The sequence below is a fragment of the Humulus lupulus genome, chromosome 2 (assembly GCF_963169125.1).
Source record: "Humulus lupulus chromosome 2, drHumLupu1.1, whole genome shotgun sequence".
In the NCBI taxonomy this organism is placed as follows: Eukaryota; Viridiplantae; Streptophyta; class Magnoliopsida; order Rosales; family Cannabaceae; genus Humulus; species Humulus lupulus.
The window spans coordinates 161576857-161648945 of NC_084794.1; the positions used below are offsets into that span (position 1 = coordinate 161576857).

Genomic DNA, 72089 nt, shown 5'->3' on the forward strand with positions numbered 1-72089 from the left:
ATTGATTTGGTCAACAACACGGAGTCAAGTAAAAAAATAGAAATGAGATGAAATCAAGACAAAAAGATTTATAGTGGTTTGGCCCCAGTAAATGGTAATAACCTACGTCCACTTAGTGTTCTTATTGATGTAGAATCCCAAGAACTATGATCAATGAACTAAGGGTTCATGAGTTTCACAAACCTCAGGATGAATATAAGTATGGCGGATAAAAACACTATAATTCTCTAGTTTAACAAGTCCCAAAAGAAAAAAGTTCCCTCTCTTGAGCCGCTTAATTCTTATTTATAGGCTCAAAGAGTTTTTACATGGGCCGATGGGCCTTAATTACATTTAATACAGGCATGTCTAAATAATAATGGAAATCGCAATTATTACATAAACGTAAAATTACATATTTGAAGGAAATGTATGAAATACTACGATCAGACTGGTCGCCCATGAAATATACTGCCTACTGAAAGAATTCTTTTCTGGTCGATGGTCGAACAAATCATACTCACTTAAATAGCTACGCGTATCCCACGTGTAGGCTAATTCTTCCACGTCATCAGGTAGTCCTTTTTTTGGGTAAACAGTATCGATAGTAAAAAAAGGTACTATGTAATGTCCTGAGGGACTTGACTATCTTAGTACTGCTACGGTACGTTTCTTGGGCCTGGATCAAGTTTACCGTAATGTTGAATACATTACAATAAACTTGGGGGGCAAATGTTATCCCTCAAAAATACGACGATGATGTGGCGAATGAGAATGTGACACGTGACATCACAAATCAGGGAAAAATGACAAAGTGTTGAGAAAAGACCGACGGGAAAAAAAGATAGGTCCAGGACCTAGGGAAGTCGACCAAGCCTAAAACCCCTAGGGGTGGTTGGCCTAAGCAGGCCCAAGGCCCTAGGAGTGGTCGGCCTGACCCCCTACCCTGGGGGTGGTCGGCCCCAGCTTGCACAAGGACCCCTAGGGGTGGTCGGCCTGACCCCAACCCCTAGGGTGGTCGGCCCCAATATGCCCGAGGACCCCTAGGGGTGGTCGGCCTGACCTCAACCCCTTGGGTGGTCGGCCTAAGCAGGCCCAAGAGCCACCTAGGTGGTCAGCCTAAACCCCCAAGTACACTTCACTGAGAAATAATCACTCTCGTTCAAACTTTGATCAATAGGCCTAGCACCCAGAGGGTCAACATGTCCAGCACCCAGAAGGTCACAGGTCCAGCACCCAAGCTTTGGTCATCGGGCCTAGCACCTAAGTCTCATATACCAACAGAGACTTAACATTTTCCCAGAAGTTTCAATCGTGCATTATTTACCATAATCTAAAGAAAAAACGAGAAGACCCACGATCTCATGATCGTGGGAAGGTGGACACATCTCTCCATTACATGATAATCGTGTAAAAAAACCATGATCTCGGTAATCCTAGTCATGTAACAGCCCCTGGATACTATAAATAAAGAACTCATGGCTTCATTTACGGGGACTTTTTGGACTCTGGGATAGATCACTTTTTCTGGAATTTTGGAGATCTGAAGAATATTTGGGGAGAAATTATGGGCAAGTGAGAACGAGTGGATATTTTGGTTCAACAGTGTAATGGTCGAGTGATTCAATACTAAAAGCTAAGTGGATTAGGTTATTACTGTTCATCAGAACAGTGCTGAACCACTATAAAATTCATGTGTGTTTATTTAAGATATTGTACTCTGTCATTTATTTTATTTATTTCGTTCAAAAGGTGTCGTATACTGCACATATGACCGTTGGCCAATTTCACAGGTTAACTACCATATTTAAGGTACAAAACATTCACACCTCAATGATTGGAGAATAAACTTCTTTATTCTTGATATAAGATAAATATTATTCTAATGTCTTATTTAGTTACACAGTCATACTATTTATATACACACGACACTTATATATAATGTATTTATTATGTATTATATCTTATTGTAATAATAATATTTTATAACATGTGAATTTATGTTAATATAACTATTAAATATCTATTTTTGTAATAAATATTATTATAATAATAATATTTTAATTTTGTTGACGTCGTTTTTCGTCAACTTAGAGAAGAAGAGAAATTTAAACAAAAATATACCAGAGGAAACAGAATGTATAGACAGGATCTTTTACGTGGTTCAGCAGTTAAAATTTTCCTAGTCCACAAGTCTATATTATTAACTTCTTGAGATTCTCTGATAGCTTTCTAGAAGCAATTGTAAAGAGTTTTTCCCAATATCAATGTTTTTTCATCCTCACCATTGAATTATCCCACTCATATTTATAGAGGGGTTTTCTGAACCGCTTCCCACATATTTCAGGAACTTATTCTACAAATCAAATAATATAACTCCATTAAATGCATACACTTATCACGTACATGGTAATATCCCATAATATGTGGGATTTAATAACAAATTACATCAGATCCTTTAAACATAGGGGATTTATAACAATAAATACGTTCACACACAGTCGACGAGCTTGGACGCTAAATTCACGTGTCTTCGAGACCGTTTGCCTATTACGAACTCGTTATCTTGGTCGCTTATGCTCCCAACAAGTAATTATTGATGAAACCATCTTCTTCGAGCTTACACCACTCGAGCTCGAACCATCTTATCTGAGGGCAGGAAATGAATCAAGAAGTTTATACAAGTGTTGAACCATTGCTACTGTGAGTTGCAAGCCTAACTTATAATCTCGGAGCACATCCGAGACTACGTAGTTTCCAAGCTCACCAATCCGAAGTTGCCACTTGCTGCCTTAGCGAGACTGTCTCTGACTTGCGATTCGCATGACAACTATGCTAATTTCGAGCATACGCCTTAAGAGCTTGAGTTTCGAGATCGAAGATTCCCATTCTCAAAATCTGGGTGTAACTTTTTGCCCCCTCAAAAGTATCAATTCGAATCCTATGAGAATGAAACTTTTTAACTGCCTCTATCAAAAACTGAGCCACTTAATATACTCGAGTGTGGAAACGCGTCAACCATGGGTTGTTAAATCAGAGTACTCAAGTACCTTTTCACCATACCCACGTCTATTCGCCTACCAACTTTTGCCGCCATTGCCATCTTTGAACCCGACCGTTCGATCAGACACCGAATCTGGCTAATGGTCCAGATCAGTTCGACCCTTGACATTCCTTGGGGCCTATAAATACACCCATATTGTCTTCTTCATTCTACTTTCACTTCTTGAGTTTTCAGAGAGAAAGAAAGAAAAACTATAACTTAAAAAGTTGGTTCCATCTTTGAATGTTTTCCAGACCAAAGAGGCAAAATATCCCTGGCATTTTCGACTCTGTGAAAGCTTCCTTGACACCACTTCTTCAGTCGTCGATCTCATTGTACTCGCAAGTTGCTTCTATGTGTAAGTTCCTATTTCTTGATTTCTCATTCTTTATTTTTTTTCATGCATTTTTACGTACTTCCTTTCCTTATGAACATTTTCACTAGTTTGTAGTCTTAGCAATATAGTTTAGATGATACTGCATAAACTTTGGATTCAAAAAAATTTGGTATTATGGGTTTCAAACCCAGATTTAGTGCAAAAAATGCAGATGTAGGTTTTTTACCTTTTAGACTACGGGTAATATGTCGTGTAGACCAAGAAAAGGGTATTGAATTAGGGTTTTAAATTGCACGAATCCCAAAATTATCACCTTTTTGAGTAACCGTCAACTTTTCCCCTGAAAATCCAGGATTCTTAAAATGAATCCACACTTTTCCATTCTCGCATCAGATACACGCTCGAAGCCTGTACTTTACAATAGTCTGGGGTTCTTCCTTAAACTCGTCCTGTCCTTTCAAGACCTTGGTATCGATCGGGCCTACTCGTGATTTCGAGCCTTCGAGCTTGAATTACCTAAAATCATACTCTGATTTCTTGTATGCCTAGTCCTCACCCTTTTCTTTCCTGCTAGATGTTGTAGAATTCTGAGAATCGGTGGGGGTCAGTGCTCACAATCCTTTACTCTCAAAAAACTCCAAGTCCAGAATCTCCCTTCACTCGGAACCAGCAGCTGATTCGCGAGCACAAAGTGAGGTGTGAGCAAGAAGATATTCGAGCCCATTTCCAACGTCAGATCGACGAGGTCAAAGAAAGAAAAAGGAGGAAACTTCAGGTCACAATTTACCTAGATCCAGACCCCATGCCCAGACCTATCCCCCTCGATCCCAAGCTCAAAGTAACTGTTGCTTTCAAGCTTGGTGTACTTTCTTTTTCTCTGATGAAGGACTCTTCAAACCGTCCATCTACCTTGCAAGTTGCGACCATTCCTACCTCCAGGGAGGAATTCTTTGAAGCCGAGCATTATTTGAGGTCGTTGACTTCGACCAGACAGATTTTTGACATCCTTGCTCGCCACGGCTTGAGACTATCTGGCTCGCTGATGTGTCGAGCTAATACTCCAAATGAGTGGAGCTGCTACGCCTCGGGTGATTGTCAACCCGATAATAAGATTAAGCTCGCGACCTGGAGTCGCGACCATATGAAGGCAGGGGCCCTATTGCCCCTGAAATCCTTTTTTAAGGATTTTTTGGACTTTTTTGGGCTCGCACCTTTCCAACTTCAAACCAATTCATATAGGGTTTTGTCTGCCCTACGGTCGTTGTACCACAAACTAAAATGGGAAGGACCCTCACCAAAAGATATCCTCTATCTCTTTTGTTTAAAAAGTTCCCTCTCAAGCTCTGGGAGGAGATGGCTTCTATTATCTGTCGAGCTACCCAAAGGAGAAGAAGATCTTCAAGGACATGCCCAACCATCCTCCAAACTTCAAGCAGGCCTTCTTCTGGACAGACGACCTTGCCCCCTCCAAATTTTATTTGTTCCAACGAATTCGTAAGTTCACATATTATTTTTTTTTTACTCGATTAATGATTAGGCTCGAACTAACGACACATATCTGTTTCTTCAGCCAATTATCACCGTCCCATACCCTCGAACTCGATGGTGGAGCACATGAAGGTTGTACTCCAGTTGCCTTATGGTAGGCGATCCCTGTCTTATCTTCTTCATGAAGATAAACTTCGAGCTTGCGGCCTCCTGGAGCACGATCAGTCGACAGACAATGTTACCTACCGTAAGTATACTGAGTGGGAACGTGTACCCCTTCCCACTGAGAAGCTTCCTCCAAGACAAAGGTCAACGAGCTCAAGGGCCCGCTCCCCATTGTTTCATCATCACGAACGCCCGTGCTCGGGAAATGAAGCGAACGACGAAGCTTCGAGCTCAAGCAATGGAAGTAAAGTCATTCTTAGCTCGACTATGTGGTCCCCCCCTCTGCTAAAGCATAAGCCTGATACCCTGATCCTATTCCCGGATTCCAAGGATAATTTCCATCTATGGTCTTGGGTAGATGAGAGGGTTCATATGTTCGATAGTTGGTTAGGAAAATTCTAGACTATGTATAGTTTAAATGAAGTCTGGGATGGGGTCGCCGTTCAATACGGTACCAATGACTATAGGGACCTTTCGAGGCTATCACCCTCGTATATCCAGGACTCCCCCATCCTCCTCTGAAGATAGGAAGATTACATGGTCACCAAGCACAAGCTCGGGGGAGAGTTCCAGTTAGGTTTCTTTTTACTTGAACCTTTGTTTCTTTTTGTAGTTTAAGCTCGTTAACTAATGTGCGACTTGTGTATGCAAGTGATATGGAGTCTAATCTTGACAATGTACTCAATCGCCGCTCAGGAGCAAAACAAAGCAAATTCTTAAGAGCGTCACAGAGAGCGGGATGGCCTTCTAAGGTCCCGAAAAGAATCGAGGCGACTCCTCCACCTCCAGACTCACAGGGCCTGAGCCAAGCTGCTGCTGTAGACCCCGAGGTCAAGGTATCTAATGAAGTCACACTCCCCCTACCTCCTGCCATCCAGACTTCTCACAAAACTGCCCCAGCCCCAAAGAAGCTAGTTCCTACTCAGGAACGCCTATTGTCAATTTCGACTCATTCCAGTGAGTACATGGTCGACCTGTCACGGGGAAACACGGAGCCACCCTTGGCTCGGACGTTCTATCTCGAGTTGGCCAGAGCTTCAGCAATCTCGGCGCCACTCAATGGCAATTCCTAACTACCTGCTGAGACACCAACACCCTTTACAACAAGGGTAGCGAGCTCATCTCCTCGGTAATTCTCTCTTTTCACTGTCATGTTTTCTGTTCGAGTTCATTCTGTATGTGTTCTAACTCAATTGTTTTTGTGTACATGGCCTTGTTGCATTTTCTTAGCTTAATTACAAGTTGAACAATGAAGTCCACTCGAGCATGTCCTATGCTCGGGAGTCAAAGAATCTCCAGATCAAGCTCGTAGACGAGCTTAAGGCCACAAAGTCAAAGCCGGAGGCTAAAGATGCTGAGATTAAGAAGAGGGACTCGATAATCAAGGAGCTCGAAGAGCTGTACACCAAGCTCGAGGAGGATAAGAAGGCCACCTTTGACATAATCGAGGGTGAGAAGGCTCGCCTCCTTGAAGAATTTAAGCAAAAGAAAGATCACGCGGTTGATATGGCCATGTACTGAATCTGGGCCAATAATGTTGATCTCGATACAAGCTTTCTTGATACTCTCGAAGAGGATTTCCTGGCGAGGTGGCAAGCTCGACTTGATGAGGAGCACGCCGAGGAGTAGGCAGAAAGGCAGTGGAGAAGTCAGATACTGTTAGGGGGGATGCGCCTGCTTCATAGAAGCGAGGTCATGGGTTGCGTCCCATTAATATTTTTGTAATACATTTTACTTATGCCCTTGGGGAAAAGACAATCTACAACTCGTTTAAGGGCTATTTTATGTTTATTCAGTCTGTTATTTATGTATATGATTTTCTTTGCTTGAAAACTTTTATACACTTAATTTTAGATTAAGCTTTTACTTTAACAGTTTTGCTTTACATTTCTAGGTCAAAATATTTTAACCATTTGATATTAAAGGTTCGCTTTTATGTTTGTTTATTCGTACAAACACATCTGTTGGATTTAAGCTCGAGTTTCAATGCATTCATGCACAGTTTACTCGATGTATCCATGTCCGATCTCGCTATTTATCAAGGTTGGACCTTACTCTTACCATATGGCGTGTAAGATAGGTAGTTTAGTTATATCCTACTTTTCTAGTCACTTTTCCTCTTCCTCGAGTAGCTCCCCAAGGTTTTGAGGTTGAAACTATTTTTTTATTCCAGCCTCGATCTCGACTGAGCTCGAAGTAGGTTTATTTATATTCCAACTTTCTGTCGATTAGTTTTAGCTGGTTTGTTCCAAACTTATTTAGCTCATGTCTGGTTATATCCAGACACTTTTATTCTGTTGATGATCTGGTTATGTCCAGATCATCTTAGCTCGCGTATCTGATTATATCCAGACAGCTTTAGCTCGCGTATACACTTATAACTTCTATGTTGGGTTATGTACAGACATTCTTGTTAGTTTACGTGCATACAATCATTCTTATGTCAGGTTAACGATCCAGACATTTTTATTCTGTGTTATTTATTTTTTCAAACTTATGGTATTATTTGAAAAACATACAAGCGTGGTTACAACAAAGGCATCTTTCCTACACTACTGATATTAAGGTTGTAGATGTTCGCCATTCCAAGCTCGCGGTACTAGTTCTCCATTTAATCTGGCCAATTTATATACTCCAAGTCGAATAATAGACTCGATCTCGTAAGGTCCTTCCCAGTTCGGTCCGAGTACTCCAGTAGACGGGTCCCTTATAGCCAGGAATATAGGTCTTAATACCAGGTCTCCCAATCCGAATTTTCTATCTCGAACCTTTTTATTGAAGTATCGGGTAGCTCGTTGCTGATACACGACATTTTTTAGTTGAGCTTCATCTCGTCTTTCTTCAATAAGGTCTAAACTTTCTTCGAGTTGGGATTGGTTTGAGACCTGATCGTAGGCATGGCTCCGAATTGTAGGTATTTCGACTTCAATTGGCAACATGGCCTCGCATCTATATGCTAGGGAGAAGGGAGTATGTCCTGTTGAAGTTCGAGCTATGGTTCGATAAGCCCACAACACTTGGGGTAACTCCTCGAGCCACCTTCCTTTAGCCTCCTCCAACCTTTTCTTCATGGAGCTTTTAAGGGTTTTGTTGACTGCTTCAACCTGACCGTTTGATTGGGGATGGGCGATGGAGGAGAAGCTTTTTATTATCCCATTCTTTTTGCATAAATGGGTAAAGAATTCACTATCGAACTGGGTACCATTGTCCAAGACTATCTTTATGGGCATTCCGTATCGGCATATGATGTTTTATACCACAAAGTCTAAAACTTTTTTCGAGGTAATTGTTTCCAGGGGTTCAGCCTCGGTCCATTTTGTGAAATAATTGACCGTGACTACAGCATCCTTCACTCCACCTTTACCTATTGGTAGTGAGCCTATAAGATCGATTCCCCACACCGCAAATGGCCATGGGGAGGTCAGCATGGTTAGCTCGGTAGGTGGGGCTCATGGAATCAAAGCAAAATGTTGGCACTTATCACATCTGTTGACATACTCATAAGTGTCTGCCTTGACAGTGGGCCAGAAATATCCTTGTCTTATCACTTTTTTGGATAGGCTACGCCCCCCTGTGTGATCTCCACAAAATCCTTCGTGAATTTCCTCCAGAATTTTCTTTGCCTCGGGTGGAGTTACACATCGGAGTAGTGGCATAGAATATCCTCTTCAATACAACCTTCCTTCCACAATAGTGTATCTCGGGATCTGATACATCAATTTCCGAGCCTCGCTCCGTCCTGCTAGGAGAATACAGGTTTCGAGGTAATCAACTATTAGGGTCATCTAGGTCGGTTGGGATTCGATCATGCATACATCTTTTTCGCTAGGCTCGCTAATACTCGGGGTCGATAGAAACTCTATTGGGATGACGATCAGGGTGTCGGCCTCGCTGGTCGTAGTAAGCCTATCCAAGGCGTCTACATTTGAATTTTGCTCTCGGTGAACTTGCTCTATAGCGTAGAACTCGAATTGTCTGAGCGCAGCCTTGGTTTTTTCTAAATACACAACCATATTTATGCCACGAGCTTGATATTCCCCTAAAATTTGGTTGACCACTAACTGTGAATCACTATAGCAATGTATAGGCTTTGCTTTGAGTTCCTTGGCTATTCGAAGTCCTGCCAATAATGCTTCGTATTCAGCTTCGTTATTTGACGCTTCGAAGTCAAACTTTAAAACGAAATGGAAATGACTTGCCACTGGAGTGATCAGTATGATACTTGCCCTCGATCCATTTTCATTGGAGGATTCATTGACATAAAGTTTCCAAAGCTCGTGGCCTAGGGTTATAACCTCATTGTTAGACACTCCAGCACATTCTATGATGAAATCCGCCAGGGCTTGTCCCTTTATGGTCGTTCTCAGGTGATATGTGATCTCGAACTGTCCGAGTTTGACCGCCCACTTTAACAATCTTCCAGAGGCTTCTGGTTTAGATAAAACTTGTTGTAGTTGTTGATCAGTTAACAAATGAATAAGATGTGCTTGGAAATAAGGTCAGAGCTTTTGAGATGAGTGGATTAGCCTGAGAGCCAGTTTTTCCATTAAAGGGTATCTCGATTCTGCCCCCAGTAACCTTTTGCTGGCATAGTACACTGGTTTTTGTACCTTCTTGTCTTCTCGGACGAGCACATCACTAATGGTGTGCTCATTGATAGTGAGGTACAAGTACAAGACCTCTCCTGTGATAGGCTTTGACAAGATCGGAGGTTCGAGGAGATGTTTCTTTAAATCCTAGAATGCAACCTCGCATTCCTCTAACCACTCGAACTTTTTACCCCCTCTCAAAAGGTTGAAGAAAGGAAGACAACGATCTGTAGATTTTTAAACAAACCTACTTAGTGCCGCCATTTGTCCAGTTAAACTCTGGACATCCTTTTGCTTTCGAGGTAAGGGCATATCAATTAATGCCTTGATCTTGTCAGGATTAACCTCTATCCCTCGTGCATTCACTATGAAACCTATAAACTATCCCGAAGATACTCCGAAAGAGAATTTTTGTGGGTTGAGTTTCATGTTATATTTTCGCAATATGGCGAAGCATTCCGCGAGATCATCCACATGGTCATCATTATGTTTAGACTTGACTAGCATATCATCAACATAAACTTCCATGTTATTACCTATCTGCTTAGAGAAAATTCTGTTCACAAGTCTTTGGTACGTTGCTCCAATGTTTTTTATTCTGAAAGGCATGACATTGTAGCAGTATAGTCCTTTATCGGTTACGAAGCTCGTATGCTCTTGGTGCGGTGCGTGCATGGCAATCTGATTATATCCAGAATAAGCATCCATGAATGACATAAGGTCGTGACCTGCTATGGCATCTACGAGCTGATCAATACGAGGTAAGGGGAAACAATCTTTGGAGCATGCCTTGTTAAGGTCAGAATAGTTGATACAAGTTTTCCATGTTCCGTTGGGTTTCGGAACCAGCACTGGATTGGCAATCCAATCAGGATAGAAGGCATCTCGTATGAACCAATTTGCCTTTAACCTATCGACTTCTTCCTTTAAGGCCTTCTTCCTATCGTTGTCTAGGAGTCTCCACTTTTGCTGCTTCGGGGGGAAGCTTTAGTCGATGTTAAGTGCATGACTCATGACATTTGGACTAATTCCCACCATGTCCGAATGCGACCATGCGAATACATCCTGGTTTTCTTTTAAGAAGCGAATTAGTTGCTATTTCGCTTCTTCAGAAAGATTCTTGCCCTCCTTTACAATCTTTGTGGGGTCTTCGAGCTTGACCTCCTTGAGCTCTTCTAGAGGTTCGAGGTCAGCCCTTTCTTCTATTCTGGGGTCAATCTCTTCATCTATCTAGAAGATCATCCCATCCTTGTTTTGTATTATTACAAGTGCTTGTGCGCTTGTTTGCTTCTTTCCTCTAATGGAGATGCTATAGCATTCCCTCCCTGTAAGTTGGTCCCCTTTCAGCGTCCCGATGCAATTATGTGAATGATCGGCAAGAGCCAGGAACGGTGTAGGTCGAGGTCGGCAGGGGCTGAGAAACAGCAAAGGGCCAGGAATGACGTTAGGTACATTGAGTGCAAGGCCGAGTACGGCAAGGGGCCGGGAGCAGCATTGAGCACGTAGAGTGCGAGTTGCCATGGCGAGTCCCTAAAGGATACCTGGGATATCCTCACGGTGTGGACCGCAAACCCATGACCTGGTAAAGCGCCTGGGACGGCTAGGCCATATGTGTTTAGCCTATTGATGGCCAGTTTATATACTTGGTGTATGTTTTGCATATGTTATTTGTTATGGGTTTTCTTGCTGGGATTCGGCTCATAGATGCTCTGTGGTGCAGGTAAGGGCAAGGAGAAATCCAACCAACCATGAGTGTAGCAGGCGTGAAGCGGCGTGTACATGTTTGGCCAGCCTGGCTGCCACAACCAGTGGATTTTGGGAGATGTTTGTCAATAAACTTAGATTTTGTCGTTTAGTCGACTTGGTTCAATTTATATGTTGTAAATGTTTCTGAACTGTATTTTGGGATCCCAGGTGTTAAACTTTTATGATTTTCAATGAAATGGAATTATTTCTAAAGTTTTTCCTTTGTTTATAGCTTAATCACATTATTTGACCTAAAACCTCGATTAGCGAGTTGAATGCAAGTTTTTAAACTCACTTAGTAACGGCTTTAAGGATGTAGGGTGTTACAACTTGGTATCAGAGTGAGCCAAGGTTATTGGTTCTGGAGATTGACCGAACATGTACGCTCGCTGTCAGTGACAAGCTCAGCTCAGGGTTGGTTGGTATGATTGACTGAAATGTTTGAATATATGTTTGAATGCCTGTTTGCCTGCTTATCTTATATAGAGCATGATGAATGAGTTAACATATGCCTGATGCTAGGGCATGGCCCGTTGTGTGTTATATGCTATATGAGTTATTGCTTGTGGATGGCTAATGTGTTTGGGAGGTGGTTTTTGGATGTTGTTATCATGCCTGACGAGCGGCGTCGTTGGTTGCAAGCATATTTTTTGAGATGCCTCGACAATCAGCTAGACTCCGCGGCAGTAGGGCCGAGGATGACAACCAAGGTCAGGACCCTCCACCTGCCCCACAGAATTGGCAAAAGATGTTTGCCGATATGGAAGCAAGACTACAGCGAACAGAGGAAGAGTTGCGACAGTTGAGGCAGCAGGCCCCACCTCAACTTACTAGGCTGCTAGTGCAGCAGGTTGCAGAGCCAGTGCTAGTGCAGTCTGCTATGGAGAATAAGTGGGAACCTTTGTATGAGAGGTTCAGGAAGCAACATCCTCCCACCTTTGAGGGTGGACCAAACCCACTGTGGGCAGAGCAGTGGATGAATATGATCTCCTCAATTCTGGACTTTACGAGAGTTCAGGGGAATGAGAGGGTAGCTTGTGCTAGCTACGTGTTTAGAGAGGATGCCCGCATCTGGTGGGACGTGGTGGTTTAGAGAAAGGATGTATCAGTTATGACCTGGGAAGAATTCAGAAACTTGTTTAATGAGAAGTATTATAGTGTGGCAGTTCGAGCTGCGAAGGTTGATGAGTTTATCAACCTGACTCAGAACCGATCGACAGTGACAGAGTATGCTCTAAAGTTTGATAGATTGGTGAAGTTTGCGCCAGATTTAGTGTTGACTGATGCGGCAAGAAGGGACAGGTTTGTGCGGGGGTTGAACGTTATGATCGCCTGCAATGTGAACATTACTTTGGATCCAGAGACTACTACTTATGCCCAGGTAGTGGATAAGGCCCTCACAGCTGAGAGGGCCAAAGATCAGATATGGAGAGAAAGTGTTGTTAGGCGTGATGCCAGGAGGATAGTGCCTCCTTTTGTTGGGTCCAGTCGAGGTGGTGTCTCTAGTGAGCAGAAGAGGAAGGCCCCAGATTCCTTTGTTCCTCCCAGTTCAGATAAGAGGGCACGGGGTGCTTCCACTGGCCGTCAGGGTGGCAGTGACAACTGGAGGAGTTTTCCAGTGTGTTCGCGGTGCAGGCGACGACATCAGGGTGAGTGCAGGATCAGGGCCTGTTTTGTTTGTGGGAGTGCCAATCATCTGAAGAGGGATTGCCCTCAAGTTAAGAAGGAGGAGCAGAAGCAGAGTGACAGTCTTGCTCTCGCCAGGGTATTCACTTTGACACAGATCGAGGCGGAGGCTAGCCCCTCAGTTGTGACAGGTCAGATCTCTAGTGTTGGTTCTCTGTATACTGCATTGTTTGATTCAGGGGCTACCCATTCATTTGTATCTGCTAGAGTGATATATCAGCTTTGTAGACCTAGTGGTGTGTATGCTAGGGGATTTCAGACTTTGTTGCCAACAGGAGAACCGGTAGTCTCTAGGAAATGGATTAGAGCATTGCCGGTAGAGGTAGATAGTAGGGAACTGTCTGTTGATTTGATTGAGCTAGAGATGAATGATTTTGATATGATTTTAGGAATGGATTGGCTATCGAAGTATGGGGCAACGATGGACTGCAAGCGCAAAATGGTGACTTTTGAACCAGAAAGGGGAGGTACCCTTTGTGTTTGTGGCGACAGGAAGTGGACCACGAGTACCAATGATTTCAGCATTGAAGGCTAGAGACCTGATGCAGGAAGGTTGCATGGGATTTCTGGCGAGCGTTGTGGATACCTCTAGGGTGGAGTCGGTTGGACCGGGTGAGACTAGATTGGTGTGTGAGTTTCCGGATTTGTTTCCAGCAGATTTGCCAAGGTTGTCGCCGCAGCGGGAGATTGACTTTGTTATAGAACTGGTACCAGGAGTGGAGCCAGTATCTAGGACACCTTATAGAATGGCTCCAGGGGAGTTAAAGGAGTTGAAGATTCAGTTGCAGGAGTTAGTTGATTTGGGGTTCATCAGACCGAGTTTCTCGCCATGGGGTGCTCCAGTATTGTTCGTTAAGAAGAAGGATGGATCCCTTAGGATGTGTATGGATTATAGGGAACTAAATAAGTTACCCATTAAGAACAAGTATCCACTGCGTAGGATCGACGATTTATTTTATCAGCTACAGGGAAGAACAGTGTTTTCCAAGATAGATCTCCGATCAGGTTACCATCAGTTAAGGATTAAAGAGGAGGACATACCAAAGACTGATTTCCGAACGAGGTATGGACACTATGAATTCCTGGTTATGTCCTTTGGATTAACCAATGCCCCATCAGCCTTCATGGACATGATGAATAGGGTTTTCAAGGATTATCTGGACAAGTTTGTAATTGTATTCATCGACGACATCTTGGTGTATTCTCAGTCAGAGGCAGAACATGAGCAGCATCTGCGGTTGGTTCTACAGCGGTTGAGAGAGCATAAGTTATATGCTAAGTTCAGTAAGTGTGAGTTATGGTTGCCACAAGTTACATTTCTGGGCCATATTGCCAGTAAGGAGGGGATTCTAGTTTACCCAAGTAAGATTGAGGCGGTCAGAGATTGGCCTAGACCGAGCAATGTTCCTGAAGTGAGAAGCTTTCTGGGTTTAGTAGGGTATTATCGGCGGTTTGTTGAGGGGTTCTCCAGAATAGCTACGCCATTGACAGAACTGACAAAGAAGAAGACAAGGTGTGTCTGGACGGACAGATGTGAGAACAGTTTTAAGGAGTTGAAGCGGCGACTAATCACTGCGCCAGTGTTAAGCTTGCCAACAGAGAATGAAAAGTTTGTGGTTTATTGTGATGCATCCGACAGGGTTTGGGGTGCGTGTAGTGCAAGCTGGTAAGGTGATAGCCTATGCATCAAGACAATTAAAGGAATATGAGCAGAGATATCCTACGCATGATCTGGAGTTGGCAGCGGTGGTGTTTGCACTTAAGATTTGGAGGCATTATCTTTATGGTGAGAAGTGCGAGATATACACCGACCATAAAAGCCTAAAGTATTTCTTTACTCAGAAGGACCTGAATATGCGCCAGAGGCGGTGGCTGGAGTTGGTTAAGGATTATGATTGCGATATCCTATAACGTCCTGGGAAGACTAATGTAGTGGCTAATGCATTGAGTCGGAAAGGCCTAGGACAGTTGTTTAGTTCGAGACAGATATCTGATAAGCTAGCTGAGGAGATGACAAGAGCAGGTATAGAGTTGGTGGTTGGTTAGTTGGCCAACATCACTCTTCAGTTTACACTCCTTAAGAGGATCAAGGAAGTGTAGGGGAGAGATTCCTAGTTGAGAGGTCATAGGGAGAGTGACTTAGTTGGAGCGACTAAGGACTTTTCCATTTCAGAAATGGGGTTACTAAAGTATAAGGGTCGGATTTGCGTTTCGATGGATTCTGATATCCAGCGAGAGATCTTAGATGAATCACATATGACTCCCTATTCTTTGCACCCGGGTACGACAAAGATGTACCAGGATTTGAGAGCTTTGTATTGGTGGTCAGACATGAAAAGGGATGTGGTGGATTATGTGGCCAAGTTCTTAACTTGCCAGCAGGTTAAGGCTGAGCATCAGAGGCTAGTAGGGCTGCTGCAGCCTCTGGGGATCCCAAAGTGGAAGTGGGAAGATATCACTATGGACTTTGTGGTTGGTTTGCCGAGGACTGTGGGACAGCATGACTCGGTGTGGGTGATTGTGGATAGGTATACCAAGTCCGCCCACTTTTTGCCTGTTAAGTCAACTTATACTGTAGAGCAGTATGCTGAGTTGTATGTGAAGGAGATTGTTCGACTTCATGGGGCTTCGAGGTCGATAGTATCCGACAGAGACCCCACCTTCACTTCCAAGTTTTGGGAGAGTCTGCAGAAGGCTATGGGCACGCAGTTACGGTTTAGTACCGCTTATCATCCTCAGACGGATGGACAGTCTGAGAGGACGATTCATATATTGGAGGATATGTTGCAAGCCTGTGTGCTAGATTTTGGGGGATCGTGGAGTAAGTATCTCCCTTTGATAGAGTTCTCGTACAACAACAGTTAGCAGGCGACCATCGGAGTGGCTCCGTACGAGATGCTTTATGGAAGAAAGTGTAGATCACCTATTCATTGGGATGAGATAAGTGAAAGGAGATATCTGGGTCCAGAGATGGTTCAAAGGACCAATGAGGCGATTGAGAAGATTAGAGCGCGTATGCTCGCCTCTCAGAGTCGACATAAAAGTTATTCAGACCTGAAACGCAGGAGCGTGGAATTTCAGGTTGGTGATCATGTGTTCCTAAGGGTTTCACCCATGAGGGGTGTGAAACGGTTTGGTGTTCGGGGCAAGTTGAGCCCTAGGTTTGTTGACCCCTTCGAGATTCTGGAACGGGTTGGTGAGGTAGCTTACAGATTAGCGATGCCTCTAGCTTTATCAGGGGTTCATGATGTTTTCCATGTATCCATGCTCCAAAAGTATAAGTCAAATTCGACGCATGTTCTAAGCTTTGAGAATCTGGAGCTTGATCAGGATTTTTCCTATGAGGAGAAGCCGGTTCAGGTTCTTGACCGGAAAGATAAAGTCTTGCGGAGCAAGAACATCGCCTTGGTGAAAGTGCTGTGGAGAAATAGCAAGTTTGAGGAGGCGACGTGGGAACTTGAGTCAGAGATGAGGGAGCGGTATCCCGAATTGTTCAGGTAATTTTGAGGATGAAATTTCTGTAAGGAGGGGATAGTTGTAACGACCCGAATTTGCTAATAGGGCTTAGGGCCTTGATTAGTGTGCCTCGAGGGCAATAAATGATTTAATATGTTAATATGTGGATTTATGTGAATATATGATAATGATGCATGTTTAGTTAAGTTAAATGTGCATGTGGGCCCCGTCAGGATATTAGGGGTATAAATGTGATAAATGCTATATGTATGTGATATGTCTGTGCAGCACGATCCGAGACAGTCCTGGGGAGCGGTTAGCAAGAAAGTCACAACAAGGTTGAGATTCCGACTCGGGGCAAGTCGAGGGGTAATTTGGGTATTAGATGTGTTATGGGGCTATCGGGTTGCGAAAATAAATATTTGGAGATATATTTGAGGATAGAATGTCTAGGAGGGAATATTGGGGAAGTTTACCATTTTGCCCTCGGGGACGTTTTGGTACCCCGAGCCTTGAGGTAACCACATAGACTAAGTTAAATAAAACAAACCTTAGAATTTCATAGAACTCTCAGAAACTGACTCACCTCTTCTCTCTCTCTCTCTCTCTTGAAGTGGTTTTCTTTTCTTTGAAGGCTTAAGGAAGATCTTGGTGAGGTTAGCTAGAAGCTAAGAGAATTCAGCTGGGGAATCTTGGGAGCTAGAAGCTTGAGGATTAAGGATCAAATTCAGAGATTTAACTCAGCAAAGGTATGCTCTAACCATGGGAATTAAGCTTGAATTTCTGCTGTGTTTTTAGGATATGCATGTGATTGGAACTTGATCTGTTCTTGAGTATTTTAGTTGAGTTTTGGAGCAGGTTTTTGATAGGTTTTGATGTTGATATTGAGCTAGAATGTTTGTGTTGATTATTTGGGATTGTTATCTAAGTTTTGGGTGAATTGGCTTGAGGAAAAATGTAGAAAAATGATGAAGATTTCTGGGTTGGAGGTGAGGGCCGCGGCCCTAGGATGGGCATGCCACGGCCCGTGTGCGCGTGCGTCCATGGGAGTCCGAGAAGCTTGAGGCGCGCCGCGGCGCTTGGTGTGTGCGCCGCGGCCTGTGTGTGTTGCAGGGAAGTGCTAGCCTCTGTTTCGAGGCTAGCAGCGGCGCTTGTGGGTAGGGTCGCTGCTCTTAGTGCCAGTTTGTGTTTTAAAGGGTGTTTAAGTTTGGGAACTCAATGGTTAAGGCTCGGGATGGATTTTATCACCCGGATTGATAGAATTCAAGATCCCGAAGGTTAGAGATTTAGCTCAAAGTTATTTAATGGATTAGAACTTGATGGATGGATATTTTTAATGTGTTGTGACTAGGATTTCGGCGAGGCTCAAGTTAGAGGACTGTGCTCGGGATAGCAGTGCTCGGAGAGCTCGGGACTCAGGTAAAAAAAACCCTTGTTCCCATAGAGCTTGTATGCAGGATTGAGCCCAATGTGTTTGAATTGCAGGGCGTAGCCCTTTGATTGAATTTGATAGTATTCTGTACTTGTTTATCATGCTGTGAATGCAATTATGTGAATGATCGGCAAGAGCCGGGAACGGTGTAGGTCGAGGTCGGCAGGGGCTGAGAAACAGCAAAGGGCCAGGAATGACGTTAGGTACATTGAGTGCAAGGCCGAGTACGGCAAGGGGCCGGGAGCAGCATTGAGCACGTAGAGTGCGAGTTGCCAGGGCGAGTCCCTAAAGGATACCTGGGATATCCTCACGGTGTGGACCGCAAACCCAGGGCCTGGTAAAGTGCCTGGGACAGCTAGGCCGTATGTGTTTAGCCTATTGATGGCCAGTTTATATACTTGGTGTATGTTTTGCATATGTTATTTGTTATCGTTTTTCTTGCTGGGCTTCGGCTTGTAGATGCTCTGTGGTGCAGGTAAGGGCAAGGAGAAAGCCAACCAACCATGAGTGTAGCAGGCGTGAAGCGGCGTGTACATGCTTGGCCAGCCTGGCTGCCACAGCCAGTGGATTTTGGGAGATGTTTGTAAATAAACTTAGATTTTGTCGTTTAGTCAAATTGGTTCAATTTATATGTTGTAAATGTTTCTAAACTGTATTTTGGGATCCCAGGTGTTAAACTTTTATGATTTTCAATGAAATTGAATTATTTCTAAAGTTTTTCCTTTGTTTATAGCTTAATCACACTATATGACCTAAAACCTCGATTAGCGAGTTGAATGCACATTTTTAAACACACTTAGTAACGGCTCTAAGGATGTAGGGTGTTACACATCTTTTCTTGGGTGGCTTTATAGAGGATATTTACCGAGCTCCCGTTATCAATCAAGACTCAGTGTACCCTCTTGTTCGCGAGCTAGAGGGTTATGACCAGGGAGTCGTTATGGGGGAACTGGACGTGTGATGCGTCCTCTTCAATAAAGGTTATGGGTTGAGTTTCAACCCTTTATTGTTTCGAAGATCGTGGTTCAGGTTCATAGGGAGAACCGTCACCTATCTTGAGCTCGTTTACATATCTCTTTTGGGCATTCCTGCCCGATCCCGCGATATGGGGTCCCCCTGAGATGGTTATTACATCTTCTCCATCAATCAGAGGGGGTCGCTCGTCTTCCCGGGCTCAGGAGTTATTTCTTTGGGCAAGTGGTGCAGTCGCTGCCCTTTGGCTGGTGGAAGTCTAATTGGGGTTTCGATTTCTGACGTATTGTCCAAAATAACCCCTCAAGATCAAACCTTCGATCTCGTCTTTTAACTGTCGACATTCATCGGTTGTATGTCTGATATCTCAGTGAAATCTACATTATTTATTAGAATCTCTCCTTGCTTTTTGGTTCCTCATGGAGTCGGGTTGTCTAAATGGAACCTGGTTTTCATTAGCCATGTAGATATTCTCCCGAGACTCGTTGAGCTCGGTATACACTTTGTATACGGAGAAGTATCTTTCCCATATTTTCTTCTTTCCTCCATCTGCATCGGGGTTATTCCCTTCGTTTTTCTTCCTTTTAGAAGGGTTATCCCCAAGGGGTTTCGAAGTTAAGGAGTCTGCCGAGATTGAAGCAGAGTTAGTGTTTGTCATCATAGTTACGGGCTGAGAGGTTATGTTTAGTGCTGACCTCGCCTCTTCTACATTGACAAACCTCTGGGCTCTTCGATTGAATTCGGTTAAAGACTTGACATGTTTCCTTTGTAAGTATTCCCAGAGGGGACTTCCTGGCATTACGCCAGCTCTAACCACCATAAGGTGACCAATATCGGCCACTTCTAAGTTAAACCTCATGAAGTAACTTTTTAGTGACTCATTTTGATGTTGTCGGACATTGGTTAAGGCTGAGGCCTTAGGCCTAATGCCAACCATAGCCTTAAATTGTTTTTTAAAGTCCCTAGACAATTGACCCCAAGACGCGATTGAATGCCTTTTGAATTTTTCAAACCAATTTTTTGCTGGTCCTGTAAGTGTGGCTGGGAACAGCATACACCTAAGCTTGTAACCAGCATTGTTGGCTCGCATAATGGTGTTGAACGTGCCCAGATGGCTATAAGGATCTAAGTTTTCCTCAAATGGCGGGACATGAGGTATTCTGAATCCCTGAGGGAACGGGGTGTTGGAGATAAGCGGGGCAAAAGGCTCGAGCTCTTCATCGAACTCTTCATCCTTCTACCGATTACGCTCATTCTGTAAGAGCCTGAATGCTCTCTCCAATTGTTCAATCCTTTCTTGGACTAAATCCCTGGGAGGTCTAGCATGGACCTGAGGGGGCTAGTTATCATTAATAAAAACTCCAGCTCCTTGTTTCGGTGCAGGGTTATACACTGGCTGATTGCAGCCATTCAGATGGTCTCGCAAATCTGAGTTTGGGGGATTGTCTCGACCCCAATTGTGGTTTAAGTGTTCCCGCAGATCAGGGTGGTTCCCTCGATTCCCTGCGTTCCTTGGTTTCATGTTGTAAATGCTCACAGACCTAGTGTAATCAAAGATTTCACTTGCATAGCTCGTAGCTCGATTATTACGAGGTGGGATCCCTGCTGGCCTCCTTGTCCCAGCAGTGTGTGATCGTGACATTTGGCTTCTCGTAGGCTGAGGAGCCCTGCGATCTTGGGCAGCTTCTCCTTCACTCCCCAGTCCGTGCCTAGCCCATCGATTTTCATCTCGATGTGCAGGTCATGGAACTTCCTGGACTGGCGAGGGATGCCTTATTGGTGATGGTGGGTGTCTTCTAGGAGATGGTGGCTGTCTCCTATTGTTGGGCCTAGATGGTCCCGAATTTGCCCGATCAGGCTCCAGGTCATTCTGCACAGCATCAGAATTTGGATTCCAAGCCACTGAGGGGGCTCGATTGTTTCCCGTTCCTGTTTGTGCTTCTGCAATCGGGTTGGCAGTACCCTCAGCCCGGTTACTCCTCTGGGGCTTTGGCTGAACAGGCTGGGATGTTGGTGGCGGCACCTGCTCCGAGGATGGGCCTGGGCGCCAGCAGCCTGTCTAGCTAACTCTTCATTGCGTTTCATTGCATCTGCCAATTGTTTGCGTAGTTGGAAATTTTCAAGTTCCACAATTGGAACATACCTTTCATAATTTTAATACATATCCTCGTTAGGCCTGGGGACAAGCGACCCTCGAGAGTTGGATGAATCACTCCTTTCTTCAGAATCTGGATCTACCATGGGCTGCTTTCCAAGCCGTCGTGGGTAATCCTCAGCATGAGGAATTTCTTCCTCAGGTATATTGGGCATTGGACGCTCACCTGTATTGGGGTTACTTGCAGCAGCCATTGATGTTTTGAGAGGCTTTCTGACTAAACAGGCTCACGTCTTGTTTAATAGCTCTCAATGAAAGCACCAAACTGTTGACGTCGTTTTTCGTCAACTTAGAGAAGAAGAGAAATTTAAACAAAAATATACCAGAGAAAACAGAATGTATAGATAAGATCTTTTACGTGGTTCAGTAGTTAAAGTCTGCCTAGTCCACGAGTCTGTATTATTAACTTCTTGGGATTCTCTTATAGCTTTTTGGAAGAAATTATGCAGAGTTTTTCCCAATATCAATGTTTTTTCATCCCCACCAAAGAATTATCCCACTCTATTTATAGAGGGTTTTCTGAACCTCTTCCCACATATTTCGGGAAGTTATTCTACAAATCAAATAATATAACTCCATTAAATGCATACAGCTATTAAGTACGCGGTAATATCTCATAATATGTAGGATTTAATAACAAATTACATCAGATCCCTTAAACATAGGGAATTTATAACAATAAATACATTTGTTATCCAAAAAGCAGGTGTGGATGACGTGGCAAATATTTTCAACACGTGGCTGACACCTGGCAGAGGTTCTGTTCGACCATCGATCAGGAATGTTCCCCTAGCACAGCATTTGAGTTTATATATGACCAGACTACTCGTATAATCCGTATATTTATGAGTAATCTTGTAAAGTTATGATCATATCCGAGATTATTTCTGTTTATACCTGATTATCCGATTAATTAGGCAAAAATATCTTTGATTGATTCATGTAACCCACCTTGAGCCTATAAATAGGGAGAAATAGCTCAAGGGAGGGACTTTTGGCTAATTTTTGTTTAGGCTTTAGAAGAGAATTTTGGCTATTATCTTTTGGTTGTATTACTCATCCCTCAAAGGCTTGTGAAACTCAAGAACCCTAGTTCTTTGATCACCCCTTTGAAAATCAAGATCAATAATAGCTTAAGTGGGCGTAGGTCATTACCAATTCAGGGGGCTGAACCACTATAAATTGTTGTGTTGTTCATTTTTCTTTCCATTAGATCTTATTCAATACTTTCCATCACATCAAGCATTTGACTCCGTGTCAGTTGGCTAAAACGAGGGTCAACATTCTGGTGCTTTTATTGAGAGCTTGAGAAGAAGTTGTTGAAGGTACTGATGGCAAAGACATCCAAGAAAACTGGACAGGCTGCTGCCGCCCCATCCCAGCCTCCTCCACCAAATATGGCTGAAGACGAACCCCATTTGGAGTTTGATGAGGAGGAAGTAGACTCTGAGGCCCTGAAGACAACACTGGGGGTGTTGCAAGATGAACTGGCCGCTCTGAGGGCCAATCAAGAGAGTGTCGCCGAGATAATGGCGTCACAGCAGAGGGAGATAGAGCGCCAGCGCCAAGAGCTGAGCGAGAGACAGGCGGAGATGGACCGTCGTCAGAGGGATGCCATGGCAGCCCTCAAAGCAGCCCTCCAATTTGTTGGGAATCAGGCTACACCTGTCTCGCAGCCTGATCAACCACCGAGTGGGCCACCTCAAAGAGGTCCCAATCCTAGCCCTCCGCTCCAGCCAACAAGCCCTCAAAGGCGGGAGCAGCCACCAATGTCTCAGGATGATGTCCCGCCTAGGGACCCTAAGATGCAACCTCCGTCCCAGGCTGGTCGAGGCAATCCCCCGCGTCCAAGGCAGAATAGGGCTGGGCAACAGCCCCGCAGCCCTAAACGCCCGGGGGGTGAAGAGTCGCACCCACTGAGCAGGGGGCAGCATCCTTCTGCCAATGGAAGGAACTCAGAGATAGGCTCTGCGGTCAGGGGCCCCCCACGGCATGACAATGCACAGGGACCCACCGACCAGCACAGGCCTCCCCCTAACGCTCAGGAAGCTCCAGCCCAAGGAGGCAACCGAGGAAACAGTCGGTCCCACCATAGCCGGTCGAGGTTCAGAGATGGCCACGGCTACAATGAGGCTGACTCAGGCAGAGGGAATGCTGGTCGGAGAAATGAGGAGAGAGGTGGAGGCAGAAGCCCCCCACCTAGAGAGGACCGACATACAGGACCTAATGTTGGGGGGCAGCCCAAACAAAACAACGTCTTTAGCCAGCTCGGAGCCAGCGAGCAGCGGCAAAGAGACAATGACCTAAGGGATGTACTCAACGACCGCTGAGAAAGGCACGATGAGTACATTCCCCCGGCACCAGAGGCCCCGGCAATTCCTGAGGCCGTCCAGGCCCAAATAGATGCTTTGAACCAGGCAGTGCAACAACTGGTCGGGGGAAGAACATCTCATATCGAGTACGACAGGAGAAGGGGCACTCCTTTCATACAAAGGATCGCCATGGCTGAAACCCCCGATAAGTTTAAAATGCCCACACTTCCGAACTTTGACGGGTATGGTGACCCGGTATCTCATGTCAACAAGTTTGAGATACAAATGGACATTCAGAAGGTGTCTGAAGATGCTCGATGCCGGATCTTTCCTGCAACACTTTCTGATGCTGCATAGGAGTGGTTCTTTAAGTTCCCTCCTGCAAGTATAGTATCCTGGGAGATGTTCGTAAAGGATTTTTATGGAAAATTCTATGCGGGTCGTGTGCACCCCACTGAGGCAAACCAACTGGTCGAGATACGCCAGCAAGAAGGAGAACCACTGAAAGATTATGTCTAGCATTTCATGCGAGCGGCAGCTGGGGCCAAAACAGTGGGAGACGAAGGCAAAATGATGGCCCTAACTGCAGGAGTTAGGCGTCGTACGCCCCTTTGGAGTAGCCTCAAGAAGCATGGGGTTAAAACTACCCAAGAGTTCTTGGATCGAGCTGATCGTTATATCGAGCTCGAGGATGCAATTGCCAACGAGGGAAAGACCCCAAATAAGGATAAAGGGACTGAAGACCCCGCCAAAGCTGCCAATCGGTCAAAGCCCAACGTCAACGGGAATGGCAATGGCAATAATGGGGGGAAACATCCCCATAAAGAACCCTCTACCTCCGAGAGTAAGCGCCCTAAGGGCAACCGTTATGAGCCAAGGTTCACCAACTATACCGCTCTTGTTGAGTCTCGATCAGAGGTGTATCAGGCCACAAGTTGTAAAGGATAGTCTGGCAGTGTGAGGATTTTTATAGTATTATTTTATATAGTTGTTCGATCTCACTAGATTAGCATGATTAGTGATACTGATTTTTATAGTTAGAAATGGCAGTACTTTCTATACCAATTGCCAATTATTTGTTTGAATTCTCCCCTTGTCATTGTATATATAGTCCAAATCCAATAAATCTATAAATTGGACTTACCACTGTTATATGCCCTTACCATTGTTATTTACATGAATTCTAGTTTTACTCCAGTCATTGGTTCATAAACGAGAAATTAATTCCACAAATCTATGTTGACCAGTAGTTTGGTTTAGAGAAAAGTTTTGCATTTAATCAACTAGACTATGTTTTTACTTGTTCTGGTTCATCAACTTGGCTAATGGCATATCCACTAATTAAATATCTATGAGCTGAGTACTCAAGTCTCAGAGCATCTTATTAATTTAAGTATTACTACTAAATAGTTGTTTAAATCTGATTTCAATTTGGCTGGTGCCTTGTTACTTAATGAAATTCTTTGATGATATTTCTTATGAAGAGTCTAAACATGTGCTCTAACTATCTTTGATAGACAATGCTCTGTTGAGGTTAGGTTTCTTCATTCATGTTTTGTCTAGTGCAACTTAAGCAGTTTATTCATTTTAGGCTTGTTGTTCAGAAACTTTAACCCAAGGATCCTGCACTAGCAATTAAAATCATTGAAGAGAAACCATTCGTTTGAGCAGCTTTTATTTACACTTTAATTGTAAACATGTTTAATTTATTAAGTATGTTTGACAGTGGTTATTGTAATCCTAGTGATGACTAAGTGATTATAATGCATTTATATAGTAAATACAAGAGGTGCACAAGAAAACAAGGTAATTCTAGTGATGACTAAGCTTCGACTCTGTTGTATGAACTTACTTGTGTCAATATGATCTTCTGCTTTAGTGGTAGCTATGATTATGGCAGTGAAAACATTTGATAACTACTGAATTTAAATTGGATTTTTTTTGTCGATAATAGAAACTTGTGACAGACTTTGAATTCTTTAGTTTGGACTATTAGGAACTGGTGTAGTGCTATGAATGTATGGCCTGCCCTTATTGTTGAGACAAGCAATGCTTTCAGGGCTTTATACAGGGCATTCTAACATCATCTGAATAGGTGGGCTTTTTATTTCCCTTGTGCACACTATAAATGATTAATGGAAAGATTGTAGTACTTTTGTTACTACAAATTTTATCTATTAAGTGGTAGCTGCTAGATCTGCTATAGTTTTCTATGAATCTGTTAGTCTTACTCTAATTTTTAGCTCATTATAAGTGATGTATTCTCGTTTTCTATTTAACACTTCAATAAAGTTTAGTTCATTCATTCTCTATCCTCTCTGATTTTCTCATTCACTTTCATATCTGAATTTAACTGTTTGTTTTGTGGGAAATTCATATGCTTAGATTTTTCTTTCTTAATAGGCTGATATAACCATGTTAGAAGAGGAACTACCAACAAAAAGATGACTTTCATCAGCCCTTGTCAAGGTATAAAGAAGAAAGTCTTCTATTGTGCTTTAGAATTATGCTGCTGAATGTTTCTTTCATTTTCATTAAGTTTTAGGTATTGATAAAGTACTCTGTTTGGCAGTGGAATTTTTTCTTCGTTCATCTCTTAGCTTATTGTTTTAAGTTGCATGTTTTGTTGCTTCAGTCATTTTTCATGGTAGTACATCTTGCTATACCCTGCTGTTTCGTCAAGTTTTGGAGTTATTACAAATTTAATTTAAGCTTTATATGCTTACAGGTGGAAACTAGCTTAAGTCTTATGTTCTTAATAATAAAATGACTTTTTTTTACAATGTGCAGGTATATTGAGATGATTTCTTTGGAGCAATTCTTGACAACATTTGTAGTTGAGGCCTTTAGAATGGAAGAATGTATTTCACTAATTTTTGTATACATTTCTTGTTTTGTATTTAGTGATAAAGGAATCTGAATTGGGCATAAATTATGTTGTAATATGATTTCATAAGCCTAGACTAGTAGACTAAGTATTGTAATTACATTTGAGTAATTAATAAAAATCTATTTATGTTACCTTATTTGGCTTCAACTTTCATATTTGTTTTCCTAGTTTTGTGTAAGTAAAAAAATGATTATGTTTCTCTAAGTTAATATAACACATGTGTTATACTAAAGTGTAGTATAACACAAATAATGTGTTATACTAAAGTGTAGTATAACACAAAAAAAGTGTTATACTAAAGTGTAGTATAACACAAAAAAAGTGTTATATAATCGACTATAAATAACATAATTCAACACTTATCTATATATTAAAATAACACAAAAATTGTGTTATCGTATGTTTTGATAACACATTTTCGGTGTTATTAAAAGCATTTTTTCTTGTAGTGATTGTCAATTCGAGAGGAATCAAAGCTAATCCTGAGAAGACCAAGGCCCTGGTCGATATGAAATCGCCAATAAAGATCAAAGATGTGCAAAGTTTGACTGGAAGGATTGCCGCACTCAGTAGGTTTATTTCAAAATCAACAGATAAGTGCGTTCCTTTCTTCAATCTACTTAGAGGCAACAAGAAGTTTGAGTGGACTGAAAACTGCGAACAGGCTTTCCAAGCCTTAAAATCCCACATGGCGCAGCCTCCCATCTTATCAAAGCTTGTAGATGGGGAAACTTTGTTCATATACCTGGCGATCACCGAATGTGCTGCTAGTGCGGTGTTGGTAAGAGAAGAAGAAGGCGTACAAAAGGCGGTATACTATGTGAGCAAGAGGTTGATCAAAGCCGAATTGAGGTATCCTCCCATTGAAAGATTAGCCTATTGTCTAATTTTGGCCTCAAGGAAGTTACGTCCTTACTTCCAAGCCCATCCAATCACAGTCTTGACTAACCAGCCCCTTCGGCAAGTTTTGCAAAAGCCAGAGGCTGCTGGTCGTTTGTTGAAATGGGCAGTCGAACTCGGGCAGTTCGATATAACATACTCACCGTGAGTAGCAATAAAATGACAAGTCTTGGCTGACTTCATTGTTGAATTCACTGAACTCCCAGATAATGAGCAGGGTGAAAAGACTAATGCACCTGAGCCTCAAGTTGAAGCTCCTTCATGGAAACTATTCACAGACGGATCATCCAACGAATCCCACGCAGGAGCAGTAGTGATATTGATAACGCCAGAAGGACATCAATTTCACTGCACAATTAGGTTTGATTTCACCGCTTCAAACAACGAAGCTGAATATGAAGCCCTACTCGCTGGATTAAGGTTAGCCAAAGACATGAACATAAAAGTGCTGGATATCTACAGTGGTTCACAGCTGGTAGTGAATCAGGTCTTAGGGGAGTACCAAGCATGAGGCCTAAAAATGGTGGCTTATCTGAATAAAACAAAGGATCTGTTGGCACAATTTGAAAAATATACCCTCCAGCAAATACCTCGAGATCAAAATTCAAACGCAAATGCCTTAGCCAAACTCGCGAGTGCAAAAGATGTTGACACTTTAATTATAGTGCCAGTTGAGCGGCTATGCTCACCAAGCATCCGAGCAGACGAAATCAATATGGTGATCCAGTTAGCAGATACATGGATGGCACCATACTTAGAATATCTCACGAACGGCACACTACCAGCAGATAGAAACAAAGCCAGGACCCTTCAGAGACAGTCTGCAAGGTATATCCTGATCGATGGTATTTTATACCGAAGAGGATACTCAATGCCACTGCTCAGGTGTGTTACACTAGAAAAGGCTAAAGAACTGATGAGGGAGGTACATGAAGGTTTCTGCGGAGACCACGCTGGGGGGCAAAGCCTATCAAAAAAGATCCTAAGACAGGGATATTTCTGGCCAACGATGAATGAGGACTTGATGGAGTTCGTGCGAAAGTGTGATAAGTGTCAACAGTTTTCCAAGATCCCACAAGCAGCTCCCAACGAGTTAAAGCAAATGCAAAGTCCATGGCCCTTCGCAATATGGGGTACAGATTTAATCGGGTCCTTGCCTACAGGGAAAGGTGGTGTGAAATATGCAGTGGTAGCTATCGACTACTTCACAAAATGGGTCGAGGCTGAACCGCTAGCAACCATAACGACAAAGAAAGTACTTGATTTTGTTATCAAAAACATTGTTTGTCGATATGGGTTGCCAAGAAAGATTGTCTCAGACAATGGCACCCAGTTTGATAGTGACTTGTTCACAGACTTCTGCGAGAAGCCTGGCATCACCAAGAGCTTTTCTCTAGTTGCTCACCCCCAAGAAAATGGGCAAGTAGAAGCAGTTACTAAAACATTGAAAGATACCCTGAAGAAAAGGCTCGAGGAAGCTAAAGGAGCTTGGCAAGAACAGTTTCCTGAAGTCCTCTGGTCGTACAAAACATCCCACCGACCAGCAACAGGTCATACCCCGTTTTCCTTAGCATACGGATACGAGGCCATGTTGCTTATCGAGTTAGATCTGCCCTCGCATCACAGAATAACATACGACCAAGACCAAAATAGCCAATTGTTGATGGAGTCCCTAGACCTAGTCGAGGAGAAACGAGAAAAAACCCAGCTCTGAGTAGCTGCGTACCAGAAAAAAGTCGCTCAGTGTTTTAACTCCAAAGTAAAAGAAAGAAATTTCAACGTTGGGGACTTGGTACTTCGAAGAGTTTTCTTAAACACCCGCGACCAAGCTATTGGAGTACTAGGACCAAACTGGGAAGGACCTTACCAGATTGAAGAAGTCCTTCATCAGGAACTTACAAACTTGCACGCTTGAATGGAGATCTTGTTCCACGTTATTGGAATGGAGAACACCTACGCAAGTACTATCAGTAAACAGTCTTTCTTAAAGGACTAGCTTGTATTTATTTTTACTTTTTACAAGTTTTTGAAAAAGGGTTAGTCATGAAATATGGCTAATCGCTTACAAGTGTAAGATCTTTTTTAAGATCACTCGTAAAGACATGGTTAGTCCATTTAATACGAGAATTATAAGGGACTGTGTGCAGCCAGTCGTTCTTGCCAAACTTTGTAATTTTTTACAAGTATTTGCTCATTACGTGTGTTGTTTTGCTGTATTACAATTTTCATGTTATATGCCGAGCAGTAATGTTCGTACAGGTTTTGGTCAAGGCAAGTGACCAAGGACCTAAAGCTCCTCAATCACTTGGGGGGCATATAAGGTACATAGGAAGCAAAGCATACCAAAAAGTATGTAAACACATGAGTAAAATAAGTGAAAGCATGCTACAGTACTTAGAGTATTTTTCAAAATTTTATATTTTGTTAAGTCAAACCAAAGTACTATGCTAAGTTCGGTCATGCGAACAGATGTTATAATAAAGCAAAAATATTATAATATCAAAAGAATTCTTTTACACTGCAAGCAGTACTACTCGGATGTAAATGTTAAGTTTAAAAGAAGAAGTTGCCCGTGCAGCAATAAGAAAATAAATATTGTCTTAACATCATGACCCGTGGGTCATGCAAGAAAAAGAAAAAAAACGAAAAAACTAGCTATGGGGCAGCAGGAGGATCTTGGGGAACATCTTGGTTGACCGCTTCTTCTATAGCTTCCCCTTCATCCATCCCTGTGGCCAGCAAAATTTTAGGGGAAGCAGGAACTCTGGCCCTTTCTTCGGCAGCCAGTCGAGCAGCGCAGCGAGCCAACTCAGCTTTCCTAGCATCCTCTGGAAGGTAGTCGAAGTTGGCACTTTGGTTATGCTTCCAGAAATCGTAGAAGCGTCGAAGTGTCACGTTCTTGTACCTTTCCAGGTCTTTGGCGTTGGTGAGCTTGAACTGCTCCACTTGGCTCTTTAGGCTGGCAATGCTCTTATCTTTCGCAAGATTTTCCCCCTCAAGCCTTTTGACTTCGCTCCAGTGGATTCGGCTAGCCTCCTGGTACTCCTCTCTCTGTTTTCTAGAACTTTCTAGAGAGGTATGTTTCTCCACCAGATCCGCGACCAAAGAGTCCTTCTGCTGGGTCACCACTTCCAGCTCCCTTGCATGCCTTGCCTCTGCAGCTTTAAGCTCCTCCATCAGCTTTAACTCCCGAACATGGGACTGCTCGATGTTGGCACCCGAGCGCAGATGGGCAGCCGTTAAAGTCAGCATGGCCTACGCAAAAAACAAGCATTAGACAGACTTCCGAAAAATCAGATTGTAAGTAAAGAGAAGTAAGATGCTTACAATGGCGGTTTCGTTCAGGGCCCTGTTGATGATCTGATCGACCCCCATTTCCTTTGTTCCTGCCATGGCCTCTTTGCAGCGGTCATGTTTAAGGATTTTGGCCGAGCGGTCCTTGGCAGACCTCAGGGCGCGGTGTGACAATTCCGTCCCAGGAGAAGCCCCTCCAGCCTATTGTGTTTGTTTGGTAGGGGCTGGGGGTGATGGAGCTTTGGCAGCAGGAGCGTTTGAAGGTGGAACCTCTTGCTCGTAAGGACGTTGTTCGGTGTTTGGGGCAGGAGGCCCGTCTGCCGAAGGGCCCGAGGCTCGGTTCCTCTTAGTCGAAGGCATTTGGCTGGACTCCCCAATCATGTCGCCTGGACGACTTCCTCCTGCGAACTAGGGGGACTTCTTCTTCCTCCTGAGTGTTGTAGATGTCCAAGACATTGGCAGATGCCATTTCTGCAAAAGAAGTAAACATGCGGACAGTGAGCCAAAAATAGATGACAAATTATGTTGCATCAAAAAATAAATAAAGAAAAATTGTAAAGTCCAATACCCATGCTATTACTACTGGTCGCTATACTATTGACTCTACTAGTCATACACTCACTCTCTGGCATGAAGAAGTCTGGCTCTAGGTTTGGAGTATATGTAAAATTTCCGTCCCCGTCAAATAAGTGACAGGGAATTGGAAAGCTATCTAGGAATGAAATAACTATACCATTTTCTTCAGAGGACTCATCTAAGTCTATGACGGGCTCGATCTCCTTTTGTTTTCCCTTTCCTTTGGGAGCAGAAGACCTTTCTGCTGGGGGGGTGCCAACGGGTTCCCTTATTGTAACCCCAGTTGGTCTCCGTCGAGGAGGAGACACTGGCAGTTGCGGCTCGGGATTTTCCTCGGCAGTGGCACTTCCTGCCGCGGATTCCCTCACATCCTGGTGAAGGGCTAGGAGACCAGCTAGCCTCAAGTTGGCCTCGGTGACTAGAGATTTGACGCTCTTCTCAACGTCTGTCATGCTGGCCAACATGGCAGACCTCAACACCATGTCTGGTGTTGGGTCTGGTCGTAACCATGGGCCTGAAAAACATAAGAAGTTTCAGAAAATGCAAGGAAAAATGCTAAGTAAAAACAGCGACCAGTGGAAAAAGACTTTTACCTCCTCGAGTGAAGGCCAAGTTATTCGCAACCATGTCGGGCGTGAGGAAATACTCCTGACTGTATTTCCCCGCGTTTGAAATCTGGGTTGTGTCACTCAGGAAGGTTCGGCTAGTCTCCTGGTGACAAAAGTGAAAGAACCCCGTACCAGACTGTTGAGGGTTGGACTTAAGGTCAAAAAGGTAATTGACCTCGTGAGGGGTAGGCTCTGGCCATTTTTTGTGACTATAAAGGATATAGAGTGCAGCAAGCATTCTATATCTATTTGGTGTGATTTGAAAGGGGGCGAGTCCAAAATAGTTCACCACCCCCTGGAAGAATGGATGAAGAGGAAGAGTAGCCCCCGCCTCTATGTGATATCTCGACCAGGCGCTAAAAACGCCTCCGAGCGAATTCGCCCGCTCGTCCGCGGTAGGGAGTTTGAGGGTTACCTCAGAAAGGTCGTATTTTCTAAAGTATTTGGCTAGCATCTTAGGGGTTACATGGCTAAGTGGGGCAAGATACCACTCGATGTCGGGAAGAACTGAATACCGAGGAAGGGCCCTAACTTGGATGTGAGGGTCAGGAGCATTATTATCCCGACCACTGGTCGAGGGAACCCCAGCCTACGAGCCAGGCTGGGCTGGAGGATTTGAAGGGCTTCTCTTCTTTTTGGCGGTAGACTTGGCACAACCCATGCTGGCAGGAGCTGGTTGAGGTCTTGGAGGAGAAATTCGCGAAAAGGGAATCTCTTGAATTCGCTGAGCTGGTTGCTCTTCGCCCTCGAGTAGCTGTGCAAGCAGGTCGTCGTCTATCGGCCTCTCACCTCCCCACAAATCTGGCATTAAAAGTTGCAAACAGAAAAAGGGGGAGGAGAGGAGGAAAAGCCTAAGAAGATGGTTAGAATAACGTTGTTCGTGTATAAAAGTCGAACTTTTATACAGCAGCATTCTAATAAAAAATTGAAATTTTCATATGAACAGTTTGAAAAACAGATCAAAACGTGAAAGTAAAAAGTTTTTTCCGAAAAAGTTTTTCAACTCCAATAAGGGTTGGAAAAACCCGGTTTTTCAACTAGCCTAAAAATCGAATTTTTACTTCGATTTTACATCCTAAACCTATGATCTCGACCATCAAACTGATTCATAACCCCTACAAAGCAAGTATGCTCTACCATATCTAAAATCAACAGGCAAACGTCCAATTTTCCTATATTTTTACCCAGGAACACGACACTGTTTCAGATCCTAAAAATCTAGCATTAATAGACATGCACAGCACAATAAAGGATGTGAAAGTTCTGAAAGTTACCAATACAAAGATTGAGAAGTCCTGGAGAAACTTCGATTCCAGGCGTGCAAGTAGCAGATTCCTGGAACAACGAAGGATGAATTTCAGAGAAATTTCTGGGCTCTGTCTTGGGAGTTCTTGGAGCGTTCTTGACAAAGAGATAGCTAGTAAAAGTTGAAAAAGTAATTTTGAAGGCTATATATATTGTATGAGATATGTTAAAAAGAGGCAATCATAAGTTCCCATTTTTCAAAGTATGGGGAAGCGTGATATCCGTCAAAAGTTTGCTTGGGAACCAAAAAGGGCATGATTGGACGTGGGTAGGTCACTTTTTCCAAGGAGGCACGAACTACTCTGACAGATTTGGTGGGGTAATCTAAGGGTCATTTTCCTAAAAGTTTATTTATTGCTAGTCGTAATAAATAAACTTGGGGGGGCAAATGTTATCCAAAAAGTAGGTGTGGATGACGTGGCAAATATTTTCAACACGTGGCTGACACCTGACAAAGGTTCTGTTCGACCATCGATCAGGGATGTTCCCCTGGCACAGCATTTGAGTTTATATACGACCAGACTACTCGTATAATCCGTATATTTATGAGTAATCTTGTAAAGTTGTGATCATATCCGAGATTATTTCTGTTTATACCTGATTATCCGATTAATTAGGCAAAAATATCTTTGATTGATTCATGTAACCCACCTTGAGCCTATAAATAGGGAGAAATAGCTCAAGGGAGGGACTTTTGGCTAATTTTTGTTTAGGCTTTAGAAGAGAATTTTGGCTATTATCTTTCGGTTGTATTACTCATCCGTCAAAGGCTTGTGAAACTCAAGAACCCTAGTTCTTTGATCACCCCTTTGAAAATCAAGATCAATAATAGCTTAAGTGGACGTAGGTCATTACCAATTCAGGGGGCGAACCACTATAAATTGTTGTGTTGTTCATTTTTCTTTCCATTAGATCTTATTCAATACTTTTAATCACATCAAGCATTTGACTCCGTGTCAGTTGGCTAAAATGAGGGTCAACAACGTTCACACACAGTCGACGAGCTTGGATGCTAGATTCACTTGCCTTCGAGACCGTTTGCCTATTACGAACTCGTTATCTTGGTTCGCTTATGCTCCCAACAAGTAATTATTGACGAAACCATCTTCTTCGAGCTTACACCACTCGAGCTCGAACCATCTTGTCTGAGGGCAAGAAATGAATTAAGAAGTTTATACAAGTGTTGAACCATTTCTACTTTGAGTTACGAGCCTAACTTATAACCTCAGAGCACCTCCGAGACTACGTAGTTTACAAGCTCACCAATCTGAGGTTGCCACTTGCTGCCTTAGCTAGACTGTCTCTGACTTGCGATTTGCATGACAATTGTGCTAATTTCGAGCATACGTCTTACGAGCCTGAGTTTCGATATCGAAGATTTCCATTCTCGAAATCTGGGTGTAACAAATTTTATAAAAAATATGATTATATACTATGTGTTGTATATTATTATAATAATAATAACAATATATAATAATAAAATTTTAATTTATAATGAAGGGCCGGTGTCAAGATATATAACATATAAGCATATTTAATCTTTCTCATAGCTGTGATCAATTAACAAATTAATTAAAAATATGTAATTTAGTAAATTGGGACCAAATTTTGTTTTATTTTTTCAAAAAAAAAAACCTATTTACGATGGTTTATATGATGTTTCTATATTTATATTTATATATATAATATACATTATAATAATAGTATTGAGACTTGTTTTTATTGCTATAACTTTTAGCAATGTTTAATTATTATATTTTGCAAACTTTAAATTGTCTTTAAAAATCTTAATTTTGCTATTTTAATATTTCTAATTTTCATTGCTCAGCTCAGTTAGCTAAACGTTAAATTCATATATTCAAGCTGGTGATGTATGTATACCTTCACAATCTTTTTCGTAAAAAGACAAGTACACATTATAAATCACAGCACAACTCATAATTAATGAACATATTTCTTAAATTATTTATTTCCGATCAATCGAGTTATAGGTTTCTTGTTTCCCAGAAAAATAATATATATATATATTTATTGTTCAATATTTTTTTCTTCTAAATTTGGTTAATTGTTTACTAAAACCAAGTGTTAATTAAGCATTGATCATATTTTTGTTTCAAATTATACATAGTAGGCAGCTCTTGATCATAAAGCCGATGGTGATGATTGAAACACAAAACTTATGTTAAGTGGAGGGGTCAGCTGGTCAAGCAGCCGTTAGGACTTAGAATGGGAGCACTCAGATTAAACGACTACTTTATTGTACAAAATATTGCTAAAGCCATCTCAAAATGAAAACACTAAAATTGGGTCAACGGTCAGATATATTGGTATCACTATCAACCTCACTAGTGTGACAGTGTCAGCAATTTCCCTAACAAGTTCGCACTCAATTCCCATACAACAACCAAAAGTATAACTTATTCTCTATATATTTTTATTGTATCTAAACAACTCCCATTTTATTTTTAACAACCATTTCTCCTATAAATTATACCCCCTATACCACTACTCTTTCACTCTCATTTCTCTCTCTCTCTCTCTCTCTATTATATACACAGAAAACCATATCTATAACTCGCTAGCTAGCTATTCCAAATAATAATTAATGGATGAACTGCAGAAATGCGAGGCAAATTACGTGCCTCTGAGCCCTATAACATTCTTGAAAAGAGCGGCTACCTGCTATGCCAACCGTACCTCTTTGATCTATGAAGGCACTCGCTTTACATGGAGCCAAACCTATGAGCGTTGCTGCCGCCTGGCTTCCTCACTCCGTTCCCTTAACATAGTCAAGAACAATGTCGTAAGTATCAATTACTTACAATTTTTCTCAACTATGTCGTTTTTTTTATTAAGCGGGTGTATAATATATATACTTTCAAATATATATATATATATATTCAGGTTTCAGTTTTGGCCCCGAATATTCCGGCCATGTACGAGATGCACTTTGCAGTGGCCATGGCGGGAGCTGTTCTCAACACAATCAACACCCGCTTGGATGCCAAGAACATCGCCACAATTCTTAAGCATTCCGATGCGAAGGTGTTCTTTGTTGATTACCAGTTCGTCCAGGCTGCACGTGAGGCTCTCCGGGCTATGATGGACGCTGATGAGCCATCTAACATGCCCTTGGTCATCGTGATCGACGACATCGATGTGCCGACGGGAACCCGGCTTGGTGAGCTCGAGTACGAGGAGTTAGTCCACAAGGGGAACCCTGAGTTCGTTCCCGTTGAGGTGAACGACGAATGGGACGCGATCGCGCTCAATTACACCTCTGGAACGACATCTTCCCCCAAAGGGGTCGTATACAGTCACAGAGGGGCGTACTTGAGCACTCTAAGCTTGGTACTCGGCTGGGAAATGGGGACCTACCCAGTCTACCTCTGGACCCTACCCATGTTCCACTGCAACGGATGGACTTTCACCTGGGGCGTGGCAGCGCGTGGCGGAACCAATGTTTGCCTCCGTAACACAACTGCATATGACATGTACCGAAACATCTCCCTCCATAACGTCACGCACATGTGTTGTGCACCGATAATCTTCAACATTCTTCTTGAGGCCAAGCCTACAGAACGCCGGAATATATCTTCTCCAGTGGAGATCCTCACTGGTGGTGCTCCGCCTCCAGCACCACTGTTGGAGAAGATTGAGTCACTTGGGTTCCACGTGACTCACGCTTATGGCCTCACGGAGGCGACTGGGCCGGCTCTAGTGTGTGAGTGGCAGGCCCAATGGAATAACCTCCCAAGAGAGGACCAGGCTCGAATCAAGGCCCGTCAAGGAATCGGGATTTTGGGCCTGGCCGATGTGGACGTAAAGGATCTAAGCACCATGGAGAGCGTGCCACGTGACGGGAAATCGATGGGGGAAATCGTGCTAAGAGGAAGTAGTATCATGAAGGGGTATTTCAAGGATCCCAAAACGACGTCGCAAGTGTTTAAAAATGGGTGGTTTTTGACGGGAGACGTCGGAGTTATCCACCCAGATGGGTACCTAGAAATAAAGGACCGGTCAAAGGACGTCATCATATCAGGAGGTGAGAACATTAGCAGCGTGGAGGTAGAGAGCGTGCTCTACCGGCACCCTAAGATTTTGGAGGCGGCAGTGGTGGCGATGCCGCACCCTAGGTGGGGTGAGAGTCCCTGCGCTTTTGTAGCACTGAAGAGCGGCGGTAGTGGTGGTGGGGAGGTGATCGAGACCGACATCTTGAGCTATTGTCGGAAGAATATGTCGCACTATATGGTTCCGAAGAAGGTGGTGTTTGTGGCAGAGCTACCTAAGACTTCAACTGGGAAGATTCAGAAGTTTGAATTGAGGGCTATGGCCAAGACATTTACTGTCATGGAAAAAGATACTTCTCCTAATTACGACTCTAGCCAGATCATTGGTTCTTCCAATACAGGGGTTCCGGGGTACAACATGCAAGTCATGGCCTTGTCCCGTCTATGATATTTCTTTTTCTGCTTTTTTCCTGGTTAATGAAAAAAAGTTATATTTATCTCTTTTGCTGACGCCATATATGTGAAATTATAGTGCTATGCGTACTGTCACACCTATATAGAATAACAGTTATCCCTAGTGAAAAATAATTTCTGCATAGTGAGTGTATGTTCGGTTTGTGGGTGGGTGTACAGCTGTAAATACGGGTTGGGATTTATAGCATGGCACGAGTCCGGGAGGCACGAGCACGATACGACACGAAAAAATATGGGTTTGGACCAGGTACGATACAAATTGAAAATTGGCACAGCACGGGTCTGAGTACAGCACGGCACGACACGAAAGCACGAACAAACTAGCCCGAAAGCACGATATGATAAAAAGCCTAATATTTTGACATTAATAATGATAATAAATTTTTATTTTTCAATTATCTATAAATTAAAATGATAATAAAAGTTTATTATTTTTCTCGATTTTATATTTTTATAATTATATTAATTTTAAGATTTGTGAGTTAAAATTTTTAGTATTTATTATTAGGTAATCAAATTCTAATAATTATCTTTGATATAATTTTGTGGAAAGTATTGTTAAAAAGTATATAAAAATATCTAAAACTATAATTTAAACAAAAAAATGTATTTTGATTTATTATTAAAGAAGGGGTGGAGGGTTCAATTATTCATTTTTATATTTTTTTGCAATAATAAAATGGGCCTGACACGACACGACATGGGCTGAGTCCATGGGCCGTGCTGGGCTTACTCTTTCAAATATGGGCCGACATGAGCCAAGACCATGAGCCGTGCTGGGCTTACTCTTTCAAATATGGGCCGACATGGGTCGAGCTCATAAACCGTGCTGGGCTTATTCTTTCAAATATGGGCCAACCCAGCCCGGCCTGAATTATTTAGAGGCATGAAAAATGTGGGCCAGGCCAGGCCGCCCACATTTACATAAGTGGGTGTAGGTTTTCCATTCATTAGAGGTTAAAAGAACATTAGTTTCCAGAATTAGATATACTATATAGCACGATTGTTTAACAAATATATATATTTTCATAATTATGTCACCACTAGGAAATAAACTTTTTACATCGCTTTTTAAATGTAACTAGTGAGGCAGGCACGTACAATGTACGTGCTATGTGTGCAAATCAGTTAAAATAGAACAAAAACAAAGAGACAACTATATATGACTTGGTGTATTACACAGAAAATATACAAACATTTAGTCATAGAGATATTATTTACAACCAAAAGATATTTAACTTTATGTACACTATTTCTAAGCAAAAGAAGTCTAAACTTATTATAGGCAAAAGAAGTCCAAACTTATTAAGTAACTACTTATAGGCAAAAGAAGTCCAAACTTCACCCCTTAGAAAGAAAAAAATCCAAACTTATTAAGTAACTATTTATAAGCAAAACTGTACATAGTAGAGCTGATCATCTTCAGTTTGTATGAGCATCTGCATCGACTAAATATGTGATAGTGAACTTGTACTTTTTCTGTTGACGATATTCATATGGATAAATCTTTATATGTGTAGAGATATATAGAGAGTTTTGGGAAATTTGTGTATATTCTCTACATTGATAAAACTGTACAAAATGATTTTATATAAACTATACAAGAAGAATAAAGAATAGTTGTACACGTGGTAGGTACCACGGCTGAATACACATAAAGAAATATATCACAATATTACTTAACATCCCCCTCAAGCTGAACGGGCTGGTAAGAACGTTGAGCTTGGTACGGAGTGACTGAAAAAGGTGAGTTGGCAGAGGCTTAGTAAGGCAGTCGGCAAGTTGCTCAGCAGAGGGAACAAATTGAACAATCAAAGTTTTGGCAGCAACACGCTCTCTGACAAAATGAAAGTCAATCTCGACATGCTTAGTGTGAGCGTGAAGAATTGGGTTGGCAGTCAAGTAAGTGGCGCTGATATTATCACAGAAAAACAGTAAGTGGAACAGAGGAAGAAATGCCCAAATCAGTAAGAATAGATTCCAACCAAGTTAGTTCAGCAGTACCATTTGCGATGCTCTTATATTCAGCCTCTGTACTTGAACGTGAAACCACTTTCTATTTAGAGGAATACCACGAAACAAGATTGCCCCCAAGGAATATACAATAACCGCTAGTACTGTGGCAATCATCCGGGCCAGAACACAATCGGCATCAGTGTAACAATGGAGGGAATAATCAGCAGAGCACAGAAAATGAAGACCAAAGTGCAGGGTACCCTTAAGATACCGAAGAAGACGATTGACTGCTAACCAATGAAGATCGATAGGCTGATGCATAAACTGGCATAACTTGTTGACTGAAAAAGATATATCAGGACGAGTAAGAGTACAATACTAAAGAGCCCCAACTACACTGCAATATTCCAAACCATCAACCAAAGGGACGCCATCATGAATAGACAACATTGAACCACTAGCCATTGGCGTAGCTACTGGTTTGGAATCAAGAAGAGATGTACAATGGAGAAGATCGGAAATATAATTGGTTTGACAGAGATGAAGGCCTGTAGAAGACCGAGTGACCTCCAACCCAAGAAAATAATGAAGATCCCCAAGATCTTTAATGGAAAATTGCGATTGAAGTTGAACGAAGAGGCGCTGCAAGTAGACTGATTTGTTGCTGGTCACAAGAATGTCATCAACATAAATCAGGATTATAACCACACAATCTGATGACTGAAACATGTACATACTAGAATCTGCTTTAGAGGTCGAATACCCCAATGATAAAAGAATTGAAGTAAGTTTAGAAAACCAAGCACGAGGGGACTGTTTGAGGCCATAAAAGACTTCATCAACTTGCAAACATGAGAGGGTCTAGAGGAGTCAACAAAGCCAGGAGGTTGCTGCATATATACATCTTCAAGAAGATCACCATGAAGGAAGGCATTGGATACATCAAGTTGACGAATAGGCCAATCCTTACTCACTGCTAAATGAAGCACAACTCTGATAGTGGCAACCTTGACAACAAGACTAAATGTCTCAAAGTAATCCAAACCTTCATTTTGGTGGTATCCTTTTGCCACAAGACGTGCCTTGTACAGACAATAGAACCATCAGCATGTAGTTTGAGACGGTAAACCCACTTACAGCCAACAATATGAGCATTGGGAGGAGGCGGTACCAGCTGCCAAGTGGAGTTTTGGGCAAGAGCATCATATTCTTGCTGCATAGCAAGCTGCCAATCAGTAGATTTAGAAGCTTGAGCAAAGGTGCACGGCTCAGGAGAGGTACCTGCATACACACTGAGATACAACTTGGGCTTATAAATGCCCGCTTTAGCACGTGTTAACATAGGATGTACATTAGTAGTAGAAGTTGGTAAGACATCACATGAGCCATGTAAATCTGCAACTAAAGGAATAGAAGGAGGTGAAGATGAAGAAGAAGAAGAAGCAGTAGTAGAAGAAGAGGAGGCGGAGGTGGAAAGAGGAGGGGAGGTAGTGGAAGGAGGAGGAGAGAAAGCAACAAACGGTGAACAAGGTAAATCAGAAGGTGGAACAAAAAGGAAAGTAGAAGGAGAAGGAGTGGAAGGGAAATAAGTGGATGAGGAAGGAGAAGAGTGAAAGGGAAAGGCATATTCATTGAAAACAACATGCCGAGAGACGTACATGCGGCTGGTAGCCCGATCTAGACAAAGGTAACCCTTGTGTTGGGTACTATAACCAAGAAAAACACAAGGTTTGGAGCGAAGTTGAAGCTTATGATCAGTGTATGGACACAAGAAAGGGAAACATAAGCAACCAAAGACCCGCAAATGAGAATAAGAAGAAGATTTGTTGTAGAGAGTGGCAAAGGAAAAGGAAGAACGAAGAACAGGAGTGGGCATTCGATTTATGAGGTAAACGGCAGTTTGAAAGGCATAGGACCAGTAGGGGAAGGGCATATGAGACTGAGCAAGAAGGGTGAGACCCGTCTCAACAACATGGCGGTTTTTACGCTCCACTCGACCATTTTGGGCAGCTGTATGAGGACATGAAAAACGATGATGAATACCAAGATTAGTGAGAAAAGGAATGAGAGGGCGAAATTCACCCCACCGTTAGTTTGGACAGATTTAATCTTAGTTTGAAATTGTCGTTCAACCATAGTATGAAATTGAAGAAAAGTAGAATATGTTTGATCTTTAGTAGAGATAAAATAAATCCAAGAAAATCAAGAAAAGTCATCAACAATCAATAAGAAATAACGAAAACCAATGATTGAAGTAATTGGGGCTGCACCCCAAAGATCCATATTTATTTACTCAAAAGGTTTTACAGCTCTTGAAGTAGAAACAGCAAATGGAAGACGATGGCTCTTGGCCAGTTGACAAGCATTACAAAAAGAAAGACTAGAAGCAGAAGAAATATTGCAAGAGCGAAGCACTTGGTGAACGATAGGTGGAGCGGGATGACCAAGACAAAGATGCCAAACATCATTGTCTGAAATGTGAGTAAGAAATAGTTGAGGAGGGGCAGAACTGAAAGGGAACTGATGAGTAGGAAAGGAGACACGATAGAGACCATTCTCAAGAAGACCTTGAAGGAGAATGTGCTTTGATACCTGATGCTTGACAAAAAAATGAGAGGGATAGAATTCAACAAAGGCATTATTATCTTGACAGAGACGAGTAACAATAATAAGATTGTGAGTGATAGTAGGAGAGTGTAAGACATGCTTAAGAGAGACAGTAGTAGAGGAAGGAAAGTTAGTAGACAGATCTAAATGGCCAATGTGAGTAATAGGAAGAGTCTTACCATCCCCTACCATAACTTGATCCGAGCCAGTGTAAGGAGAGGTTGTATCCAGGTGAGAGCAATCAAGGGTAAAATGATGAGTAGCCCCCAAGTCCATAAACCAAGCTGGGTCACCAACAGTGGAAGCGGTGGCATGGAGACCAGCCATAGTAGTGGAGCCAGAAAAATCAGCAGGGGAAGCAACAGACATATTGAAGTTCTGAGGAGACCAAGTGGGGTGGTAATGAAGATTCAAGCGGTGATAACACACAGTAGCAGTGTGCCCCTGTTTGCCACAAATTTGGCACTGAGATTTGGAACTAGAAGAGTGGGAGGAAGAAGATGCCCATGTTGGGGTATTTGTTCGAGCAGGTGGTCGGCCAAGAAGGCCCTGGGAAGAGGAGAAAGAGTGAGAGGGGTGAGAGGATCGGGGAGAGAAATTGGGGTAAGAGGGTTTAGGTTGTCTTTGTGGGGAAGGCCAATAGGTGTGGGAAGAAGGGTTATTCAGTTGAGAAAAGTTTGCTTGTAGGGAATTAAGCTGGGCAACAGATGTTTGCCGTTCGAGGCGAGAATCAAATTAGAGAAGAAGACTATGAAGTTCTTCTGGGGTGGGTTTTTGAGGATGCATCAAAACAGAGGTGACAAAAGAATCATAAGCTTGATCTAGACCATTTAGCAAATAGATTTGATGATCTGCATTAGAGATAGGTTCTCCAAGAGCAGCAAGAGTGTTGCAAATAGATTTAAACTTGAGAAGAAACTCATGGACTGACTTGCCTCCCTTGCGAATAGTTTGAAGAGAAGTTCGAAGCTCTGAGATGTGAGCCATTGATGCCGATGTGTAGATCTCCTCGATTGCCTCCCAAATCTGTTGAGTCGTGGTACAGGTGACTATTTGAATGAGCATATTATCACTCAAGGATGCATATAACTAGCTCATGAGCAATCAGTTATATCTCTGCCATTGGGTGAAATCAGGGTTAAGCTGCAGGTGAGCATCATCCGAGTACTTAGCTAGGCACGGGTGAGTACCATCCAGAAAATCTTCAAGCATATGAGCAACAATGACGTTGAGAAGCTGATTTTTCCAAACTAAGAAATTAGTTTCATCAAGCTTCACAAATTGAGGTTGATGAACAGAAGGGAAAGAGGTGGAAAACGTGTTTGGAGTGAAGGGAGCTGGGGTGCTAACGGTGACTACCGGAGCTGAGGAAGAAGAAGATAACGCAGGGGAAGAGGCCACGGCTGTCTCTGATACCATGTAAAGATAGATAGAGAGTTTTGGGAAATTTGTGTATATTCTCTATATTGATAAAATTGTACAAAATGGTTTTATATAAACTGTACAAGAAGAATAAAGAATAATTGTACACGTGGTAGGTACCACAGCTGAATACACATAAAGAAATTGTAGATTGAGAAGTTAGCAATATCTTGTAGATTTTCTATTACTTCCCGAAATTGAGAAAAGAACAACATATAAAATTTATTAACTTATGCAAACATATTTTTTTAAGGCTATTTAGGATTTTTACCCCCCGAACTATTACCACTACCGTATCGTGCCCCCTAATTTTTTCAGGCCGTTAAAAATTCCTCCCGAAATATTCACAGTAATGTAAAGAAGGACTTCCGTTAACTTTCAACACATGTGGCTAACAGAAATCTGACGTGACTCTTTACATGCTGATGTGTCTTGGCCACGTCAGCGCCATGTGTGTAATTTTAAATTAAAATTTTTAAAAATCTATTATCTTATTAAAAATAAATGAATTAAATATTAAAAAATACAATTAATAAATTAAACCATTTTTTATATATTAAAAAATGTAAAACCAGATTTAAAAAAGGGGTAGGTAACCATTTGGTACCCTGTATTTTTGCAAAGTATCATTTTGCTACCCTCTGTTTTCAACAATGCTCATATAATACCCTGTATTTTAAAATCGTACATATTTGATACACTAAACTCAAATTTAATTAATAAAATTTTACCAATTTAATCAAACTGTTGTCAATTATGTAAGTTCCAAATTTAAATTTAATTACTTAATTACATATAACTGATGACAGTTTGATCATATTGACAAAATTTTATCTATCAAATCTGAGTCTAGGGTATCAAATATATATAATTTTAAAATACAGGGTACCATATGAGCATTATTGAATACAGAGGGTACCAAATGAGTAAATTTCCTTTAAAAAAACAATTAAAAAATTAAAATCTAATTTTCACATTTATAACTAAAACTAAATAATGAGAAAAAGTAAAAAATAAATGAATTCTATTTAATTTAATTGTTTTTAAATATGGTTTTTATTTTTTTTAATGTATAAAAAATGTTTTAATCTATTAATTGTATTTTTTAATATTTAATTCATTAATTTTTAATAAAATAATAGATTTTTAAAAATTTTAATTTAAAATTACACACATGACGCTGATGTGGCCAAGACACATCAGCATGTAAAGAGCCACGTCAGATTTCTGTTAGCCACATGTGTTGAAAGTTAACGGAAGTCCTTCTTTACATTACTGTGAATATTTCGGGGGAATTTTTAACGGCCTGAAAAAATTAAGGGGCACGATACGGTAGTGGTAATAGTTCGGGGGATAAAAATCCTAAATAGCCTTTTTTTTTTAATGTAGCTGGGTAAGTAAGTATAATACTTGTAAAGCTATTTTTTTTATTAAATAAATATATATACGGAATAAATTATCCTACTACTAGAATGAGTCAACATATAATTGTTAAAAATCAGATTCTATTAAAGTCAACATATATAATAAAAGAATGATTCATAAGTAATCTTAAAAAAAGTAGAGTTTTCACTTCTTTTCCACTAAACATGACATTTTATGAGATAGGCCATTAATTGGCTACCCTCTTTGTCTTCATAATAAAAACTTGAAAAATTAGTCATATGTTTCATACCTCAGGGGTATGTTCCATCAGTTTTATTGCAGTGCATTAATTCAAAGCAACGTTTCTGCATTTTTTCCAAAAATTGTAGCAGATAATTTTCCAGAATTATCTTCACATTGAATATAAACACAACATCTACAAAAAAAAAAAATATCACAATATATAATTTTTTTAAAAAAAAAGGGATATTTGCGGCAATAATGCCTATGTAGTTCAGTTGATTGCACTTAAATGCTTATGTAAAAAAATTTACGGCAATAATGCCTACCGTTACGATTTTAGAGAAGCCGTTGGTCCCTGGGCTGTTAGGGGTATATTTGATGCACGTGTCACGACACGATTGGGTTAAATTATTAAAATTTAAAAACAAAACTCTATTTATTATTCAGGTTTCTAATTTGAAAAAAAAAAAAAACTAACCTTCATTAATTAATATAACAATAAAATCCGATTGTCTAAAACAGAGACCCAAAATCTAAAACAAAAAAACTCAAAACTCCATACCCAGAAAAATCATCTTTCCCCCCACGATCGAAGAGACGACGACAACCGGAACCGGAGGAGACGACGACGACACTTGCAATACAATGCCGACCATTCGACAACCGGGGGAACAACCACCCAACTACGGTGAGTTCTTTTCTGTTGATTGGGTTTCATTTCTCAAAGTCTTCATGCAGTTATTTTTTGGGGAGAATGATAATGATGCTCTATATAGAGCAGTTTGGGCGTGGAAGGGTGTCGATTTTAAAATTTTTTGGGGGTGAGAATATTGTTGATTTATGGTAGGTGGTATTATTAAATTTGGGTAAAAATGTTATTGGGAAGCACGTGCATACAATTGACAGAGTGGGGTCCATTGAAATATATACTTTGTTTATTGAAAGGAATCTTTGTTGTTGTGGTCCATGGTTCAATCGTGTGGTACACTATGTTGCTCTTCAAGTGTGTGAACTATATTGTGTTTCGGTTTGTGTGTGTGTGAAGTGTTGACATTGCATTTTTTATTTCTATTGACAGGTGGTCATACTAACATCTTCACTATTGCAATACACCATGGGGGGAGCTGGTTTACTCCATTCGGCAATAGAAGATATGAGGGAGGTAAAGTTGATTATGTTGATTGGGTGGATACTGATTACTTCACTAGGATGGAATTGGATGGAATGGCCTTGGACTTAGGACATAAACTTCCAGTGGGTTTTATGTACAAACCAATAGGAAAGGTGCTTAATATGGGCTACATGATGGTAGGGGATAAGGAGTTCCTAAGAATTGTAGAGGATATTGAGAGGAATCGGGCTACAAAGATTGACATATTTCTTGTTTTTCCTGAAACAGTTCTACCTTTAGATTGGAAGGAAGATTCAGAAGCTGTTAAACATGTCGCTGCTAACATTTTACCTCCTCTGAAAAGATGTATTATAGAGGAATTACCAGATGATTGTGATGTCCCTACAGATGTTGTTGGTATCCCTGTTGATGCAACCATTGATGGGGAACAAGAAGAGTTTGATGCTGATCAATATTCTGAGGAATTTCATGATGATGCCTTTGATGAACCTGATAAAGAGGAATATGAAGAAGAGTTTGACTACATGGATGATGAAAGTGATATGGAAGACCAAATACCAGAGGTGGTTGTGCTTTCAGATTCAGAGGATGATATTGGTGATGTGAGGGAGGATACAGTTGAGGAGAACCAAGACCCGGTTCAAAGTGACAGAAATAGGAAAGGAAAGCAAGCTGATGTGAGGGAAAATACATCTGAGGATAGCCAAGAAAAAGTTCAAGCTGATGTGAGGGAAAATACAGCTGAGAAGAGCCAAGACAAAGTTCAGCGTGACAGAAAAGGGAAAGGAAAGCAAAGTGATGAAGATTTCATATTGGAGGAGGAAGAGTTTGAGCAAGATGTTGAAGCTGAGATAGAAATGGGTACACAGTCTGACCCTAGGAAGTGGTGGCGATCAGTTTCAGATTTTTGTACTCAAAATCTTGATGATGGAGACTCAGATGGTATATGTTCTGAGGAGGAGTTGCACGAATTGAAGTCAGATGATGAGTTTGATGCTGGTAAAAATTCCAAAGAATTCAACCCGAAAACCAAAATGCAAAACTTCCAATTTGTTCTTGGCATGGAATTTGCCACTGTTACAATTTTAAGGAATGCAATAAGGGAGTACTTTATTGAAGGTGATCGAGAATATGTATTTATTGCCAATGATTCAAATAGAGTTAGAGTTAAATGCAAGGGTGCAAACTGTGAGTGGATGTTGTTTGCTTCAATAGTTAACAAGATAGATGGCAAAACAATGAGGGTCAAAACACTTGTTGACAAGCATAGTTGTGGCATTGTTTTGGACAATAAAAAGCTGACCTCAACTTGGCTTGCAAAGCACTTTTTGGAGCAATTTAGGCTAAATCTGAGTATGGAATACAATGTATTTAGGGAGATAACTGCAAAGACCAAGTACTCACATGTGTCTAGCTGGACATTTTACAGGGCCAAGACAAAAGCAAGGAAGATGTTGGATGGGTCTGTCAAGGAACAATACGCCATTCTTGATGACTACTGTAAAAGGTTGTTGGCTACCAATCCTGGATCTACTGTGAAGTTGAAAACTGATTTGGTTAATGGGAGAAGGCAATTTCAGCGTATTTATATTTGTCTTAAGGCATGTAGAGATGGCTGGTTGAGGGGTTGTAGACCTCTAATTGGTCTTGATGGCTGCTTTTAAAAGGATATTGTAAGGGCATTTTATTGGCTGCAGTAGGCATTGACGGTAATAACTCCATGTTTCCCATTGCCTACTGTGTTGCTGAAAAGGAAAACACTGAGGTTTGGACTTGGTTCTTGGAGCTATTGAAGGCTGATATTGGGAGTTTGAGTCCCACCAAGGTGACAATGATGAGTGATCGTCAAAAAGGATTAGAAAATGCAGTGGGAGCCATCTTCAGTGGGTGTGAGGTGAGGTTTTGTGTTAGACATCTTCATGCTAACTTTAAAAAGGAATATCCTGGACTTTTACTTAAGCAACTTTTGTGGGCAGCAGCTAATACTACAACACAAGCTGAGTTTGCTCGAGCAATGCAAGAAGTCAAGAGTGTCTCGGATGGTGCTTACTATTGGCTGGCAGGGAAGAACCCCACAGAATGGACTAAGTCATATATTTCAGAGTACCCAAAATGTGACATTTTGGTGAATAATTTGTGTGAGAGTTTCAATGCAGCCATACTTGATGCTCGCGACAAGCCAATTATAACTTTACTAGAGAAAATTAGATTTTGGTTGATGTCTCGGTTTTATAACAAAAAAGCTAAGTTGGAGAAGATGACTCAACCTGTGGGGAAGAGAATTTTGAAGATAATTGAGAAGCAAAAAGAGGTTGCAAAGCATTGTCTGGTTACTAGGTCTGACAAGTTTCAGTTTCAGGTTCAATGCAGCAATGGTAGTGCCTTGGTTGTCGATTTGGAATTCAGAACTTGTACATGTAGGAGGTTTCAACTATCTGGGCTTCCTTGTGGCCATGCACTAGCTACTATCTGGTTCATGGGAGGTAATGTCTTTGATTATGTCCACGGATTCTATAAAAAAGAATCATTGCAAAAAGCATATGGACAGAGTGTGCATCCTATGCCTAGTCCAGATATGTGGCCTCAGACAGGACTCAACCCAATTGATCCACCACCTAAGACGAAGCTGCCTGGAAGACCTAAGAAAGCTAGGAGAAGGGAGACAGATGAACCTCCACCTGCTTTAAAGAAAGCTCGAAGAACTGGACAAGTTAAAACATGCAGCAATTGTCTGAAAACAGGCCACAGGAGAGAAACATGCAAATCTGCTAAGGTGGTGGTTGAGGTATAAACTTTATGCTTTCTTCTCAGTCCAGATAATTTTTATCATTGATTAGTTGCTTTATCATTGTTTTGTGAATTTGGAGCTAAATATTTGTTTATTCAACCTATTTTAGAATCGTGTGGTCAAAAAGCGAGGTCGTCCACCACTGCAGAACCCAACTGAATCCACACTTTTAAGGAAGGAAAGAAGACTGAAACAGCATGCTAAAGGAGGAACTAGTGGTGCAACCAATGCTCAACCCGATACTGTCTGACTGGAAGGAGGAGTTTCATCTTTTGATTTTATTTTGAACTAGTGGTCGAATCTTGTATTTTGGTGTCTGTTATGTTGACCATTTTAGAGTCATGTATTTTGGTGTCTGTTTTTTGAGTCATGACAGGGTCATGCTGGCCATGATATTAGTCATGTACAGATCAGATACATTTGGCTTTTTAGGCCTATATTTTTGTACCTATCTCTTATGGTAATGAATGTAACTAGTTGTTGATCATATTTATTTCACAAAATACATAAACTAGAACACTGAATTCAAAATAGACCAAGATAGATTACATTGATTTGGGGTTTCATTTTACAACAAAATTCATTACAAATCAATGCCTAGGGTGCAATAGCTTTGTCATTGTCAATACTGCACATGAAGATTACCCAAAAATAAACTAACAATACCAACAACTTCTACTTTGATTTTGTAGCCCAAATAACCACAAACAATAGAATTACAGCAAAATACATAGTATTCAAAAAGTAGTAACACTGCATTCGACCTCCATCATTTACTCTACCCCTGCTTTCAGCACAACTTTCACAGCTTTCTCTTCCAACATTTTGAAGGTTGTGAGATTGTGTCTCAAATCCATTTGAAGAACCACTGCATTGCCGATGACTTCCAATGTCAGTTGTCGTACTTAGGGATGTGATTTCAGTTTCAAGGTCACCAATTTTTCTTAGTAGTCCAGGGATGACCACATTTGCTTGATGGCACATTGGAGGGTCTATCCATTCAAAGAAATTACACCCACCATGAATCTGAGTTGACCAAAACATACAAAATTTCTAGTGAACACCCATAACCATTTATTCAATGAATCAGATTACAAAAACAAATGGAGATCTTACCCGATACTTGTTGCATGTTCTGAATCTTCGCCTAGGATTTTTGTTTGTCCAAGCCATTCTTTCTACCACTGGCCTTGGTGGTCGACAATGGCAATTTTTTCCGTTCTCCATTAACCCGATGCAAAAGATGCCCTAACCCCCAATTCGAAGGAATTACAAGTTTTCTTCTACTGGGCTCACGTGCTATACTGTCGGGGGTGGATCGTCTTGGTGTGGTCGGGGGGAAAGCTTCATCTTCATCATTTTTCCGGGTATGGAGTTTTGAGTTTTTGTTGTTTTAGATTAGTTTTAGAACTTGGTTTTAGACAAACGGTTTTTTTGGTTATATTAATTAATCACATTTAGTTTTATTTTTTTGTTTTTAATTAAAAACCATAACCATTATTTTTTTTTGTTTTTAAATTTTAATAATTTAACCCAATCTGGTCGTGACACGTGTATCAAATATACCCCTAACGGCCCAGGGACCAACGGCTGCTCTAAAATCGTAACGGTAGGCATTATTGCCGTCAAAAATTTTACATAAGCATTTAAGTGCAATAAACTGAACTACATAGGCATTATTGCCACAAATATCCCTTAAAAAAATTATATTTATGTATTGTTACGGATTTTATAGCTACGCAAGTATACGTATCGCTAACAAGTGATATAATAATAAGTAGAGTATCGTTCTCATGAGGATTGATATTAATTACTAATAATTAACTTCTAACTCTAATTGATTTAAATAATAATTTCATAATTATTAGTTAAATAATTACTACTAAAATTAAAAGAAACAATTAATCACTCGAAAATTTCAGAGATAAGAATATGATTTAATTCAATGGATATAAAGGCTAGGGTTTTAGTTTCATCAACCATCCATTTATGATTTCTAACTAATTTTCAATAATTCTTAATTCTATGTGATAGCAGATTACAACTTTATATTATAGTCTTGCTAGGATCTATAATTCTCTACAACATATTATTTCCTACATCACTGTGGTAAATCAACATATTGCAGGTTTTAAACACGTAATCTATGAACTACACAAATTATACAAGTACTCTCGTCTAATATAAATTTGTGATTATCTACCTATAGCATAATTAGCCTTCTCTTCTTAGAGTCCAGGTTAGAATCATATATAACATGTAAATGGTGATCAAACATTCACAAACTTAAGCATAAGATAAATAATTCACAATAGTAGAAAGAAACTCAGAAAAACTGCATTAAGAAATCAAAAGCTTCAAGAAGAATCCACTAACACCCTAAAAACAAGATTAGTTCAAGACAAACATAATGGAATCCATCAAATTAAATATAAATATAAACTCAAGAATAAAGAGAATAAAGAAGAGATCAAGAAATAAAACTCTCAGATCTTCAATGCTCTCTCCAATGTCTCTAGTAATCTCTTAAATTCACCAATGACATTTCCTAATTAACTCTTAACAAACATTTAAATAGAAACCCTAAAATCTATTTTTCAAAATAAATGACAATTTCACCCTTCTGATGGCCACGAAAAAGTTACATGCGCCGCGGCCCTAGCGTTTAAGCGTCGCGGCCCACCTCTCTAAGTTTGCGCAATTCTAGTCTCGGGTTCCAGCAAGCACCGCGACCCTTCAAACATGTGCCACGGCCCTTGAAAATTCCAGAAAACAGGCTCTCTGTTTTTCCCTTACGCCGCAGCTCTTCATTTGAGCGCCGCAACCCTTTACATTAACCTCAAAAGTTACTTCCAAGGCTCCAAAATGAACAAGTCTCTCCGCATATGAATCCTCAACTGTCTTCTTGTCAACTTTTAGCATAAATTTCCCAATTGCTATGATTTTTCGTTCATTTCCTCAACTCCATGCTTCCTCATTCTATTTCCTGCAATCATACCAAAACAAGTGTAATACTGCACAACATTCCACCAAATTGACTCAAACTTACCCTAAACACAGGTTAAAAACTATACTAAAAATTGACTCATCAAATTCCCCCAAACTTGACTTTTACTCGTCCTCGAGTAAACCAAAACAACAACTCAACAAATGAACAAACACACACACACACACACACACACACACAGAGCTAAATCAAGCCAACAACAATACTAAGCCTCAAGCTATGACAAACAACTCACTTATATAATCTTCAAGGAACTCAACTTTTAATCCAAAATTTCAGTTAAAACATTTATTCCATTCAATTAAACAACAAAAATAAAAGCTCTCAAAATCATAATTAACAAATAACATGTAATTGAATTAATTTATGCTCACTAAATTTCCACTTCAATCCAACAACCAAACAATATCCCATAGGCTTGCTATACTAGCTAATCTCCACTAATGTAGACAAAACATGCTCAGAAATCAATAGGTATTTTCAAGCTTATAATTGAATGGCTTAGGTAAAGGTGGATGAGAAAGTCATTTAAGCTCAAAATGTACCATGAACACTAACCAACCAACCAATTCAACCCTTAGTACAAATCACAAAACCAATCCCAAAGTTCTCAATATCTTATCATTTTGAGAGAAATTGCATAATCATTGAATTTTTTTTATTTTTTTATGACATTACACTCTCCCAAACTTATTCCTTGATATTATAATTCGGAGTGTAATGATTTCTCAACATTGTATTTTTTTTTCTTTTTCTACTTTTCTCTTCTTTCTCTCAAAATATATTTTCTTCATCGTTGACACAACTTGTCATACATAAACCCCCCCCCCCCCCCTATTACAAATCAATCTCAATTACTCCCATTTACTGTTCCTATGCTCATGGTACATTAAATGGAAAGAAAAATAATAGTTAGGTTCTCACGTTATAAGCTCAAAACAAATGTCAATCAATAAAAGAATCAATTTAGGCTCAAAAATGGGTAACTAAGGATTCCAACAAATAAGGGTTAGCTTGAAAGGCTCAAACAGTCCAAAGAAATGCCTAAATCAATTTTCTAAGCATGCATCATCTAGGATTTCGCCTCAAAAAGTAAGCAAACAAGTTCTAGGATAAACTAATTTCAATCTTCCCTTCTTATTTTAAATTCAGTAGGCATAAATTTTATTCAATCACACAAAATTTATCAAAATCATGATTAAGCTCTCAATTATTTAAGTGTTTAATTAAAAATAGAACAAAATATTCAACCAAGCACACATATTTTTTACAGTTTTATTCCCATTCAATTTATACAGCTCATCATTCATCATATTATCATTGGCTAATCATTATCAACTTAATTCAACCGACACCCTAAACAACCTAAAAAAAACACAACTAACACAAAGTAGACATAATCAACACAAAACAAGACAACACAGACAAAACACACAAAAATAAATCTCTTCCCCCAAACTTAATCTAAACATTGTCCCCAATATTTTTAAAAAAATAAAATAAAAGTAAAGGAAAAGAAACTTACCATAAACATTCAAAATGGTCAAGGTGGCGGCGGTTGATAAGGAAAAAACTGAGATGGTGTTTGGAATGGGGCTACATCTTCATTGTTGTGAAGAGACCACTGATTCACCAACACATTGAGTTGGTCCACATGAGCGATTTAATACTCACTTTGCTGCGCCAGATACTGCTGCATATGCTGATTTTGAGCAATCTGATAATTGTTCTGTTGAACTAAATAGTTGAATTGGTTCTGCATCATCTTCATATATGGATCAAAAGTACCAGCTTCAGGCTGAACAGGTGGTTGTGCAACTGGTATCTCATGCCGAGGCTCCTCAGGAAGATCACCCTCAAATTCTGCTTCATTATCCTCATCTTCTACATCATTACTCCTTTGTCTCTTATCAGTGGAACGTTGTCGAGGTTGTGGTGCTTCTAAGGAAGGTGGTTCATAATTAAGCACCCTATTTTTAGAAATTGCAGAAATAGTCTTCCTAACTACGTCACTTCCACTCATAAAAACTCCATACGCACGACATAAATCAGTGATGAATGAGCCATGTCCTAATCCTGTCGTAGTAGTCAACATGCTAATATCTTTCATAATTTTCCTAAAAATTCGGCCCACATCAATAGTCATCCCAGTCATAATTGCATACACAATTAACAACCTCTCCTTGTTAATATCCGACATGTGAGTAGTCGGCATCAATCGTGCACTCACAAAATGCACCCAAGCATGAGCCACATGATTCAACTGATAACACCAAAGATGTTGGTTTTTATTGATCAAATCAGAGATTATACACAGCGGAACAACAATCAAATTGTTAGATTAATCCCATAAGATTTCTAGATCTACTTCTTCACATGCATATATATATTGAATCAAGAACATGAATAGAAAAATTACCTCAAGTCCTTCCTTGCTGCTATCTTTTCGTATGGCTAAATCCTCGAGATCTCACACCAAAATCTTCCAAAATGTTCTCAGGCACACAAAGAACGAGTGTAGGCTCGCTATACAAATAATAGACAATAAACTATTTATCAGATGTTCTCAACACATGAGATCTGATAAAGTTTTGGACCTAGGTTTTGTGAAGAACAATGACTTTTGTTTATGTCACTGTTCTCTTTCTCTGAGAGAGATTCCTAGATATTTTTCTATCCCTGAAAAATTACGTTCTATAAAAAATTGATATCCTATATTTAATATATCCTATATATTAAAATATTTGTTATTTTAAAAAAATTCAAAATAACTGATCAGTTATCAGATTTTTGTTTAAATAATAATATTTTAATCATATTAAAATATCTCATTATTTATTTAATATTTAAATAACTAAAATTGTGGAATCAAGAGACTAAGTACACTCTCTTATGCATGTAGCACAGTGTCTGTGCACTGTGCCACACGTGTACCACATGCCTGTGATGGCATGTGATTTTTCCCAATTTTTATTATTATTTAAATACCAAAAATCCCAAAAATAAATTAATTCAAAATTAATTATATTTTTGTTAAATCAAATAATTAATTAATTACACATAATTAATTAATAATTATGTTTGATACATAGAAAAATATTTTACTTATCACATAAGTCATTTTTGCCCATTTTTGTATTTACCTTTGTCAGTGTTTGTTTGAGCCATTTCGGGGACCATGGACCTATAACATTAAGCTCCAATAAATTGAAACTAAATAATTAAACTCTTTAATTATAATAATTAATTTATTAATTCTGATATTACTCCACTATAAATTCAGAATTGCACTCTTTATGTTATAGATATACTTTTACATAAATCTTTTCTTAAGTCGTCCATTGATATAACCATCTTACAATAGTTCAACCCTCTAATTAATTAGTTCATAAATTAGAATGGAAGAATTACCATTTTACCTTTGTAATTTACTTCTTATTCCTTAAGTACCATTAATTCACTAGTGAATAATTAATCTATAATCTAATTATAGATTTGAGCTCAAAATCATTCAGTTCCAGAATTAACCCTTAAGGGGACTAATATACAATCCGTTAGGAAAGATTAGATTATGTATTGTTGATACATGTTCCCAGCCATCCATGATATTAAATCTCCAAAACAAAAGTCATTAGCCTCATTCTTTGAAGAGACCTTAACGAATGAATCAAAAGATTTAATAAACATGAACAGGAGTTCATGAACACTCAGGATTTAGGTTGATCTATAAATGATCATCAGTTATGATATGAATTACAAGTGTTATCCCCATTTCCTGCATGGGCTCGGAGTCTTCGTCCAGGCCCATTGACAGGGGCCATGTAAGCATGCGGGCCCGGCCCAAGGCCTCTTGGTACAGAGAGTGTCCAAGGGGAAGGGTATGGACCGAAGATGCATGTCGAGGCCCATTGGAGGGGTCCGGAATGTCCCTCTGGGTCCGTCCTCCGCGATGATAGTTCGGGCGGTGTACAGAGCGTTTGGACCCTCGAGGCCTACACGTCCAGGTCCCGGACCCTGATACGGTCCGGGACTGTGGTAAACGAAGCGGGACAAAGGTAAATGGACTCGGATCACCTCACCCCCGGTTGAAGGGGCAAGCGTCCAGGACCCTGAAGCCGCCTCATTCCACGTGGGCGTTGTCCCCACTTTTCACCTGCAGAAAAGGTCACCTCGGGATTGCACGCCGATGTGTCAGGCCTGCGCAGCCAAGTACTCTGACTGGTCTTGTCTCCTGAATCTGCCTCGTGACTCGAAGTGGCCAGACCAAAAGCGTCGTTTTTTCGGGCGAGATGTAGCCCTAAGGTCAACCTGCTGGGCCTTAGCTAGCTTGGAATTTATGTATTTTGTACCTTTTGTATTGGGCCTCCACTAGAAAGGCCACATATATTCATTTCTATGGGCCTGGGTCGGACCCGGTCCAGACCCGGTGTTCCCCTAAGCCTATAAATATAAGCTACAGAACACTGTAAAAGGGGTCTCCTTTCACCAAAAAAGACAGTAACCCTGTCAAAATATAGAGAGAAAACTCCATTGTAAAAGGTTCTTCAAGCTCTAATAATATAGACTCGTGGACTAAGGCTAGTTAACGCCCCAACCACGTAAAAACCCCGTGTTAATCTTTTGCTTTCATTATAATTATCAGTAAATATTAGTTATTAATAGAGTTGCCGAAAATCTCGGTTAACAGTTTGGTGCTTTCATTGAGAGCTGAAGGAAGCTAGTGCTAACGTCAGGCCTTTACTACGATGGTGAACACACGACACACCACCTTCGACCCTACCAATCCAGAGCAGGGCAACGGAGACCCGCTGCCTTCGCAGCATATCCCTCAGGACTTGCCCGAGAACATGCCTCCTCAAACATCTCACCAAGACGAGTCACAAGACTACGAAGGTGGGACAGAATACGAATAGGAGAACGAGGAAGAGTATTATGAAGAGGAAAATGAGGGGGAGTACCACAACGAAGCTACGGATCCCAAGACCCCCCACGATGATCAGCAAGACTTGGAGGTGACCAGACTAAGGCAGCAAGTCCTGGATCAGGAAGCCAGGATCGCTGAACAGGCGGAGGCGCATCGACAGATGCAAGAGTCTCTCCAAGCCCTGCAGGCGTTCATGGCGTCGAAGGTTCTGGCAGCCAACCCCGCAGCGGGCCCACTTCCAGAAGTGCAGCAACTTGCCCCACGAGAGCAAGCCGGGGTCCCCAGAGGTGCCAGCTCGGTCCGTCCCCCGGAGCCTTTTCCAGAGCCGACTCAAGGAGGCCTGGACAGGGAGCGGCGGAAGACCCGGGAGAAGACCACCCCCGTCGCGAAAGCCGGGGCTAGTTCCCGGCCGCTACCTAGGAAAGAAAAGGTGCGCCCCATCCTAGGACGAGGCCACCCGATCGATCCACAAGGGAAGCGGCCACGGAACACGCAGCCCCGACGCGCCTCAGGGCCAAACGGGCGGGAAAGGTCTTTGCACCCAAGTGCCTTGATTAACAAGAACCGTCGGGAACGGCCTCGCTGCGAGGAACGTCACGCCCTCAGTTCAGGGGACGACACTTCGCGGATAGATTTACGCGATGGACTGAACGCTCGGAAAGAGCGGGCCCACAAGGAAAATATCCTCCCCCGGGACGGCGACCTCAAGAACGACATCAACGACAGGAGGAACGAGAGAATCCCCCTGGAGGATGGTACGATCAAGCTGCTAATGGAGCAGGTGGCCGCATTAAAAAAGGTCACGGATCGCCTGGTCCGCAAGCAAGAAGGCGCAGACACCGACTCCGACGAAGAGGATAAAGAGCCATGCGCGAGGCACATCCTGGATCCCGCACTCCCCAAGGGGTTCAAAATGCCAAGCCTCACTGCCTATACTGGAAACACCGACCCCAGGGACCATCTGTCCCGATACAACCGACTCATGACAGTGGCTGTAACGCCCTGGATAACCAAGACCGTTACACTGTGTGTTTAAAATAGTGCAAGACTTGCTAATCAAGTCATTCAGACAAAGTGTAGACTCTATACCATTATCAGAGTAGGAATAAAAAGATTTTGGTCACAAACAGGCTATTTTCATTAAAAATGACGGTTTAATACTTGGAGACTCAAAATAGGGTTTATATGTCTTAGTTACAACAAATTCTAGAAATTACAAATAGTTCAAGCCACTCTAATGGCGAAATATACATTTTAGGTTTCCGTTCCTGTACAATTTCTCGACCGTGGCGGCCGAGCAGCTGACGATGTACACCTCGCCCCCAGAGCTCTCCAACTCATGGTCGATTCAGCCTACCCTTGCCTTTACCTACACCACGTAGCACCCGTGAGCCAAGGCCCAGCAAGAAAGCATAATAACATAGCAAGATCAGCAACACTTATCAAATATTTCACAAAGCTCAACCAAGAATTCAATATTTCATAACATTCATCCAAATAGTGATAACAGTTGTCATCCAGACAGTCAACCAACTATATCCATAACACAATATTCACATGTATAATCAGTAAGTTATCATATCCATCAAATAACATTCAGGGTTGGCGCCCTTAGTTGCACCCTCTATTTAACACACTGTCTTCGGCTCATTAGGGCCGCCCCCAGTGTAATACTCACTGACTCTGGCCAGCTTAACCGAGCTCAGTGAAAAATAAGCTGCCTCAGCTCCCAGTGGCCGAGCCGCGCCCCAGTGTGCAAATATTGATTCCGACACCCTTAGGCCGGTAATCGCATGTCCCATGGCATAATAACACCATCTCACGACATGATGTACAAATGTTGGGAGCTCTTAGTCCCATCGTGTCCACATGGTTAATCACATTCACATAACAATGCATACAAACATAGGGAACACTTAGTCCCAACCTAACCACATACTCAGGTGCAGCTTTCTTACCTTTGGCTTCCAAACGAGCTAGTTATAAGCGATTCTCCTTGAGCGCGATCCGATCCCCGAGCCCTAGCTTACCACCTAGTCACAACCAAGATAAAGGATACCATTAACAATCTTAAATGAGCTTCCAAACCAAGTTCTAGTCCCCGGAACATTGAACTTCACCAAATATGGTAAAAGACTCAACCCCGAGCACCCTAGGTTAAATTCCCATGCCTAAATTCTCAAAATCCCAAAATCCCTTAAGCCATCCTAAAGCCCCCAACTCAAAACCAATTAATAATAACAACATTAGAATGATTTAGACAACACAACCCAACCAAAAATCCAGCCTAAGACTCACCAAAATCCCAATTCCAACTTCTGAAATTTCAAACCCACAAACTCAAAACCAGCCATGGAATTTCCAGAATTCGACCATTAAACTTTAAATTGAAACTTACCTTAGCTTCAGTACCACCTCTCCTCAAGTTTCCCTGACCTAGCTTCAAAGTTCCAGCCTCAAATTCCACCCTAAATGCCAAAACCACAAATATTCAAAACTCAGCCATTTTTCTTAAAGTTCCCAACCACAGAGCAAAAAAATCCATGCTTACCTTGGCTCTACTCCAGTCCTTGATTAGTTCCTGAGCTAATCCTCTGGCTTATCCCCTTCAATTCCCAGAAATTGGTTGGTTTCCTTTTACAAAATCAGAGTTTTTTCTTCCTTAAGAGGGAGAGGAAAGAGAGAGAAGGAAGAGAAGACTGAAAGGTCGGTTTACATTTCTATCTAGTATTTTCTAAGTCTTTCCAAGTATATCCTTAAGTTGTTAGACTAATCCCAAAGCTTGGGGTACCGGAAACGTCCCCAAGGGCAAAATAGTAAAATTCCCCAGTACTCCCACCTAAACATTCTAACCTTAAATATATCTCCATATATTTATTTTCATCACCCGATAATCCAAATCACCACACGATACTTAAAGTACCCCTGACTTGCCCAAAGTCCAGCATTAAGCCCCGTTGTGACTTTCCTGCTATCTAGCTCCCTAGGATCGCCCCAAGTCACCAGCTGCATATTTATCCACATAATAATGTGGTCCTCACATATTTCACATACATATATATATCTACCTATCCACATAATAATGTGGTCTCAACAATTTATCACACACAATTACGTTTATGCCCTAACGGGCCAAAATTACGATTAAGCCCTTACCAGTCGAGCAGGGCCCGCATGCTCACCCAATACTCATAAACATGCATTCTCACACTATTGATTCACATAACCTCCAATTATGCCCTCCCGGCACACTAATCAAGGTCCTTAAGCCTTATTAGTAATTTTGGGTCGTTACAACTATCCCCTCCTTAAAATAATTTCGTCCTCGAAATTTATTTGAACACATCAGACTGTAAACCTCATACCTCGAACTATAATTTCTTTTTCCCAAGGTCCAACGCCTTCACTCTTAATCTTCGATAATAACCATGCGTGAATACAATCTTGCTCCACAAGATCTTGTCTAATAACTACACTCTCTTTAACTTTTACCTGCATATCAGATCCGCTAAAACTTCGGAGTCTGTTAGATCACAACAATTACTTCATTGATCTATTCTCAATACCAGGAATACTTATGAATCATCACCCTTACCAGGGCGAGATCAGCTTACAGGCCCTCGGCCCAATCCTTAGTTCGACCTTAGAATTCCTGACGAATCGGAGGTCAGAACTCCCCCTTTCTTTCCCAAACTATCATACTCTTCCTTGTCGCATCACCTGCAGAGATATAAATTTCTCATCCTGGAACTCCATACTCCAGAGTTAATAATTTACAGGTTCCCATATATTTTCAGATAGGCAGACATTCCCGCCTTAAGAATTCCAACATCCTTTGAGGCAATACTGATTCATAGTATCCACTCACTCTCAATTCTTTACTTTGCATGGTATTCCTTGCTCTTTATCTTACCAAATCTTAAGCCGTGTCACCCTTGCTATACTCCAGCATTCATCACTGTAACTATTTTCTCAAGTACTACACTGTCCTTAGTGTCTTAAGTGTTCACACACTTAGCACCCAATTCTTTATTATAGTTGTTAAACCCTCAGATTGCTATCCTATCTGCAACCAATCAGTAATTTCAGATAAAGCCCTTACTCAACGAAATTAATCCCTGAATTCCATGGAGGCTTACCATTCATCTCGCTTAGAGTTCTGAATAGTGGTCAGCTGTATAAATTATCCTTACTGATAAAAGTAAGTTCTCCCCAGATGCTGATCCATGACGACCCAATTGTCTTGGCAGCCTCTCTGCGATACCTATCACGATATTTCCTTATTCCCATTATAACATACTCAAAGGCTGTAATTCCTATCACGAACTGCCATCAGGTTAAGAATTTTGTTCCTCATTCATTATATTCCTCTCCACCTAGGCCTCCAATACAAAACCTTCAAATTATTGTGCCTTTTTCCTAATGTCTGGATGAAAAGACCAAGAGAGTAATATGAGATTCATCCAGAATTTTCATGTAATTTTGGTGTTCATCAGAGTCCAGATTTGGTCCTTATATCACGATAAACTTATACATAACACGGTAGAATCCTTAGCTAACTCAATTAAGACTTGCCTTTAATTCCTTTCATCTGGGATTTCCTTAACTATCGTTCTTGTTTTTGTATACGATAATAATTCCAAGTATCCACTGGCTATTAAGCCTACTAGAAACTCCACTCTAGTTTTAGTCGGATCCTTTAACCAACATCATGCATAGACCATCACTTCCTCCTGTCTTGAGGTGTCATAGCAACACAGCAATTGATTCTAATCTGTAAAAAGACGTGGAACTCAACTCAACTACATGTACCATCATGCTTGCCTAGGGAAACTCTTACTTCCAAGGAATTCCTCAACCTTATCACTGTGCCATTGGTCAAGACAATTACAAGTCCAATTTAGATAATCTGTGAATACTCTTTTCACCTATTTCACAAAAACAGTTTGGCATTGACCAAACCCTCAACACATAACTCAGCATCTCCAGTGTCCTTATCTAATATAATAGCAACTTCCTGCCTATACTCTTCCCTGATCTCCAACTGGTAATAACCAGGTCAAAGATCCCTAACTGCACCCGATCTCTAGCTGGTAATAACCAGATCAAAGATCCTTAACTATTCCTGATCTCTAGCTGGTAATAACCAGATCAAAGATCCTTCCTGAGGAATGTCATCCTACTCAACAATTGAGACCTTAACTCTGACCGCTTTGTTAAAATCATTCAATACAGCGTCTTAGATCTAATTCTATCACTGATACCAATCTTATCACCATTCCATCTCTTTACGCAGACGTACTTCCTGACAAATTCCTTGGATACTCATCTGGAATCCCACAAACTAATCCAGTCTGTCTTGTCCCACTGATACAACTCAAGTAGTGTTCATCATACTAGCTAAGGTTCTAACCTTTCCCCTACAACAGATTCCCCACTCCAGGTACAACTGCTAATCACTACGAGGATCTCCCCTTTTAAACTCAAGAGTTATTGCTCCTTTCTTACAACCCATCACTGTTCCCCATACTTGACCAACTCTTCATACTCAAAATCCTTACGTTATGACTTTCTTTGAGGATACTCCAAGTAGTAGCTGATATGTTCATTGGTCCTAGTGTACTTTCAATCAAATCTCTTTTCCTGTAGCTTAACCTTGAATACCTTTGAAGAACGAAGTTAATATCTTCTGAAAACTTACCTCTGACCCTGCTGCTTCAGTCGCGATATTATCAGTATAGTAGTCGTTCACGTTCTACCTCTAGCTGGGGAGTAGTTTACCCTATCACCAATAACTCTGAATACAACCCATTCATGTCATTTCTCCATTCTCTGCCTGTCACACTTGCCCATGTTGTTAAAGTACCAAGCGATTAGGATTCCTTACTGTTAATACATCACACCCCTCTCGGTACAAGTAATAATTCCTGAGATGTCTCTTCCCTTGATCCTTATCTAGTAATAACTAGATCGATAATCAACTCCTGAAGACATTGTCCCATCTTGTAACGAGGCATTTAAACTCTTCATCCCTAGCAGGCAACATCCACGAGTCCCACGACACAACACTCTACCCAATTCACTTATAAGTCGCATACTTTTCCAGGTGACTCAACAATTCCTTAAGCCAACCTAATATTATCCCTCATTGTGTCCCTGATACCAACTCCTTCCATACCCAAGTTCCAAGCTGTGCCCGAAAGCTGCATCCTCTTCTACATCCCTACTGACTAATTTAATTCCCATTCAGTCCAATCAATATACTTCAAGAGATACGCATGACTGTCCAGGGTTGTCCTTTATGTAAAATATTAATTTTCCTCAACAAATACTCATTTGAACCCTTCCTGTCCAAACCAGGAGCCATAAAACCACCAAAGGTTCTCATTCCTCCGATCACTGAGTAGCCACACTTACTACCTTTCCACGAACGAAAAATATCATCACTTGTATTCCTTTCATCTTAGATAATGAGGCCCTCTCTCTACTACCCAAGCACAGACAACCATCTCAGAGTTTAACCCACAAATGACTTATCATCTCCGGCTTCATCCATTTGTACCATAACCCAAAGTAGATCGACCAGCCCACCAAACTCGGCAATATGTACTACCGCTATCTTGCCACTTTCGACATCCTTTTACCACAAATACCTAGTACGGCTATTTTGTCCCAATTCATCCTTCTCATATCACTAAGAACGGGATTAACCACACCCATTCATTAATTAATTCCAGAACAAACCCAAACCTTCCTCAAAACTAGAGGATAATACTTCCATTTAATAATTCTTGTCTGTTCCTCCTCAGTAACTTGCCTTTTTCATCCATCCAATCCATTCCACCAGACCCCACAGCCTGACTCCTATATCAGCAAACATCTGCTACGAATCTCAAGGGCAGGTGGAGGATTCCAACCCCCAACTGTCATCTTCTATCCTTACCAAAACCAAAACTGAATCTGATTGACCATTCTCAATACATACACCCTGAATTAATCTGTCTTCACCGACTAAACTCCTCAGCCCTGACGTTTATACCCAAAACCATCTCAAGGCAGATCCAAATAATCATAACAATCAAACACACATAAAACATATAAAACACCCATATTATGCATAAATTATCAAATTTCTTTATCACTAGATGCGTTCATACCTTTTATGCCCTCCATGCCAATAAACAGGTATAACATATAAGTTCAATTTAAACATATAATAACCCGCAATCCATATATCATCATTATCCATGTATTCATCCACATGCAAGAGCAATGCTAAACAGCATGCCTTAATAGCATCACACAGCAGTCAAGGGCCAGGCCCTATCAGTATCTCATGCTCCCTATTAATCATACCAATTAATACACCCATATTTCATTCAAGCACTTAAGCATACAATTTCATGTATTCCACTACAAACCCTTGAGTCGAGCTTGTCTTTAGCGGCGAGTGTACATGTCCAGCTAATCTTCAGGAACCCATAAACCCAGACGGCTCTGATACCAAGTTGTAACGCCCTGGATAACCAAGACCGTTACACTGTGTGTTTAAAATAGTGCAAGACTTGCTAATCAAGTCATTCAGACAAAGTGTAGACTCTATACCATTATCAGAGTAGGAATAAAAAGATTTTGGTCACAAACAGGCTATTTTCATTAAAAATGACGGTTTAATACTTGGAGACTCAAAATAGGGTTTATATGTCTTAGTTACAACAAATTCTAGAAATTACAAATAGTTCAAGCCACTCTAATGGCGAAATATACATTTTAGGTTTCCGTTCCTGTACAATTTCTCGACCGTGGCGGCCGAGCAGCTGACGATGTACACCTCGCCCCCAGAGCTCTCCAACTCATGGTCGATTCAGCCTACCCTTGCCTTTACCTGCACCACGTAGCACCCGTGATCCAAGGCCCAGCAAGAAAGCATAATAACATAGCAAGATCAGCAACACTTATCAAATATTTCACAAAGCTCAACCAAGAATTCAATATTTCATAACATTCATCCAAATAGTGATAACAGTTGTCATCCAGACAGTCAACCAACTATATCCATAACACAATATTCACATGTATAATCAGTAAGTTATCATATCCATCAAATAACATTCAGGGTTGGCGCCCTTAGTCGCACCCTCTATTTAACACACTGTCTTCGGCTCATTAGGGCCGCCCCCAGTGTAATACTCACTGACTCTGGCCAGCTTAACCGAGCTCAGTGACAAATAAGCTGCCTCAGCTCCCAGTGGCCGAGCCGCGCCCCAGTGCTCAAATATTGATTCCGACACCCTTAGGCCGGTAATCGCATGTCCCATGGCATAATAACACCATCTCATGACATGATGTACAAATGTTGGGAGCTCTTAGTCCCATCGTGTCCACATGGTTAATCACATTCACATAACAATGCATACAAACATAGGGAACACTTAGTCCCAACCTAACCACATACTCAGGTGCAGCTTTCTTACCTTTGGCTTCCAAACGAGCTAGTTATAAGCGATGCTCCTTGAGCGCGATCCGATCCCCGAGCCCTAGCTTACCACCTAGTCACAACCAAGATAAAGGATACCATTAACAATCTTAAATGAGCTTCTAAACCAAGTTCTAGTCCCCGGAACATTGAACTTCACCAAATATGGTAAAAGACTCAACCCCGAGCACCATAGGTTAAATTCCCATGCCTAAATTCTCAAAATCCCTTAAGCCATCCCAAAGCCCCCAACTCAAAACCAATTAATAATAACAACATTAAAATGATTTAGACAACACAACCCAACCAAAAATCCAGCCTAAGACTCACCAAAATCCCAATTCCAACTTCTGAAATTTCAAACCCACAAACTCAAAACCAGCCATGGAATTTCCAGAATTCGACCATTAAACTTTAAATTGAAACTTACCTTAGCTTCAGTACCACCTCTCCTCAAGTTTCCCTGACCTAGCTTCAAAGTTCCAGCCTCAAATTCCACCCTAAATGCCAAAACCACAAATATTCAAAACTCAGCCATTTTTCTTAAAGTTCCCAACCACAGAGCAAAAAAATCCATGCTTACCTTGGCTCTACTCCAATCCTTGATTAGTTCCTGAGCTAATCCTCTGGCTTATCCCCTTCAATTCCCAGAAATTGGTTGGTTTCCTTTTACAAAATCAGAGTTTTTTCTTCCTTAAGAGGGAGAGGAAAGAGAGAGAAGGAAGAGAAGATTGAAAGGTCGGTTTACATTTCTATCTAGTATTTTCTAAGTCTTTCCAAGTATATCCTTAAGTTGTTAGACTAATCCCAAAGCTTGGGGTACCGGAAACGTCCCCGAGGGCAAAATAGTAAAATTCCCCAGTACTCCCGCCTAAACATTCTAACCTTAAATATATCTCCATATATTTATTTTCATCACCCGATAATCCAAATCACCACACAATACTTAAAGTACCCCTGACTTGCCCAAAGTCCAGCATTAAGCCCCGTTGTGACTTTCCTGCTATCTAGCTCCCTAGGATCGCCCCAAGTCACCAGCTGCATATTTATCCACATAATAATGTGGTCCTCACATATTTCACATACATATATATATCTACCTATCCACATAATAATGTGGTCTCAACAATTTATCACACACAATTACGTTTATGCCCTAACGGGCCAAAATTACGATTAAGCCCTTACCAGTTGAGCAGGGCCCGCATGCTCACCCAATACTCATAAACATGCATTCTCACACTATTGATTCACATAACCTCCAATTATGCCCTCCCGGCACACTAATCAAGGTCCTTAAGCCTTATTAGTAATTTTGGGTCGTTACAGTGGCCCATGTCAGCGACGGTGGCAAATGCCTCTGCTTCTCGATCACTTTGGGCGGTCCCGCCGAAGAGTGGTGGAAGAGGCTTAAACCGGGGTCCATCCAATCCTCGTCCAGGCTGCAGTCAGCATTTCGAAAGCAGTTCGTGGCCGCCATGAGGATGGATATGCAAATTAGCGCCCTCACAAATATTAAGCAACTCCCCGCGGAGACCCTGAGGGCCTACATCCAGCGCTTTACTGAAGAAGCCTCCAAGACTAAAGTAGACGACGGACAATGCCTGGTGGCATTGCAGTCCGGAATCCGGGCCGGGTCCCCCCTCTGGGATGACATGCAGCATAGCAAAGTGGCTACCCTGGACGAATTCATCAGGAGGGCCCAAGGATTCATCAACTGGGAGGAAGCTCAGATCCAGGCTTTCGGGTGGCCTCCGGCTCCGCAACCCATCCCCCAGTCGTTCCTGAGTTACGGGGGGCAGTTCCCGGTGCAGCCCTACACGCCCCCCATTGCCCCTGGATCGGCCGTCGTACCTGGGGTTAGCTACACCCCTACGGTTTACGGCCCTGCCACTTCGGGGTACGCCCCGACCCAATCCACCCACTTCTCCGGTTATGGCGTCGCGCCGGCAGGGCACAGCATGGCCCATGTCGGGGCCTAGCAGTCACAAACAGGAGTGACCGAGGCAAGCGTGAATCCCTCCCGGGGGAAGCGATCGGGCAAAGGCCAGAACCGGCCCGAGCCAGTAAAGAAGGGGAAGAGGGGCTACGAGCCCCAATACTCAGAATACACCAACCTAGTGGACACCAAGGAGAACATCTATCTGGCGACAAAGAGGGCGGTCCACTACTGGAAGCCTAGCCCCATGTTCAAAGGGGGAAGGAATCCGAGAGACACCAGCAAAAGGTGCGCCTATCACAAGGATGTGGACCACACCACCGACGAGTGTTGGCAGCTCAAGGATGAGATTGAAAATCTCATCAAGCTGGGGCACCTCCACCAGTGGGTAAGGATGCCCGTGGGAGTCCCGGGCATGTCAGCAAGCCCCGGGCAGCCCACGGCCCCGGGAACGACTCGGGCATACCCCCCCAAGGGAGGGTATGTGCAGGGACACCCGATGCAGGCCCCTCAGGGGGTCCCCACCGTGCAAAGTCCCAGCCCCGGATTGCCTTATCCCACCGGGGCAACACCCCCTCGAGTTGACGGACATGTGGCAACCATCTCGGGCGGACCTCACCTGGGAGGGCCATCGAGGAATGACCAAAAGTGCTACCTGAGCGAGCTGGACCAAAACCAAGAAGTTTGCGCCCTGGTCCAGGCTCCAGCCCAGCGCCCTAAATTGATAAACCTCCCCATCACCTTCACGGAGGCCGACGCCCGCAATGTCCACTTTCCGCACCACGACCCGCTGGTCATAGATGCTCAAATCACCAACAAGTTGGTGTCCCGTGTGTTGGTGGATGGCGGAAGTTCCGTCAACCTGTTGTTCAAGCCCGCCTTCACAGTCATTGGCTTGACGGAGGCGGATCTGGCATCCTGCCCGACCCAAATTTACGGCTTCAACGGAGACGCGCTTCTCCCCATGGGGAAGATCCAATTGCCAGTTACGCTGGGGGTGAATTGCAGCACTCGTTCAAGTTCTGCACCTTTTTAGTGGTGGACTGCCCCACCGCTTACAACGTCATTTTTGGGCAGCCCGCACTGGTCGAGTTCGGGGCTATCACCTCCATCTGCCATCTTTGCATGAAATTCCCATGCGACAACGGAGGGGTAAGGATCGTCCGGGGAGACCAAAAGAGCGCCCGGAAGTGCTACCATGTCTCTGCCCGGCCCATATACATGGTCCAAGAGGAGCCCGTTGAACCAGCTCCCCTCCCTCCTGCTGAGAGGGTGGTCCAGAAAGAGGACGATCTGGACCCGCGGATAGGGGACGATCGTGTCCTAGAGTCAATGGACAAAATAGAAGAGGTGTGCATCAGCGAAACCGATCCGACCACGATCATCCAAGTAGGAAAGAGTTTGCCGGCAGACATTCGGGTCACCGTCATCGCCCAAGTCAAGGAAAACTAGGACCTTCTAGCCTGGTCCCACTCCGACATGACCGGGATCGACCGCAATATCATTTGCCACGCGTTAAGTATTGACCCAAACGCGACCTCGGTCCGCCAGAAGCGCAGGCCCTTGGGGATAGAGAGGGTTGAGGCCCTTAAACTGGAGGTTGAGAAGCTGTCTTCTATCAACTTCATACGCGAGGCTGTGTACCCCGTGTGGCTGGCCAATCCCGTCCTGGTGCCGAAACCGAACGAAAGCTGGAGAACGTGCATTGACTTCACAGACCTCAACAAAGCCTGTCCGAAGGACTGTTTCCCGCTATCCCGGATCGACCAAATGGTGGACGCTACGTCTGGATACGAGATCTTGAGCTTCATGGACGCTTACTCCGGCTACAATCAGATCTCTATGCACGTGGCTGATCAGGAACATACTAGTTTCCAAACTGACAAGGGCATCTACTGCTACATAGTCATGCCTTTCAGACTCAAGAATGCCGGAGCAACTTACCAAAGGCTCGTCAATCGGATGTTTCGGGCCCAGCTAGGGCGAAACATGGAGGTATACATCGATGATATGCTGGTCAATTCTAAGACATCCTGGGACCATTCGGACGACTTGGCGGAGGCTTTCGCGGTTATCCGGAAGTTCGGTATGAAGCTGAACCCTAAGAAGTGCACTTTCGGCATGGCTTCCGGGAAGTTCCTGGGCTTCATAGTGAGTTTCCGGGGAATAGAAGCCAATTCAGATAAGATCAAAGCACTGATTGACATGGCCTCTCCCCTGAAGCACAAGGACGTGCAAAGCCTGACGGGGCGAGTGGCCGCCCTGAGCCGTTTCGTTTCTAAAGCCACGGACAAGTGCGTCCCTTTCTTCAACGTCCTTCGGGGAAGCCAGCGTTTCGAGTGGTCGCCCGAGTGCGAAGAGGCCTCCCGGAAGCTGAAAGAACACCTGGCCAAAGCCCCAATCCTGGCGAAACCAGTAGAAGGAGAACCACTGTATCTATACCTGGCCGTGACCGAGCACGCGATCAGCACCGCGTTGGTACGAGAGGAAGAAAGGACACAACTCCCGGTGTACTATGTGAGCAAGCGGATACTAGACGCTGAATCTCGATACCCATTGATCGAAAAGTTGACTTTCTGCCTACTGATGGCGTCCCGGAAGCTTCGATCTTATTTCCAGGCCCACGCCATAAAGGTCTTAACCAACCATCCCCTGCGACAGGTGTTACAGAAGCCCGAGTCGTCAGGAAGACTCCTGAAGTGGGCCATGGAGCTGAGCCAGTTCGATATATCTTACGTGCCCAGGGTGTCCATCAAAGGACAGGCCCTGGCCGATTTCATCGTCGAATGTTCTGGGATTTCTCCGGAAGACAATATTCCCGCAGCCCCCGCGACACCCTTGTGGAAAATCTTTGTGGAAGGAGCCTCGAACGAGAATGGGGCCGGGGACGGGATCATCTTGGTGTCGCCGCAGGGGCACCAGCTGCAAAATGCCCTCCGTTTCCAGTTCAAAGCGTCGAACAATGAAGCGGAGCATGAAGTTGTCCTAGCCGGCCTTCATTTGGCCCGGGAGGTAGGGGCTGCGAACCTAGAAATTTATAGCGATTCCTAGCTAGTCGTCAGACAAATCTCAGGGGAATATCAGACCAAGGGAGAGAAAATGGCAGCATACGTGACTCAAACGAGGGAAATGCTCCAGACATTTGCAGCGCATTCCATTCGCCAGATCCCCTGGGAGCAGAATGTCTTCGCGGATACACTAGTGAAGCTGGCCACCGACGCAGAGGCCGAGCTGGCCGGACTAGTTCCCGTCAACCATCTCCCCGTCCCGAGCATCAGGGCCCTCGCCGTCCACACCGTCGACCACTCTGCTTCCTGGATGGGACCGCTGATCCGCTACCTGTCCACCGAGGAAGTTCCAAACGATCGGGCCGCAGCCAGGAAACTCCTGTACCAGGCCCACCGGTACGTCATGATGGACGGAAAACTCTACCGCCGGGGGCTATCCATGCCTTACCTCAGGTGTGTGTCCGGGACTGAGCTGAGCGCCATCATGCATGAGATGCATGAAGGTTTTTGCGGAGATCACACTGTCGGGCCTAGTCTGTCCAAGAAGATCCTGCGCCAAGGATACTTCTGGCCAACCATGAAGAAAGACTGTGTCGACTACGTCCGCAAGTGCGAACAGTGCCAGAGGTACGCGAAGGTCCCACGGGCCCCCCCGACAGAGATAACCTTGATGAATAGCCCCTGGCCCTTCGCAGTGTGGGGGATCGATCTTGTTGGATCCCTCCCGACCGGGAAAAGAGGGGTAAAGTATGCCATTGTGGCTGTGGACTATTACACAAAATGGGTTGAGGCAGAGCCCATGAACACAATCACCTCCAAAAAGGCCTTAGATTTCGTCATCAACAACATAGTGTGTCGGTATGGCCTCCCCTACAAAATCGTGTCCGACAACGAGAAGCAGTTCGACAGCACCCACTTCATGGATTTTTGCGAAAGGCACGGTATAGTGAAGAGCTTCTCCGCGGTTGCCAGACCTCAGGCAAACGGGCAGGCAGAAGCCATGAACAAAATCCTAAAGGGGACACTGAAGAAAAAGATCCAGGCCTGTAAGAACAATGGCCCGAGGAACTCCCCCGCGTACTGTGAGCCTACCGGACGACCGAGAGGACATCAACCGGACACACCCCCTACTCTATGGTCTATGGATGCGAAGCCGTCATCCCAATCGAAACGACCGTCCGTCCCACCGACGCGACACGTATGATCCCGCCCAGAACCACGCCTTACTCCAGGAATCGCTAGATCTCATCGAAGAGATCCGGGAAGAGTCGCAAGTGCAGCTGAAGATGTACCAGGGAAAAATCGCGCGGCACTTCAACTCCAGAGTCAAGAGCCGTAAGTTTGAAACCAGCGACCTAGTCCTGCGAAGAGTCTTCCCTGCTACTCAAGATCCGGGAGTGGGGGTTCTGGGCCCTAATTGGGAGCGGCCATATGAGATCCAACACGAGGTATGCCCCGGAATGTATCGCTTGAAGCGGCTCGATGGCTCGGAAGTCCCGCGAGCCTAGAATGCGGAGTATCTCCGAAAATACTATCAATAGTCCGGGAGCTTTTCCCAGTGTAATATTTTCGTTGTAAACAATGTACGCCTCAGGGCGAATGTCTTTTAAACAATGGAAATGACGTGTGCAAAACGTCATAAAGGGCTATTGTCAAAACTATGCTAAATCTTTCTCAAGTGACCCCAGACTTGTCTCCGCTCACTTGCGGGGGGTACCATCCCAGGTATAAGCAAACACCTGGTGGGGCGCAAGCTTAGGCTAGTCCCGGCTCGGACTACAGTCCGGGAGACACGAGTCCAAGGC

At 42.3% G+C, this 72089-nt stretch overlaps 3 protein-coding genes across 3 annotated transcripts; 2 read left to right on the forward strand and 1 right to left on the reverse strand.

Annotated features, from left to right (window-relative positions):
- The first annotated feature begins 35401 nt into the window (after positions 1 to 35401).
- On the forward strand, positions 35402 to 37541 carry LOC133818665 (trans-cinnamate:CoA ligase, peroxisomal-like). The gene is made up of 2 exons (XM_062251681.1): positions 35402 to 35736; positions 35838 to 37541. The coding sequence occupies exons 1-2, from the start codon at positions 35539 to 35541 to the stop codon at positions 37389 to 37391; spliced, it is 1752 nt and encodes a 583-aa protein (XP_062107665.1). The 5' UTR covers positions 35402 to 35538; the 3' UTR covers positions 37392 to 37541.
- Positions 37542 to 47807: 10266 nt separating this feature from the next.
- LOC133816387 (uncharacterized) lies at positions 47808 to 49323 on the forward strand. Its single transcript, XM_062248914.1, has 2 exons — positions 47808 to 48927; positions 49040 to 49323. Exons 1-2 carry the CDS (start codon positions 47863 to 47865, stop codon positions 49178 to 49180), a joined length of 1206 nt encoding a protein of 401 aa, XP_062104898.1. The 5' UTR covers positions 47808 to 47862; the 3' UTR covers positions 49181 to 49323.
- A 204-nt stretch (positions 49324 to 49527) lies between these two features.
- LOC133814886 (uncharacterized) lies at positions 49528 to 50157 on the reverse strand. Its single transcript, XM_062247791.1, has 3 exons — positions 50047 to 50157; positions 49640 to 49956; positions 49528 to 49558 (listed from the first exon to the last, which is right to left on the reverse strand). Exons 1-3 carry the CDS (start codon positions 50155 to 50157, stop codon positions 49528 to 49530), a joined length of 459 nt encoding a protein of 152 aa, XP_062103775.1.
- Positions 50158 to 72089: the final 21932 nt, after the last annotated feature.

Coding starts and splice junctions, on each gene's coding strand:
- LOC133818665 (XM_062251681.1), top strand. CDS start 35,539: ATGGATGAACTGCAGAAATGCGAGGCAAATTACGTGCCTCTGAGCCCT. Junction 35,737..35,837: donor ACATAGTCAAGAACAATGTC/GTAAGTATCAAT, acceptor ATATATATTCAG/GTTTCAGTTTTGGCCCCGAA.
- LOC133814886 (XM_062247791.1), bottom strand. CDS start 50,157: ATGGAGAACGGAAAAAATTGCCATTGTCGACCACCAAGGCCAGTGGTA. Junction 49,957..50,046: donor GAACATGCAACAAGTATCGG/GTAAGATCTCCA, acceptor TGGTCAACTCAG/ATTCATGGTGGGTGTAATTT. Junction 49,559..49,639: donor TATTTTGCTGTAATTCTATT/GTTTGTGGTTAT, acceptor CTTCATGTGCAG/TATTGACAATGACAAAGCTA.
- LOC133816387 (XM_062248914.1), top strand. CDS start 47,863: ATGTTTCCCATTGCCTACTGTGTTGCTGAAAAGGAAAACACTGAGGTT. Junction 48,928..49,039: donor CTGCTAAGGTGGTGGTTGAG/GTATAAACTTTA, acceptor AACCTATTTTAG/AATCGTGTGGTCAAAAAGCG.